The following is a 72,089-nucleotide window of genomic DNA, read 5'->3' on the forward strand; positions in this document are numbered from 1 at the left end:
GTGTAAAGTCACTAATCATTATATTTCTTTAATTTATCTCATAATTTTTAGGATGTACATGAAACACTCTTGTTGTTTAAGAGGGATATCTCTGTAGTGTCCAATCATCACATGAAGAGGTTGTTGAAAATGAAGAAAAAAATGGAAGAGAAATGTGCTGCAACTTCTCCTGATTTATCGGAGAGTCAGAAATTCTTTTGTGAGCCAAAAATTCAGAAGTATATAGATGATGTGGTTGATAATTTTTTGGCTATGAAAAAGTTGTCTGAAGAGTTTCCTTCTTTTGATCTTTTGACACCGGAACAAAGAAATGTCCTTGCAGAAAATAATGAAGAGAGGTCTAATGATGTCTTGTCTGACCAAGAAGTAAGTGAAGCTATTTTATCAAATGAATATTGGCGGCTTGATGAAGAAATGGGATATGTGTCGGACTTCATGAAGGCAAACAAAGACATTGTCTTTGATATGGATCAAAAACACAAAGAGATCATCGATTACTGTTTCTTTGTTGATGAAGCTTTGAATCAAGAGTAAGTGTTTATGAACCATAATTCATATTATATTTTTATATCTGAATTTAGTTTGTCTCTCTTTTTGATGATTTGATTTTCTTCTTTCTGCTACAATTAGGGAGATTTTGTTTCACCATCATCTTATGTGTCCTATTCAAAGGAAGGACATCATTTCATTGAGTTTTTCAAACATATATGTTTTTATCATTGATGCATGGTGTCTCTTAATAAATCAAGAAGAAAAAACAAAAAACACGCAGCATATGCGTTTTTGTTTCAACCTCGCACATTCTGTAAGTTTTTAATATTTGTAATTTGATTCTTGATTTTAATATGTTATTGTTAATCTTATAGTATATTTTTTGCTTTCCAATAGACTTATTTACATAAGCTTCTTCATGATGATTCTGATTTGCAAACCAATGAAGCTGCTATGAGAAATATTTGGAGTTCATGGTTGAGTGAACATGGTGGTGATTTGAGCTTTGTAGACATGGTAAAAAGAATTAAATTTTATTTGAAATTTATTATAATTAAATAATAATGTTTCACTAATTGGAAGTTATCTTATTTTTTGGAAACATAGATTTTTGTGCCACTCCATTTAGATGATCACTTTGCTGCTGTTGTTATAAACTTGGACCAAGGAAAAATTCAATATTTGAATAACAGGAAGTATAAGGATGGTGAAAATTCTTTCTTTCATGCTGCCCAAATAGTGGTAAAGTATCTAATATAATTTTAATAAATCTAAAATATCTCTTTTACATTTTCATTGTCTTGTATGTTTTCAATTTGTAGCATAATCAAATGTCCAAGTTTTTGAAAGAAAAAAAGCATGTGAAAGCTGATGAGGTTTTGATGTATGAGTTTGAAAATGTTGCTTTAAGTTGGCAAACAAGAAAGAGAGATGTTGATGGGGGTGTGTACTTGATGCATCATATGAAGTATTTTGAGGGTATAGTATACTCATCTCCAGATTTGTCAAAGGTATGAAATTTTGAATGAGATTGTAAAATAAATTTCTCTTTATAAATCCTGAGTTATAATTAATTTTTTTTTGTTTTATTGACTCTATGCTGTTGTAAGACGAGTAATTAGAGCTGAAATCTGTGCAACCATTGTGCTTAGTAAGGTCAATAATTTGAGGCTGGAGGTGCTGAGCAAAGTGTTTGATTTCTACAAAAAAAAAAGCCTGAACTACAAGCCAAGATTTCAGATTTGAAGAGAGATGGAGCAGAAAATAAGAGGATGAAGAAACAAAAGAAATGAACTAGTTCGCGGTGGCCATGATTGTAAGCCCTATGTTCTTTCTCCTTTCCCCATAATTTTTAGTGCTTCTTGGATGCAACTGTACTTTTTCTAGTGATTGACAAATCCTGATGGCTTTGTTGTCATATTTTTGTTTCTCTTGCCTATCTATTGTTCACCATGAATTTATTGTTTAAGATTAAGATAATTTGCTATTGCTAGTGCCCAAATATGTTGGTGGCATACTACTTTGTGGGTTGTGGAGAAAAGTTTGTGAACCCCTATAAATTTTTATATTTTTTTTAACCTTCTCTCGTGGTTCTACAAATTTCTTATGTGTGTGTAGTTCAAAAACTAGAATTGATTGAATATCACACCTATCGGGACATACCAGTTGGATTTGATCAAACTGTTAAAAAGTGTTTGTATTACTTTTTCTGTAAAAAGTGTTACTCTTTCGATAAAAAGTATTAGTTTTTTCTGTTAAAAAGTCTTTCTGTTAAGTAAAATATTTTTTTTGAAAAAAGTTATTTGTGGAATGGTTTTTCTGTTAACCGTATTAGTTTTTATATGATAAGTATTAGTTTTTATGTGATACAGTTTCTTTGTTTGCTAATTTGTAATAAATAAAATCTTTTTTTGAAAAAATTATTTGTGGAATGTGTTTTTATGTGAAAAGGATTAGAGTTTATGTGATAAGTATTAGTTTTTATGTAATAGGTATTAGATTTTATGTGATAAATATTAGTTATTATTTTAAAAGTACGCACTTGTTCTGCCAAGTGTCGGTAGATTAATGTACAAGGATTCGGTCCTGCGTGCCCATTTGACATGGGTTTTTTTTTTTTTTTTACAATTTCTTGCATGGTTTAGAAGCCGAACTTGGAGAATGTATGTGGGGACGATAAACTGTTCGGTGTAATATTTTAATGAAATCTTTTTATGCCACCGTATATGTAGGGAAGTGGAATAGAACTGTAAGGACTAGAGTCTGTATTAAACCCACAGAGTAGACTTCTGGTTGAATCCTCACGCCCATTAGCCGTTCTAGATGGTTTTTTACTCAGCTCAGTGTTCAGCATATGCACTCTGTTCAGCATGTAATGTTAACATGAGACATAGGACTCATGGAGCGATGGTGTTCTCTTCTGATTCAAGTACAAAAAATCCTGTCTTTTTAGTTGGGAGAGTGTTTTAAGCTTATTAGTCACTCTAGTTTTTGTTGTGAAACCGATTTGGGATACACGACACGACCAAGTATTTGTTTGATGTAGTTATAATTTTGTGTGATGAGTAGATTTCTTGCTTTAGTGAATATTGATTATGGTGGAAAACCTTTTGTTTTTAATTTTGAAAACTATGCTATGATGCTTTTAATCATAGCAGATACACTGCATGTGAGCTGACAGGAACTAATGTTACTTCTTGTTGTTTATTCAGTTAAAGACAAGAAAAGAATCGGCAAAAAATGGTGGCTTGGAAATTTGTTGTTTGATTTCTACTAAAAAAGCCTGAACTTCAAGCCAAGATTTCAGATTTGAAGAGAGATGGAGCAGAAAATATGAGGAGAAAGAAACAAAAGAAATGAACTAGTTTGTTTTTATGACTATTTTGATTAAGCTCCTTCATTGTGGAACAGATTTCATTTGCAGCAGTTTAGATTTATGTCGAATTTAATATCCATTCGCAAGTTAGTTAGCTTAGTTGTTTGGGTTTGAAGAATTTTAGTACTCAATTACTTTTATTTTAATTCAAATAAAGTTTCATCAAGTGTTTTTCTTTCATGGCTTAGTTAGATAATAAATGGTGTGGTGTTAAATATATTATGTTAATTTGCAGCAATGTCTCTTGCTTTTGCAGTGACATCTTCCCATCCACAAAAGGGGGATTTTTTACATTATTGTATTGCTTTTATTTAAAATTATATGGTGCATCTTCCCATCCACAAAGGGGGATTTTACACATTCATGTATTGATTTTATTAAATATTATATGTTGCATTATAATTTGGTCCCGGTTCTTAAATTGTTAAGTGCTCTTAATTATGATTTATTAAGGTAAAATCAATACACACTATTGTATAGACTTTATTCAAAATTATGGACTTTTTTTTGACAAATTGTTAATAAAAAAAATTCACTTTTCAAAAAATAAATCAATATGGTTCAGGAAATAGTTATAAATAATTTTAAAAAAAATTCATAATCACTAATTTTTAGAGGTTTGCAAACACTACCTAAAAACAATTCACTTTTCAAAAAATAAATCAATATGGTTCAGGAAATAGTTATAAATAATTTTTTTTAGATCAACATTTATAAATAAAACCCTTTTTAGCTAGACACAATTGTTTTTCTAAAGTATGTGACAAAAAAAAATGTTAGTAAAAATTAAACTTCGTAAACTTCATTCATGTAAACTTTAATAGTATCTATGAAAGTATGTGACCAAAAAAAATCTCACTATAATAAATGAATATTTGGAGTCTTGGAACCAAATTCATTTGCTTGAATTGAATTTGATGCATCAATTTTCTTCTTCTTGCTTTTCTGAAAGTGTCCTTTTATCCTTTGACTTCTTCCTTTTGTAACAGAATGAGTAGGATCTTGAACAATATGAGAAGAATTTGAATGAATGGAAGTATCTGACTGCTCTGTAATAGTCAATGAACTCATCAGAGCATTAATAGCTACAGAATCTCTGTTGTATCCTTCTTCAACAATCATCCGAGCCTCCTTATTTTCTTGACATTACAACACCAAATTATAATACTTGCGTTCCATTTCAACGCCAAGGGATGCAATCCCTAAACTTCTCTGACCTCCCAACTGTACTATTGAACTTGTCCCAAATTTCTGATTTAGCAAACTTTGTCCATCTTTTCTTAATATAAGACTCTGGTATGGAAACTATCGAATTTATATGAAGGACCCTTAAGCAATGATAGCACAAGAAGCCACACTCTTCAAATTTCTTGCAAGAGCACGTGATTAGATTACTCAAACAATCAAATATGACACGATGAGATAGCCCGTCATTATCGTGTGATGAAACATTATAAACCATCATTCTGTCTTCAACTAGAATAAGAGTAGAAGAACTAGAGATTGATTTTAAAAATTCAGCCTCAAAATCTCTAAAAAGTGTCAATGTGTATACCTCAGAAGCATGCTTCAACATCCCAGTCAATGGTAAGGCAGATTCAGGTATTGATCTTGAACATTGGAATTCATCTTTTTGTTCTTTGTTCCTCCAATTCTTTAACATTTCCTTGAAAATTCCAAAAAAGTCAGTCAAGCTTGTGTTTTTCTTTGCACTGAATCCAATGGCATGGTTAGAGCTTTCACTTCTTTGGGAAGACAGAATTCCAGCAGAGAATAAATCCTTGCTCAATGCAGTGCACCATTTTTCCTTTAATCCATACAAACGATTAAACCAAGGATGATTCTCTAGTTTGTAGTCTGAAATCATAGAACTCCAACAGCTTTCAAATTCATTTTCATCAACACAACCTGACAAGCATTTCTTAAATGCATCTTTAAAAGAATTTTGACTTCTCTACTTTGCAAACCTACTTACAGCATTTTGATGAAGGTGCCAAAGACATAGCCTATGTCTTGTTTCCGGAAAAACCTACATCAAAATAAGAAATACTTGTTATATTCACATGAGTAATTCACATAAAAAACCTACATCAAAATAAAAATTCAACAAATATATTTCAAAATTTATTGACCTTTTCTATTGCATTTGAAATTGCTTGATCTTGGTAGGTGAAGAAACTGACAGGACATTTCCCTCCCATCGATTTCTTAAAAACTTCAAAGAGCCATTGAAATGATTCGACCTTCTCGTCAGATAAAAATGCACAACCAAACATCACATTTTTCCAATGATGATTGATACCCACGAAAGGAGCACAAATCAAATTGTACTTATTAGTGCGATAAGTTGTGTCAAAAACCATTACATCACCAAATATGTCATAATCCTCTTTCATCATCGAGTCCCTCCAAAATACATTACACAATCTCCCATCATCATCTAATTTGACTCTGAAAAAAAGTCATTATCTTTAGCATCTTCTTGTTGTAACATTTCAATTACTTTCTGTGCATCCCCTCCTTCTATTGCATTCATTTTCCAACGGTTCACAAAATTCATGTGATCCATCAAAGTATGACCAACGTTTTCCTCTCCACCAGCTTCATGTACCATATAACGATAAGAATCAGTAGCTCTCATCCCAGAAGATATCATATCTTCAATAGCTTTACCCTTCACATTTGAAATTCTCCTTTCTGATCGATGATGATGACTCGATTCTATCCTAGTGAATGCATGATTATGTATCATCACATGGGACACAACTTCATAAAGGCATTCGTCATTCAATTTAACTCTCAATAAAGCTTTACATCCTGTTCGTGTCAGACAAGATCTTTTTCCTATCTTTCCCACTGATCCACCACTTAAGTTATCTAGATTTGAATCTTCTATTCTCTTCGTTCCAGAACAAGAGCAGAGAAAATATTTCTCTATTACAACTTTTTGATTGTTACAGTACCTCGTGGTTGACTTACGAACACTAAAACCAATGGCCCTTGCATGGTTAGAATACAATTGATACATTTCATCAATTGTTTTTCTCGTCAAACCAATCAGAGAACCAGTTATATCAACAGAATATGTATTGTCATCTGTAATAATTTCAAAACATATATCTAGCATTAATAAAAACTAATACGTTTTAACCAAAATCAAATATTTCTCATTAATTTGAGAAATGCTTCACTGGCTGGAATCATATTTTGTTCACTACTAGCTGCCGGATCAACATCTTCATTTACACTAAATTCAAACAAGTGTCAAATATTATTACAAGAAACAACTAAAATGAAAATCTATTTTATTTTTTTTGATAAACATAATACACTTCGTAAGTTGTAACGCCCCAAAATTTTCTTAATGGACTTTATTTGAGATAATAAGAGATTTTAGAAGTTGAGGGCCGATTCGTTTTTTATCAGGGACTATTTTGCAATTTTTGGAAATCTCTGATTATCTCAAATAAAGCCTATTCATCCGTTTAAAAAAAAAATAAATTCTTCCTTCTTTTTCTTTTGGCTCTTGATTAATGACGTTTAATTATTCGTTATTAGCCGATTAGAATCGAGGTCTCACATAAGTTATGTCAACCTTACCTTTATTTATGTCTGTCTCATTTTCATCGCTAGAAACAACGACAATAGAATTTAAATTTTGACCTACAATGACAAAATAATTAAAAAAATAGCATTAAAATATAATTTAAAAGGTAATGTTTTTTGTGCAATGTTTGTGTAAACTAAAATAAAATGATGCTCTGAAAACATAATTCAATTCTTTGCAACAAATGAAAGTAACACATTTTCAATATAAACAAAAACATTTGTATTTAAAAAAGTTAAATAGTTTGTTAAAATGAAAAAAATTACCTTCTTGATTATGAGTTTCAGCTTCATTCTCCATATCCGAATTTAATTATCCAACAAGAAAACTAGAAAAAGTATGACAGCCGCTGAGATGATCTAGCCCTTTCTAATGACTTAGAAACAAATCAACCAAAATTTTCTTTGTGCAATCAATCTGAAAAAAGATCATTTCCAACCAAATCAACCAGGAAAGGAAACAAGAAGGATAAAAATCACTTTCATTTTGAACATAAACGGCAGAATTTCTGAAAAGCAAGGACTGGTGGTACCTGCAGTTAACTGCTTGGATTTTCAATCAAAATAGGAGGATCTGGTGCAAAAAAGTAAAATAGAAAAACACACGCTGTGATGTGGCACCAAAACAAATGAGAATCTACATAACCACAGAAACACAATCCGAGAAATACAAATAATAGAAGCATACAACAGAAACAAAAGGAAAATAAAAACATGTGCAGTCTCATGACATATTTTAAAACAATAAGTAAAATCCAGCCACTAAATGTAGCATATAGAAGTGAAGGCCACAAACAAAATAGGAGAAGAATCTCTAAGGAGTATCAAAACAGGTCATAAGCTAAAGGTTAGCAAACCAATATTTTCTTAGATGTTTCATCAAGAAGAACAAATGCATAGCCCATTCTCGCACACTTCTTTGAATGAATCAAACAATCAAAGACTAACAAAGCAAAAGAAAACCCAAAAGAAACTCATTAGTTGTCAAGAGAAAGGGCATACGATTGGCTACAGTAATGTTAATTGTTAAACTTTTCATATGAAAATCATAATGCAGTTCAAGTCTTCAAGATCATCCCAATGGGAAACAATTTAAAGGCAAATTAGTAAAAATCCATATGATTGCACGAAAAAAGTAGCAGAAACTATCACCGCTCGACAGACGACAACTAACTCATGGCTTGATATAGGATGGTCGGATCAAAATCCCCAACACGAAAGCAAAATAGATTCGATCTCCTTTCGGCTGCCAAGTGATCGATCAAAATTTTCTCGGTGCGACTGCGAATTCAGAGTAGAGATTGCAGTGACATCGTATCAAAAACATGCGATTGAGAAGCTGAGATGGGAAAATAGCAGCGATCTTGTCGATTGAAAGTAGGCGAATGCGGAATCTCAAAATCAAGAAAGCCGACACGAAAAATTAGGAGAAAATAGAGTAAATAATAAGACTTGAATCTCACGGGTTTAAAACATGGGTTAATCCGACCCGTATCCGTTGCACAAACATGACCCGTAGAACAGTCTCATACAAGTGTTTGCCTACGAGTATATCATTTTACAATTGATTTATAAGTTTTAAAAATAAACTTTTAGTGTGAATGAAATTATAATTTATAAATTTAATAACTTGTACGAAAACATAATCATTTGCAAACACTCATTTATTCAATAGCATAAATTGATTTTTCAGGATCGGAATATGATATCGTAACCCTACTTGGTGAGTTGGTGTCATTAAACATATGTGATAAAGATGAAAAGTACAGAGAGTACGAAATAAAAAATGAAAGAAAGAACCAATTAATATCACTCCTCACCAAACTTATCTTTTTATAATTTCTATACACGCAACATGTTATCTGAGAAATCATACATTAATAGTTCCTCCTCTGGCACCGTTTAAACGCACATCCCCTGCCATTTCCACCGCATGAGATGGGTTATCCCTGCCGTGTCTGGTCAGATCGTATCCCTCCCCGGTTCCCCATTGGGCATATGATTCCTCGCCAAGCACCGCTTCGTCTCCGAAGACGAGTTCCGTGTCCGACATTTTCAAATCTATAAATAATTGGATTGATTGTAGGATAATCGTCGTGGCCATGATATTCCAGCCAATAACAAACAGCGCTGCAATTATTTGCTTGAGGAATAGGACTCCGCCACCGCCGTAGAATGCACCCTTCGTGCCTTTGATCGGCAGCATCATGCTGCAGAGGGTTGGTTCCGCCAGAAGCCCGGTTAAAGCGCCGCCCAAAATTCCGGCCACCGCATGTGTGTACAACACCGCCAGTGTATCATCCACCTGTAACGGTTTTGGAATATATATAGTAACAATCAATCTAGCTATAGCATTTTTTCTAAAAATTAATTCTTTATTAATAGGGAGGAAATGCATGCATGGTACGTACCCTTTGTAGCAAAGTTGACTTCTTGTGAAGAATGATCATAGAGAACCAAGGGATGCTCCCGGAAAGCACACCATAAACTATAGCCGCCCATGATTGCACCAAACCTATGCTTAATTTCCATATATAATATATATAAAAGAATTTTATATAATCTAAATAATATTGTACGTACAATTAATATTATATACCTGCACCAGGAGTAATGCAAGCCAAACCAGTAATCATCCCCTGAACAGCGCCTATAACCGAAGGCTTCCTAAAGTAGTAAACATCTAATGCTGTCCAAACAAGAATGCTAGTAGCTGCTGAAATATTTGTATTCAGCACTGCCACTGAAGATACTAAATTCGCGGCGTATGGTGCCCCGCCGTTGAACCCGGACCACCCCATCCACAGCAACCCCGCTCCGGCAAGCATCAACAACACATTGTTCGGTGCAAATCTGTCCCTATCTACTTGTAACCGCGGCCCGACCTGTCTCGGTTTAAAAACCAAAGTATGATACTATATAACTGATCAAAACTATTGTTTATTGCCTGGAAACTTAAATGGAAATTAATTGTAATTTATTTTATAGCAGATCTAGGCAATCATGCTTGATGCATTAATTTGGTGAAATACAATTTATTTTATGCCAAACTTTGTCTTAATACCAACATATATATCTGGCATGGAAATTTACTACTGAAATACAATTTCAAAGAGATCAGGCCGGGATCATCCAGAAAAAAAAGGGGAAAAAATCATAATCAATTTTGGTCTTAAATTATATTAACTAATCAAATTAGCTAGCCTTTGGAATATGATTACTTACAAACATATATATCCTTTAATTCCAAAAATATGTTAAATAAATTAACCTTGCAAAATTATAGTTTTTAAATTGAAAACTATTATAATATAATTATTCACTAGTAAATATTAAAATTTTATAATTTTATTAAAATATTATTGATATATATTAATTCGTTTCAAATTAAATAAAAAATATAACATCGCTTGTACGCATTAATAACACTCAAATTTATTTTTCAAGTATCTAAATTAATTGGCGAGTTTATCTTAGATTAAACGTTTGATATCGATATTAATAAAATGTGAAAGGGAAAATTATGTTTTGGTAAAATCATTGAAAATTAAAATTCAAAAATTCTAGTTAAAAAATTTTAAAATTAAACATTTTAAAAAAATCTCATCAATTAAAAATATCAACCAATTTAATATTTATATAAACTTACTTTTTTATTACTTTTTTCAAAACAATTCATAATTGTTTTTTAGAATAAACCGAAAACTACCCTATTCTCAAAATTGATTTTATCCAAAAACAAATACATACATATGCATATGTGCATATATATATATATATATATATATATTATATCAACACTATATTATATCACAAGGAAGAACTCGCGCGTAGTATAATAGACACAAAAACGTCCATTATGGGTTTATATTTGTTCGAAGAAAATGCTTAGCTAATTCCATACGTCTAACCAAAAAAATTCTTAATTATCAATCTTAATTCCTTTCAATTTGAACAATAATTCAATCGATTCTTAATTATCAATCTTAATTCCTTTTAATTTGAACAATAATTCAATTGATTCTAACACATAGGAAACAATGTACTCCCTCCGTCCCATATATAATGTCTTTTTTTTATTTTCACACAGATTAAAAAAAATATATTGGAAAAGCAAATTTTATATTAAATTTCCTATTTTATCTCTATTTAATGTATTAAAAAATGATTGCACAATTTTCAAAGTGTAGTTAATAGGGGTATATTAGTAAAGAAGTGTAAAAAAATATTACTAAATATGGTATATGACTATATATTTGGGACAAATAAAAAAGGAAATATGAACAATATAATTGGAACGAAGAGAGTAATATATTAGCTAGTATAGCACTCGAGAAAGCTACAATCAATAAAATTTCACTTATCTTCCCTTCCCGAAAGAAAAAAAGTGTGAAATTATTTTTTCTTTCCGCAATAGGACCAGGATTTAAATAGATAATTGATTAAACAATCTTTGGAAGTAAATGGTTTTATGTTAAGAGTAGGTCTCATGTGAGACGGTCTTACGGATCTTGATCCGTGAGATGAGTCAACCGTACTCATATTTATAATAATAAGTATTTGACATAAAATGTAATATTTTTTAATAGATATTCCAAATAGGAGACTCATTTCACAAAAAATGACCCGTGAGACCGTCTCATAGGAGTTTTTGTGTTATGTTAAAGAGATCTCTTCTAAACAACCATTCAAAAACAATTTATTCTAGAAACCATTTTACTTTAACACATTTTTATTGAATTTCCTAATAAATAAAAAAATTTAAATTATTGCATGTCGGTCAGTACCTATATAAGCCCTGAGATATAAGTAAAGAATTTAATTAGCCTAATTCATCTTGGTCATTTTAAGATTATTAATCGGAGAAGACGATAAGACTATTTTTAGAAATAGTCTTGTCCCTTAAGTAGGGCTTGACTAATTAAATTCTCAAAAAATAGAAGGCATTTCTTGGTTAAAATTTGTAATTATTTTTAATAATTTGTTTTAAAAATAATTTAAAAAAACTTAAATATCTGGAAGGATCAAACGAGCTTTTTAGAAAAAAAAAAAAAAAAAAAAAAAATTGTACCCAATAAGCAGCGGTGAAACCAGAAATCCCAGACGCAAGATGAATAACATAGCCGCCGGCATAATCAATCACTCCCCAATGATACAAAAAGCCACCACCCCACAGACTGTAAGCACCCACCGTGTAACAAAAAGTCAGCCACAAAGGCACAAAAGCCATCCACGCCTTAATGTTCATCCTCCCCAACACCGACCCCGCCACCAAAATCGTCGTGATTGCAGCGAAACTGAACTGAAAGTAAACAAGAGAAGCCATTGGGAAAAATGGCTCTTCCATTCCCGACTCAATGGTGCCGTTCGAATAAAAGTGGGTGCTTTCTGGCACTGCAGCTCGCCTTGTCAAGTACCTGCATGCATGGGATCGTTAATTCAAGCATTAATATATATATATATAGGGAAAATTGCTTTTTTGGTCCTCTGTGTTTGTCACTTTGCGATTTCAGTCTTTTATATATTCAGATTTTAGTTTTAGTCTGCTATCTTTATTTTTTTGGCAATTTTAGTCTTTTTTTCCGATGTGGCGCAGACGTGACACCAATTCAATAATGATGTGAAACTGACGTGTACAGTGCCACGTAAGCATTTTTTAATAAAAAAGACTGAAATTGCCAAAAATAAGAACATGCAGGACTAAAACTGAAATGTAAAACATGAAGAACCAAAATCGCAAAATGACAAACATAGATGACTAAATTTGTAATTTTCCATATATATATATATATATATGAAAATCATCAAGAATTGAAGGTTTTGATTAATTCACAATACCCTAGGTCAAGAGCTGGGCCTGGTTTCCCCCAGAAAGGAATAAGTTTATCACCAAAAGCCAGACGATAACAGAAAAGAACCCAACAGATAAAGACTGCGGCGAAGGCATACAGAGCCATGAAAGCAGAATAGACAGCCCATTTCCTCTTCACGATGCTGGCGTAGAGGATGACGAGTCCCGGCATGGACTGGAGGCAGACGAGCGTCGCCGCCGTCAGCTGCCACGCGTTGTCGCCTTTGTTCAGCCAATCCGGGACCGCCGGCAAGCGTTCTTCATATGCTAGAGTTATATTATTAGCCATCTTAAGATAATTTGATTCATGAAATGAAATGAAAGTGGCCTGCAGCACATTATAATGTATCGTGGCCTGGAATTATTCGGACTTTATAAAGTCAACGAGTTTTTTTTTTAAGCAAAAGTCAACGAGTTTTTAATTACTATTGGAATACGTTGTACGGAAAATTTGTTCGAAAATTCCTTGCATATGTCAGCTTGGCTCCCAAATGTTCCATAAGCCGTGTTTGACCAAAAATCTTAAGTTTTTTGTTGGACCGAAGTCATATTATAAGTTAGTGTAATGTATTTGTTATCCTGTCAAAAAAAATATATATATAATAATAATAAAATTGCAGTTGGATTATAGTACGCTGTTATTCAATAATCCGTACCCACTTTCATACATATTTTAATTTTATTTTCTTATTAAAAACTTATATATCTATCATTTATCCACAACTTGCATATATATATATAAACTGGTTACTGGTTGAAGAGTTGACATCAAGATGAAGATTTAGATATTCGATCATGCTGTGCATTTTGAGGCATTATATATAATCCCGTAAAAAGAGTGTGGTGGATTATGTTATAAATATCGATATCGATAAGTTAGATCATGCATGCACATGCACTATCTTAAATCTTTGACATATATGTAAAGGTTGATATGTATCAATAAATGTGAAATAATTATTTTTTAATGGACCCTTCAAGTATTGATAAAATCTATCATAGGGGTAATGCATGTATAGGTAGGTTGAAATCATCCATAAATATTAGAAATTGACTTAGACCTAACTTACCTCAAAAGCTAGTTCAAGATGTGAGGATTGACCTTGTCTATATTAAGAGCTTCCAGGAACTCTATCCAACCGATCGATGTGATGTGAGACAATATTCAACAATAAATATCTTCTTTTTTGTGATCAAGACATGACTGGTCGAGCACATGTAAAAGTGAAAAATATCTTTCATATAGTTTTAATTAATTTGAAATCTTGATGATCCTATATATCATCGGAATTAGGTTTAGCCATTTATCTTTCCAATTGTAACAATTATCTTGCAGCTAGAGACTAGAGTTTATGTTAATATGACACCACACGTGTTGAAATCGTCAAAAAAAAAAAAAAATTAGAAAATGCCTCAATGATGTTGAATATCTTGGTAAAGCAGTCGTCCAGCTAGAAACTTGCAAGAACAGAAGTTAGTCCAGTTTGAGTTTAGGAAATATAAATCGAAATCTTTTATTACATATAAAGATTAGTTAGTTCCTAAAGAGCTCGATCGACTGTTCGGTTTCAACAAACATACATATGGAATTCAATCTGACCAAAAATGTAAATGACTTGTGTAATCCATGAGACAAATTTAATCCATGAAAAAAGAGGTGGATGATTTATCAAAGTGCTAATGTGGTCTTCTATCAATCCAGGTCCTTATCTAAGCTAAAAAAATTAAGACAAACATGAGCTTGTAAAACAATCTCGGATTTATCAAGGATACCAAACGGGGCCTTAGGGTATAATGGAGTAAAAATTACTCTCGATATTCTCCAATAAAATTGAATAAAATCGAGAGCAGGGGGCCTATGATGGGTTTAAGTATATTTTTAGTATACTTAAAATATATAAATAAATTAAGTATGTCAATTTGTGATAATTGCACTTCAAAAATACCAATTTCTAATTTTGGAACCTTTGAGGGGATAATTCGCATTTTTATACCTTAAGGAGTTATTTGGCAATTAAGCACATTATTTGCGTATAAATACATGTGGAATCTCTCCATTTGAGGTAAGTGACTCTTTGGCTTACAAAAGCTCTCTACTCTCCTGTTTTGTGTGGAGGTGATCGCTGACTCGATCGTCGGAGGATTTTCGTCGAGTAACCACCCGGCACCTCTAACGTATGTTCGTGAATCAGGTGACAATCCAAAAGGAGATCGTACGAGTTCTTCAGGTGACCAAAGGAGTAGGAGATCAGGAGATCGTTCCCCCTCTGCAGGTGATCGAGGAAGCAGGAAATCAGGAGGACGTACGACTTTTCAATTTATTTGTTGATGAGGGAGATAAATATTTCGCCCGCATCAGTAACATAATAAATGTCGTCGCTAAAATTTAGTAATAAACTATGGCAAATTTTAGTAATGGATTTGAGCATTTCGTAGCTAAAAATTTGAGACGGATGTAAAATATCGAGAAAAATGAATTTTTGGTCATATATGTTTGTCACTTTGCGATTTTGGTCCTCTAAGTTTTCATATTTCAGTTTTAGTCATGTATGTTCCAATTTTTGGCAATTTAGGTTTTTTTTCTTCGAAAATGTTGACGTGACACTGTACACGCCAGCTTCACATCAGCACTACATTGGTGCCACATCAGCGCCACATCAAAAAATGACTAAAATTGCCAAAAAAATAATGATAGCGGACTAAAACTAAAATCTAAAAATATAGAGGATCGAAATCGTAAAGTGACAAACATACATAAACAAAAAAACAATTTTTCCTAAATTATCTGTCACTGATATTAGAAATTTCTTTATTCATTATCGTTGTCAAGTTTTTATTTACATAGTTTTTATTCTATGTTGCATATACATAACACGTGTCTCTATCTCAATCGTTAGTTTTTATAAAAACACAAAAACTATGTAAAATAGTCTCAATAGTCAATTTTGTGATACATATATTTTATTTAGGTCTACAAATATTATTTTTATTATAAATATGGATAAGATAAACATGTATATCATATATAAAGATTTATAAATCATGAGATCGTTCACAATGAACTAGTCTTAAAATATTATAACTTTAATGATCCAATTTTTTTAGTAACTTTAATGCATTTGGACCCGGCGGTTGAGACATTTTAGTATTTCTCAACATAACTTCCTCAGTTCCACCTCTCTCTGTCGCTTTCACAACTATTCTAAAGGAGACAAAATTAGTAGAGATTCTTTTGACTCATCTAAATTACTCCACCACTCGTTTAATTTTCCATTTGATTTATATTAATTTAATTAGTTTCTTCCATTTGCATATGTTTTAGTAACAACTCCGATCTGTCTAAAATTCCAAGATATTGATGATCATATATATAAAAATGCAATCAATTATATAATTTATTTATTTTCTTTCCCCACTTGTAACACAAACAATGTATAAATTATCATATCACCGAGTTTTTTTTAAAAATATTTCTGGCTCGTGTTGGACCCAGGTTGAGCTGGATTGAGAATAAATAAATGTCAGGTCTTTAATACTTTATTATATCTTATATTTTCACGTTCCTTCATTTTCTTCCTTGGACAGCCAACCATTTTCATTTTATATTATATATATAGTGTGAACAAACTATATAATAATAACATAGAAACACGACGAATCTGGGGTAAGTATGTATGAATTGTTGGGAGTGGAAGCCATTGGGGGAATATTTAACCAATTACAAGGACGACAAGTTTTTTGGCCGCCAGGCTAAAGAAGCTGCAAACATAGATCCTATAAAGAGGGTTCTTGATTTCGTATTGTCCCTGCTAGATTTTAATCTTCTCCAGTTTCTTGGTTTGAGATTTGGATCATAGCTTTGCTCTGCGAAAACTTCCATCTCATTGTTTTGTCTATTCTTTTCAGTGATCATTACTGCAGAAGCTGACCCAACTCGGCAATGAAAAGCTTTGTCCGGATTTCTTGTAAAGATTTTACCTTTTTGCATTTTTTTTCGAGAGTTCATATTTTGATGTGTGTAATGTAGTTTGACTCTTACTTTTCTATCTATGTTTGTTGCAGCTCTGCTATGGGCAGACATACTGGTGGGTTACGCTTTGTTTGTGGTGCAAAATTATTTGACCGATGTTTGGAATCTGGACGTGACCCATGCTGCTGGGATCGTCAACATTTGGGGTGGAATCTGCAAGATTTTACCCCTTTTCTTTCTCTTCCTAGTCGATGCTTTCCTAGGCAATTTCAAGATGCTTGTGATTTCCAGTGTAGCCTACAGCGTGGTGAGTAGTACATTGATTGGCCTGTGATGGAGCCTAAATGCAAAGATGATCTTAAGTTCTTGGATTACTTACTACCTTTTGCAGGGTATTGGGTTCATTTCAATGTCGACTCCGCCGGTCCTCGCCGATTCGACAGGAACGTGCAAAGAATATGAGTCCCAATGTATTGGCCACACACAGAAAGCTCTCTTTTACACTGGCATGGCATTGGTAGCTGTGGGGATGTCTGGTAACCTTGTATCTGTTCAAAGCTTCCTCAAAGAACAGAATGAAGGCTCTGGTAAAGGGAATCAAAGAGTAGATTGTTTGAGAATACTAGGTTTCACTTTAGTAGCAATTTTCCCTGTAGTTGGAGCCATTGCACTTCCTTACATAAAACCATGGTCGCTCCGATTTGGGATCCCCGCGATCTGCACTGCTGTGGCGATGTTTATGTTTTTTAGTGGTTGGTGCACATATACGAAACTCGATCCACAGGGCAGTCCGATAACTAACGTGTGCAGAGTTTTTGTGGCCTCGGCTTCTAATATATCTGTACCAGTTCCACTTGATGCGAGAGAATTGTACAATGAAAATGACCAAGAGCCTAGGAGATTTACCCACACTCGTTGTCTCAGGTTCATCTTTTGTTTGCATTCTTGTTGTAATGATAATATTTGAAATGTGCTTTGGTTATAATTGTCTTCTGTTGTTTTAGGTGCCTGGAGAAGGCTGCAATAAGATTGCCGGGCAGGAGTACGGAAGAACAAGCGAAGTATATATGGAGAGTTTGCAAAGTATCAGAAGTCGAAGAGGCGAAAATTGCGGTCCGAATGGTCCCAATGTGGCTGACCTTCATAGTCATAGGGATCGTATCCTCCATCACAAACACCTACTTCGTGGAGCAAGCGAATCACCTGAATCGCAAAATAGGAAAATGGAATGTCCCCCTTCCTATATTTATGTTGTTCTTTCAGCAGGCGAAGGCGATTTTCTCCTATCTATACACCAAAATCATAACCGGATTGGGGAAATATGCACCCCCCTCAGGCATTGCTTTGGCCATGATATTGTCAGTGCTCTGTTGTATAACAGCTGCCAAAATAGAGAAAAGGAGATTGAACGTGATTACAAAACATGATCTACTCGACAAGCCTGATGATGATATTCCAATGAGCATATATTGGCTACTTTTCCAATTTTTCCTACTCGCTGGTGTGGATTCATTATCCGAAAAAGGGATCGCCTCGTTCTACGACGAACAGTCTCCGGAATCAATGAAAAACTACCTGATCTACTTCACCAAGGCAGTATCTGGTCTGGGATTCATGTTGAGTGTTGTTTCGGTTTATGTTGTGGGTAAAATCAGTGAAAAAGGAGGGAGACAAAACTGGTTTCAGCCTACTCTGAATAGGAGCCGTTTGGATAGGTATTATTGGGTGCTGGCTGGCTTAAGTTCAGTGAACTTTGTTGCATACATTGTAGTGGCATGTTGTTACAGATATAAACAACCACAGCAAGGGTTGGACGATGAAGCGGCAGCGGCGGCTGACGGAGGAGGAGGAGGAGGAGGAGTAGTATCTGCTTGCTTCTCATGCTGTAGCTAGATTTCCATGTTTTCAAACATACCGTTCTCTTCGGTCATTTTCTTTTTTGCCATTCATTTTGCTGTGTCACATTCAAGTTTTTGGGAATTTTTCCAAGTCCGTCCAAATTTATGGGTTAATAAAATCCTATTTCAAGCTTATCGGCCAAATCATGAAAATCTAATTATTATCTATATTTTAATGCATAAAAATAATTAATGTTGAAGATCTCACATAGCAAATCATTTAACAATTAAATTGATAATTAGGATAATAACCGTGAGTTCTCTAACCCAAATTTAGATGAGAAACTTTTATTTATTTCATTTCATTTTTTAGGTCAATCAAATGTAATTTATTCTGGTCATAAATATGAATTGAAGCACTCTAGTAATTATTCATTATTTCAACTAATTAATTTGTGCCCCAATTCCTGTTATGAAATATGCCGGAGCGAACATGACGATAATAATTGCGGAATGAAATAATCAACAAGAACACTAAGATTTTACGTGGTTCACCTAATATAGGCTACGTCCACGGAGCTGCTGCAAATATTTATAATCGGAGAAATATCACAAGTGTATACAAAACACTATATTTCTCACCACCCAAACCCCGAGTATTACCGAGAAAATAATTTCTCTAACTCACATAAGAGAACACTCAAGAAAAATACCAAGAAACTCTCTTTGTTTCTTATCTCTCTTTTCTCTCGATTTTGGGATGATACAAATGAAGGGCTACGGTGCCTTTTTATAGGCAAACTTCATTTGTGTGAACATGGAAATTGCTAGCTTTATTCCTTTTCCATTTCACACGTTTTCCTTCAAACTTGGCAATTTTGACAAACCATGTCAGACGCCATCATTGAAAAGATTGGCCCATCAGCTTTGACATTTCACTTAACATTTCTCCCACTTGAAGACTTGATTTCAATCATGGCTTCACACAGTCAATGCAGCAACTCATATCTTCCTTATTTACGCTTGTAGTCCAACTGAAGTCGAGTACAACTTCAGTTTGTCAGTGGTCACCATATTCGTGAACATATCAGCAGGATTTTTACTTCTAGGAATCTTCTCAAGCTTCAAGACTCCATTCACCCGATCTCTAAGGATCCCGATTCCAAGGATTTGTTTTGCAGCACCCAAATCCTTCATAGCAAATTCTATTTTTAGTTTATCAATCTCCTTCAGACAAACTCCTGCTATCAACATATCATCTACATATACCGGTAGCATAATATAAGAACCATCAAGCTTCACATAACACCAGTGATCAGCATGATACCTCGGGAAACCATCATTATTCATTACACCATCAAACTTCTTGTACCACTGTCTCGGAGCTTGTTTGAGACCGTACAAGCTTTTTTGAAGTTTGCACATCATTTTCTCTTTCCCTCGTACTTCAAATCCCTGTGATTGATTCATTTCTTCATCTAGCTCACCATGAAGAAACACAGTCTTTACATCTAACTGCTCCAAATTCAAATCTTCTTTTACCATCAATCCAAGTACAGTCCTGATAGTAGATAACTTTACCACCAGAGAGAAAATATCAGTGTAATCAATGACTTCTTTTTCACCTTTTACAACAAGGATTTCTTTGTACCGCTTGCTACCATCGTGTTCTAATCGGTACTCCCACTTGCTATGTAAAACCTTTTTACCTTCAGGAAGTTCTGACAACTCCCACGTGTGATTGGATGACAGTGAATCCATCACATCTTTCATGGCTAACTCCCACTGTTTAAAGGTCTCATAAACATCTGATTTATTTTTCAAAAAATGAACCCAGACCTTCCTGCTCGAATCATCGATAAATGTGACATAATATCGTGAGCCTCCAAGGGATGTCACAGGAGATGGCCCCCACACGTCAGTATGAACCAGCTCCAACTTTGCTGCTTTCGGTTCTCTACCGCCTTTCGAAAAGCTCACCTTTTTCTGCTTTCCAAGAACAAAACTTTCACACAGTTTGTGTTCGACAGTTTTTAATTCCGATAGCTTCCCTTTTAATATCAGCATCTTCATTCCTTTCTCACTCATATGTCCAAGTCTATAGTGCCATAGACTTGAGTTAGCTCCAGCATCCACAGTTGCTAACATTTCTCTGCAACTGGAAGTCATGTAGAGGGTTCCAGATTTCTGTCCTCGAGCAACAATCATGGCTCCTTTACTTACTTTTCAAGAGCCATCGCCAAAAGTCACTTTATGACCTTCGTCATTAAGATGTCCCACTGAGATCAGATTCCGCGTCAGTCTTGGTACATGTCTGACTTTATTGATTTTTCAGACAGATCCATTTGACATTTTCAACCGGACATCTCCCATACCAACAATCTCCAAAGGTTTTCCATCAGCTAGAAAATTTTTTCCATAATCGCCATCAATGTAACTATCGAATATATCGCGATTACCCGTGGTATGAAACGAGGCTCCAGAATCCATAACCCAAGAGTCAACAGGGCTTTCCATGGATAACACTAAAGTATCGTGTACTTGCTCAGCCACAACATTTGCATTATTCTTGGGTGATCTGCAGTCTTTTTTTATATAACCAGTTTCACCACAGCTCCAGCACTTTAATTTCTTTTCGAATGTATTTTTGTCTTTTTCACTCCTTGAGCCACGCCATCGGTTAGAACCTTTTTCGCTACTCCTGCCCCTACTTCTGTTTTCGAGATTTAGGGCAGATGATGATGTCCCTTCACCCGAATCCCTCCTTCGAACTTCTTCGCCAAGAATTCGATCTCGGACATCATTGAATTGTAATTTTCCCTTTCCAGCAGAATTGCTAACCGCTGCCCGCATCGGCTCCCAAGCATTTGGTAAAGACGCCAAAAGAATAAGTGCACAGATCTCATCATCAAATTTAATTTCAACCGATGTTAGCTGGGAAACAATCGTGTTGAGTTCATTGATGTGTGCCGCCACCGAAGCAACTTCCTCCATCTTCAAGTTGAATAACTTTTTCATGAGGAACACTTTATTATTTGCTGATGGCTTCTCGTACATGTCCGATAAAATGGACATCATCTCCTCCATGGTTTTTGCCTCCGCCACGTTGTGTGCCACGTTCTTTGTTAGGGTCAATCGTATTACCCCTAACACTTGTCGGTCAAGAAGCTCCCACTCATCATCCTCCATCTTTTCTGGCTTCACCCCGGATAGAGGTTGATGTAGCTTTTTGCTATACAGATAATCTTTAATCTGTAACCGCCAGAACGTGAAATATGTACCTTCGAACTTATTGATTCCAGGTCCCAATCCGTCATTTCCGGCCATCACTTCTCCTGCCTTAATAAAATTTCAAAAAATCTTTTCTGATGTGAAAGATCAGACAAATCTGCAACCACAGAGCATTCTCAGAATTTTAAGAAATTTTTCACCAAGGCTCCCGAATACCGTAACAGCTCTGATACCAGTTGTTATGGATTATGCCTGAGCGAACATGACGATAATAATTGCGGAATAAAATAATCAACAAGAACACCAATATTTTACGTAGTTCATCCAATATAGGCTACGTCCACGAAGATGCTGCAAATATTTATAATCGGAGAAATATCACAAGTGTATACAAGACACTATATCTCTCACCACCCAAACCCAAAGTATTACCGAGAAAATAATTTCTCTAACTCACACAAGAGAACACTCAAAAAAAATACCAAGAAACTCTCTTTGTTTCTTATCTCTCTTTTCTCTCGATTTTGGGATGATACAAATGAAGGGCTACGGTGCCTTTTTATAGGCAAACTTCATTTGTGTGAACATGGAAATTGCTAGCTTTATTCCTTTTCCATTTCACACGTTTTCCTTCAAACTTGGCAAATTTGACAAACCATGTCAGACGCCATCATTGAAAAGATTGGCCCATCAGCTTTGACATTTCACCTAACAATTCCAACATAACTTCCACCTCGTTTTCGCTTTCCTAAAGGAGACAATTTTTATTAAAGATATTTCGAATCATCCAAAATAATCGACCATTCTTTTAATGTTCTACTTAATTTATTTTAATTTCTTCCATATGTATATGTTTTTAGTAAAAAAAAATATCCAGTCCTTCTAAAATATTACGATATCGAATTATCATTATATAAAAATGCATTCATTTTTTTTCACCTGTAACAGAACAAAGCATAAGTTTTCAGATTACTAGCTAAATTTTACATTAGTTAAGGTACTTGTTACCCCATCGTGCATATGCAAACTGATTGAGCATATTCCCTTGACTCTGCAGGATTTATGATTCCCAGAAGAACTAACGGGAAGTTCTTAGCTAGCAAATGGGCAGTGCCCATCTGCCCAAATCAACGGCTATGAGATGATCTGCAGATCAAATCAATTGATCTGCAGATCAATCTCAACAGTTGATCTGCCCTTGGGGTAGCAACCCCAAGGGCAGCATGGAACTTCCCAGAACTAACCCTTGTTCTTCCACCAGTTCGGTAAACCAAGCCTTATCCGGACACATATGGAAGGTGCATCTGAGTCTAGAATCCACTCACTTTTTAAACCTTCATCTGTCATCGTCAAATCCTCGGCATCATCATATCCTTTTGATATGCTAGCTGATTCACCTATCTCCTTTGATTTGTCCAGAGACTCTATGTTCTTCTTAGGACAGTCCATCTTGAAGTGTCCTTTATTCCGAAATATGAAGCACTTGAGCTTGGGTCTACTCTTTGACATTGCCCTTTGGTTTATTTGAACTTGGATCTGCTCTTTGGTTTATTTGAACCAGTGTTTTCATAACCGAACCGGTGATTGAACCGGTCTACCTAAAAAAAATGGTCCAATCGGTCGGACCGTTTTAACCGAACAATTGAATCGGGAAACCGTTTATATAATTTAATATAATAAATAATATATTTTGAATTTTAAAAACTCAAAAATTATACAAATAGACAAAAAATATATATTTAACCTAGTTTGAAAGCTAAATAAATATGTAAATATATTCAAAACATCAATTATAGTTATAAATTATTTAAATAATAAATTATTTAACTTTTAAAAAACAATAATTATTAAAATAATTTTTAAATGAAGTAAAAAATTCTAAATAATAATGTATATATATAAATATTAAATTTAAAGTTTTAAAAATAAAAAAAATTAAAAAATTTCGGAAAACCGGTTCAACCGGTTGAACCAGTTGAACCGGTTTTTGGTTTTTGATCGGTCCAACTGGTTCTTGACCGGTTTTGATCGGTTCTGACCGATTGGACCGGTTTTTCGGTTATTGGAGGCATTTCAAATCGGAAAACCGAGCGGTTCCCGGTCGAACCGACCGGTCCGATCCGGTTTCAAAAACATGGATTTGAACTATGTGACCGACCTCTTATCAGTTCTCCCCCTTGTAAGCAGACTTTCACCTATAGGTTTACCACCGATCTGCAACTTTCGCTGTAACTTCTTGGACTGAATAGCCGATTAGACTTCCTCCAAGGTGATAGACTGATCCCTTCCATACAGCATTGCATCCTTGAAATTTTCATAAAGATTTCGGCAGTACATTGAGCTAGATCAAAGCTTTGTCCTCCTTCCTCCTCCTCCAGTTTTACCTCTACATTCTTCAAGTCATCCAAGATTTTAATGAACTCATCTATATGATCTTCGATGTTCTTTCCATCTTGAACCTTGAAAGAGTAAAACCGATTAATGAGATCCTAGCATATGGGTAATACTCAAATCATGCATCCAATGGTTTTTATTTTTAAACATAGGCGTAATTAATGATATATTGTGTAGACGTGGCAATCATAAGACATTAGATCTATCATTGGGGTAATACTCATAGCTAAATTGAACTCTATCGAGTACAACCTCTGTTTCATGTAGATTCTATTTGCAAGAGACTTGGTCAATTAAGTAAATACTTTCCAGATTCTGCCACATAGCAGAGGCTGACTTTTCCCTTGCTACCTCTCTTAAAGGTTTGTCCACAGACACAATATGATAGCGCACTGGGCCTTTTCCAAGATGTCTTCCTTCTCCTTCTCGCTCAAGGTAGATGCCATCTCTTCCTTGGTCTTTAATAATATAATGCTTCTGCCAACCCCTACTGCATCAAGATAGCCCGCATCTTGATTTTTCAAAGAGCAAAATCATTCTTTCCTGTGAATTTCTCAATGTCAAATTTCATTGATCCAGTCATACTCGTCCTATCTTCCCACGTATTGCGCTAATTGTTGTGTTTTCACAATAATCTAAGACAAGTATTCAATGAAGAATTGATAAATCACCACTAAAACTGAATTTATCAGTTTTTGGTAAATCACACAAACTTAAATTATAAGAGCAAGAAAAATAAAGAACTAAAGATTTACGTGGTTCGGCACAAAAATTAGTCTACGTCCACAGGTGTAGAAAATCTTATAACGATACTGGAGTTATACAAGTATACAGTGGGTTACACCTTCAAGAACTCAACACAATTCCACAACTGAAATCAAAGCTTCGATTCCTTTGATTTCTCCCTCAGTCGCTCGTGTTTAAACCGCTCTTGAATTCCCTCGCTCACTTGCTAAAATGAACTTTGCTCTTGTGTCTCACCTCTCCGGTGCTCATAGCTGACTGATATTTATATCAAAAGTGACTGATGTAGACATGTAACTGCTAGCGTCCTGAAACATTCTCTGACATTCCCTTGTTGACCGTCGACAAAAAATTCTGACAATAGCCAACAACCTAATTGTACTAACTGCGAAGATGGACTGAGTGATCATTGGCCATGGTTGACCACTAAGTGGAGCAGATGTCAACTGAATATACCCAAACTGAATTCCTTATCGCAACTAACTTTAGTCTCAACTGACCCCAGATTAGGAATAACAAGACTGATTCAGTCAATGTTACATCGACGACTTTCCTTCTTCAGTTGAGTATCTTCCCTCAGCTGCTATCATTTGTTCAGTTTGGTGTTCAGCTTAGCAATCTGTTTGTCTTGTCGATTCAATTTTGGTCAAGGCACCAGCTCTCACTGTCAACCTCTTTCCTTTGGTTTAGTTTAGGTCTTTCTTCAACTGAGACTAGCCAATTTTGTAGACACATGAATTGTTGGGAGTAGTGCTATGCTTGGCTAATTATTTACCAATAAGAATGATAAATGGAAAAATAAGTTTTTTGGTCCAGTAACTTTACCCCTTTTGGGTTTTGATCCATTAAATTTTTCGTTGTGTTTTGATACACTAACTTTGCATTTTTATTGTTTTTTGCTCCAACTGCATACATGTCAACGTCATCATTTTGGACCAGTTAGAATTTGACACGTATGCAGTTGGACCAAAAAATACTGAAAATGCAAAGTTAGTGTACCAAAATCCACATAGGTAAAATACTTAATGGACCAAAACCAAAACATGAACAAGTTAATAGATTGCAAAAAAATTATTTTCCCATGATAATTTCTCAGCCGCCAGGTTAAAGAAGAAGTTGTACATATAAAGAAGACGAGGTTTCTTGATTTAGTATTATCATATTAATCTTCTCCGGTTCCTGGTACAAGATCTGGTTTGCAACTTAGCTTTATCACATTTTTTGTCGATATTTTTCGGTAACATTTTCGTTGCTGAAGGCATAGCTGGCAGTTGAGTACTGAACCCAGCGATGAAAAGCTTTGTCCGGATTTCTGGTAAAGATTTGATCTTTCCCAGTTCGTATTTTCATATATGAAACGTATTTTATCTTTTATTTCTTTGTGTTAATTGCAGCATTGACGTGGGCTGACATACAGGTGGGCTACGCGTCGTTTGAGGTGCTGATGTGTGGAAACTTTCCACGCCACTCGTGCTGCTGGGATTTTGAACATTTGGGGCGGAATTTGCATGATTTAATTTACCCCTTCTATTTCTCTTTCTCTTCCTCGTTGATGCTTTTCTGGGCAATTTCAAGATGCTTGTGTAAAATATTAATTTGTATGTTATAATGTTTAAATTTCAACGTTGTCAACTTTGTCATGGTATAATAAATGCATGTAGCATTGAAATTGTGGTAAGATAGGTGCATAGTCAATGAATAATAAATGTGTTATATGTGTAGATGCATGATTGAAGTTTGGAGTGTAGTACGTGATTGTATATAAAGAGTCGAAGAAAGTGAAGAGGGATATATATAAAAAAACATTCCAAGAACCATAATATCCCATGCAAAGTGGCCATGAATTCAACCTAGTCAGAGTTGGGAGAAAATCTTCTATAATAAATTGGTGTAAATACATGTTATATCAATCAATTCTTGATATATGTCTCTTTCTTCGTTACATATCAATATTCAATTTTTTTCTCCACCAAACACATGATAAGAAGTGATTGCATGGTGTAAAACACAATGTGATACCAATTTTGTAACAGAGGATTTTTTTCGTCAAAGTTGGTCATGAGAAAAATGACGTCCCGGATCAAGCTCAAATCTGGGCTAGTCTATCTCATTAACTTGAAAAACTAAAATATAATAATAATAATAATAATAATAATAATAATAATAATAATAATAATAATATAATCAAAATAAAACTTAATATGCAGTTGTAAAATTATGTTTTACATAATTTCTTCCTATAATTTATTAAAATCAATATTATATAAAATACATCCTATTTATAATTTTTATAAAAACAAAACCATCAATTATATTGTCATATAAAATATCCTCAAATATATTTTTTTCAATGAAAATAATCTTTAAAACATTTAATATCTCGTCACTCATGATACTCAAACAGCATATTAATAATTTTATATAACTTGGAAAAAATTTCTTTTATGCCACGATTTTATTCTCACTTCTCTCAATTTAATTTAAAATTAGACATAATTCTAAATGTATAAAAAATAAAATAAATAAAAAATTACTTGCATGTGAGAGATGCACACTACGAAGAAGGAAAAATATTTTTTTTTACTCCATTAACTTCTCTATTTTTTGGTTTTGATTCATAAATTTTCAAAGTTATGTTTTGATACTCTAAATTTTAGTTTTTTGCTATTTTGGTCAACTGGTGATGTAATATCAAAAAATGATGATGTGATATCGGATAATGATTATATGACACCGAAAAATACTGACGTATCAAGTTTTCACATCATTACTTTAACCGCTGAAAATTAAAAGTTATTGTACCAAAAACAAACTTAGAAAATTTGAAGGATTAAACCAAAAAAATAGACAAGTTAATATACCAAAACAATCATTTTACCCTACGAAGAATTGAAGATGAAAATTAAATTTGATAATTGCATGAATTGAAAGAAAGAAGTGACTAACTTATTGTTTTAATTAAGTCCTTTCATGGGTATCTGTTCTTAAGTATTCTATTTTTTTAATTAAATACAATTATATGAATATTATAATAATTTATAAAAATAATTGATCTAGCTAGGCTCTCTCAAAGTGGAGTCCCAGGCGATCGTCCAACTTTCCCTCATAAGGGCTACCCCCGGGCCCCGAACCTAGCACATAACATGGATACTGAATTTTAAAAGTTGTGGTTGCAATAATTCACTTGGAATGATCTCTAATAATAGCTCGATCGAATACCTTATGTTAATCGCATCAACTCTCACATCAAAATCCTATCTATATTATATAATGCCCCAGCCTTGGTTTCACAAATCTAGCTAGATAGCAACCTATCATTAGGGCTGTGTGAAGACATAATAAATGGTGTAGCGCCCAGAATTTTCTTAGGTGATTTCGCATGCATAACTAGGAATAATAATAAAATTAAAATTTAAAAAATGGGTTAAATGACTTTATGTGGATTACTTGAATTTATTTGCATGATTTAAATATTATTTATAACATTTAACCCGCATTTATGTTATTTATGAGATTTTTAGAAATAAAGTTTTTCGATCGCGTAGTCGGGACCGTGGACGGACGAGATATATGAATTTTATTGTAAATATTTTTGAGATAATTTTAAGAGCCTTAAAATATTATTTTAAGGTATTATTTTCATAAAATAATAGTTTATATATATATATATAGATATATGAAATCAATTTTCACAAAAATAAGCTATTTAAAAGACTTTTAAGGAGTTTTAAAAATTATATAAATATATATTACGAAAATTTATGAAAATATATTTAACTTTTAAGAGTTATATATTTTTCTGTATTAAATATGATATGTTATCTTCCCAAAATTCTAACTCAATATATTTTTAAAAAACAAATAATATTCTAGCCTATTATCTTCAATCTTTCTTCACGTATAATACCTAGCCGCCATCTCCTTCTCCTTCATCACGTTATTCAGCAGAAAACACACTTTCACACACAAGTTTTTGAAGATTTAATCCAAGGATTTGAAGCCGTTCGTCCCGTTGATCGTCCTACGCATCGTGATCTTGTTTTTCGTCGAAAAATAAATTAAGGTACGTTTGAATTCTCTCCTTGGCCACCATCTAAGTCCTATATTCTGATATGAGCATGAATTATATGATTTAGCATGTTATATTCGTTTTTAAGTGGAGCTATGCGTGTATGTGTATTCAGTTTTTCTTTTAAAGCCATGAACATTGACGTTTCTGTTTTTTTTTTCTTCTCATGTGATCGGCCATGGCTTGCTGCTACTGGTTAAGGGTTGTACCAGGGTCCCTATAGGTCTAGAGTTCATGTTGGTTCGGTCGCTAGAGGCTAAGAGGATGAAGGCCGAAACCTTCTACTTTTGTTTGCTTCACAAGTCGGCAGTTTTCGGGATTTCCGAAAGTGGTTCGCTAGGCCTGTGTAGGGATCGGTTTTAGTCAAGGCTTGGCTCGTTGAAACCGCCCAGACGTGGGCTACGTCTGGGCGGTGGAGCTCCGGCCGGTGGGTGGCCGGATCTATCCGGCAGCAGGCCATAAAGGGCTGCTGCTGCACGGCCGAGACAAGCATAAAATTTGTGCAGGTCATGCTTGGTTTCTGGAAATTGGGTTTCTTTCCTTTTTTTTTTTTAATTTCAGGTTATGGGTTTTTAGGAGGATCGGGCTTGGGTCTTGGGTCCGGGTCGGGTCTAAAATAATTTCGGGTCAAGTCAGTTGGGTTCGGGTCCGGGTTGTGTTAGTCGGGTTCGGGTGTTTTAATTTTTAATTTAATTAATATTTTAAGAGAGATTATGGGTCTATTTTGGGTTAATTAATTATTTGGCTTCATGGGTTTAATAAATTGGGCTTAAATAATTATTTAAGTTAGTTCAATAATTTTTATGGGCCTAGAGCCCGTAGAATTTATTGGGCCAGTTTTTAGGATATTGGGCCAGTCTAGGTGATAAATGGGCTTGGGCTTGGTTATTGGACCAAATATGTCTTATTGGGCTTAAATAAATTATTTGGGCTTAAATTTAAGTTAATGGACTTAAGTTGAGTTATTGGGTCAGTTTAGAAGTTTATGGGTCTAAGTCTTAGAAGTCAGCAGTCTGAACCAATCCATGAAAATTATGCATGGTCCTAAATATATATTTAATTATTGCATGACTATTTTAAGTTTGAAAAAGTATTGTTTTTACATTTATTATTAAATAAATATTTACGGGCAATATTTTATGAAAATAAGATCATGAAAATTTTTATGTATGTGCATGATGCTATATGTATGTGTGTTATGCTGGGCAATGAAAAATATTTTAAGAGAGTTGAAGTGGGTGTGTGACAACCTAAGGGATTGGAGATGGGATGCCTAGGTTCGAAGACCTTTCCATATGACACGGGACTGTGGGTCGGGATGCTGGGGCCCGATTGCCTTTCCATACGATTATGATTATTTTGCCTACGGATCCGGGGTCAGCCTGGTGAAGGGGCCGAGAGGTGGGGATCCCACCGCCACGTACGCTGGTTTTAGATTGATCAATCAACATGACACGTCACACAGCATGGATATAACCTTCAGAATTTTTAAATGACGATATGCCCTTATTATGATGCATGATGATTACGTACGAGTATGTATGTTATGTTATGTGATGATTATGATACATGTATTAATAAGACATGCATGGATATATATGTATTATTTATTATGTATCTTGCATGTATTATATGGTGCATCACTTTTATTCATGTTGTTATTATGAGATAGAGCGTGCTGAGCCTCTAGATTCACTAGACTTAAATGGTGCAGGTGAGCAGGTAGACACTGATGTAGAGCACTTTGCCCCGACTGGCGGTGAGGACGTGTGAGATCCCAACAGTTGGCTAGCCCGTGACCATCGCTCTAGTCATGTTTTCAGTGAATTGAATATTATTATGTTTTCCGCACATGTTTTATGATTTAATTATGGGTTTATGGATTTTAGGTGAGAATTTTTATTGAGAGGTTGATGATGATTTTATTGCATGGGTTATACTTATTTTATTTGCATGCAAATTCTTTTTATGGTTTTTTTTAGTTGGAATATTTTTATGGGAAATTGTTTATGTTTATAATTATTTTACAAAGTAATTATTTAATATATATATTTTCGCGTTTCAAATATATATATATATATTATATATTATATTAAGTATTAGTTATTTATTTATTCATTTATGGATGCATAGTTTTTAAATATATTTTATATTAAATATTTATTTATTTATTTGTAAAAAAAAAAAATAGTAGTGGTAGGATCCAGTTGTTTCAAATGGTAGCTGAATAAGCATTAAGATAGTGTTTGCAATTGATTATAGGAAGCACTTTTGAATTTTTTTTTTCCACAAAATTTAAAAACTTCGTAAAGGAAAAAATTAAAAAGTGTTTGGTAGAAATTAAGCTCTCAAACACTACCTAAGAAATTTTAGATTAAACGAGGCCACGAAATTATCATGAAGGGGCTGGTTCAACGAAGAGACATCATGCTTTCTTCGACAAACCTCACCCCATACAACCCAAGCAAGAACACAAAATATAACGTAGTTTAATTTGCAGGTTATTGCGTTAGTTCGGGGGTTTACTCATAACGCACCGAAAGATAGCGGCTGCGGGTTTCCAAGTCAAAAAAAAAAGAACAAAACATAAATTTCCATATGGGTCGAGCGAGTAATCCGGCAGAAAAATAATGAGTGGCCGAATAAGATTTAATTACCATCGAGCATGACTCTTAGGACTCCGTAGGAATGTAATTTTGCCTAGGAAAAATAAGTTTTTTGGTCCATTAACTTGTCCATGTTTTGGTTTTGATCCATTAAATTTTTCGATGTGGGTTTTGGTACACTAACTTTGCAATTTCATTATTTTTTGGTCCAACTGCATACGCGTCAATTTTTGATTGGTCCAAAATAATGACGTGAACCAATCAGAAACTGACACGTATGCAGTTGAACCAAAAAACAATGAAATTGCAAAGCTAATGTATCAAAACTCACATCGAAAAAGTTAATGGACCAAAACTCAAAGGGAGTAAAGTTATTGGAGTAAAAAACTTATTTTTCCTTTTGTCTAGCACGCCAAATAAATATCTTCACATTGGGAGGAATTTTTAAGTTCCAAACAATTACTCAGTATTAAAACATTTTTATAAAAATATTTTTTAAATATGTATTCAAACGAACCCTATATTTTTTAAGTTCCAAAATTACTCAGTATTGAAATCATATCACTCAGTATTGAGATCTATAAATTTTTTTTATTACATGCATGCGATGTGATCATGTACGATTTTTTTCACTATCATTTTGATATTGAAATCATATTGTTTTTCTTCCAGCCTATTGGGATCGAGAGGGTTATATATCTCACCACAATATATATAAGAGGTGGGTGGCCTCCTATGAAGATCAGATTCAGAATTAATTAATATTGATTAATTCATGAGAACTTTTATTTTCTCCGATCGATCCACTGCACAAAAACTATAAGCTGGCAGGTATTGTACGATGCTCCTATTCCTGTAAAAAAAAAAAGGCGAAAAAAAGGCCCTTCTTTTTAACAAAAAAATAAATAAATATTTTGATTGATGATAACTAGGCAACAAAAAAAAAAGGCTCTTAATTTTTCTTTTTCTCTCTTCTTTTACTAAAGTTTTTTTTTTTTAAAAGGCTATTCTTTTAAGAAGAAATATAATGGAATTGTAAAGCTGGATTGAAATTAAATGGATGTCGGACGACTTTAATTATTTGCTTTGTTTTCAAGGTTCACATCTTTGATTTTTCGTCAACGTCAAGTCAATAGTTTCTATGCTTATTTATATATAATAGAGCCACAGAAGCGACGATATATATACATATATTAAAAAATATAGGGAGAGTACAAAAGAAAAAGTATTTCTGCTAAATGAATTGATTTTTAATATCAAGCAGCTGTTTGTTTATATATCTAATAATTTATTAATATATATTTTCTTTTTTTCGGCAATCTTATTATTGGAGATCAAGCTTACAAGTGCAATGATTGATTGGTTAGCGATTGGGGTCTACGGTAAATATTTGAACAGTTTTGTTTCAGTAATCTTATAAAAAAGTTGGTATACAGTTTGATATTGAATTCGAATTTCCATAGTCACATACGTGTTAATTGTTATCAATTATATTATTGTGATTATTAATTAATTAATTTATTGTTATTCATGTTATCTAATTAAATAATAAACAACTATCATTATCATTTTTTGTTAATTCATATATATAATTATCGATGATTTTTTTCTTACTTTTCATTGATTTTTAATAGTATATAGTATTATATATTACTGTATGTTTTGCTATTTGAAAAAATATATAAAAGAAAACAAATCTTGATTCTATTTCTGCCTAATATATACCTACAATTATGAATTATACATTAATTTATAGGGATTATTCTATGCTACACCTGAAGTATTCTCCCTTCATGATGTGGTCAAATATCAACCATTGGATCATTAAGACATATGTTAGTTTTCATAAAAATATATGGGTCCCACATGATCTAATGATATTGAAATAGGGAAAAAAACACTCCCGGTGTAGCATAAACTAACCCAATTTATAGTTCAAAATTTTAGTTTTATTTTATTATAATAATTATTAAATATTATTATTTGCTCAAATTAATAAATTTAAACAAAAAAGGGTTTAAAAAAAAATACCCCGTAAATAATGATCAAGAGCAACTCCTAGCTCAAGTGAAGTACTAGAAGCATGCATGCACTTGATTTTTAACGCATTGCAGCGCCGCAGGCGGCGGACACACTGGCGGAATACGCTCTTTTCTCTTTGCAAGCTTATTTAACTGGTGTTTGGGGAGTGCAAGTCACTCATGCAGCTGGGATTTTGAACTTTTGGGGTGGAATTCACAAGATTTTACCAGTTTTCTTGCTCGTCTTCGTCGATCTTTACCTTGGCAATTACACGATGCTCTTGCTTTCAAGCATAGCTTCCAGCATGGTGAGTTGACGAATTTGCATCGAGCCTAGCTAGCTAGCATAATAATTAAAGGGTTCAATTTCTTTTTATCCCTACCTAAACAAAATATGCAGGGTTTGGGCTTCATTTCCATGTCCACACCACCAATATTCGCCGATGCAACGGGCACGTGCGAGCTGTATGAGCCCGAATGTGTTGGCTATACACAGAGAGTTCTGTTTTACACCGGTATGGCATTGTTAGCTGTCGGAACTTCCGGCATCTCCGTCTCTACGAAAAGATTCATGTAGAACAGATCGTAAAACCTGACGACGAGCATATAAATATAAAGCATCGTCTGCAGATATCACACATCATTTTGGCAGGCCTTTGTTCTCTAATTGGAGCTTTGGCACTTCCTTACATAAAAGCATGGTCACTCCGATTTGGGATCCCTGCGATTTGCGCTGTCGTGGCGATGCTTCTGTTCTTGAGCGGCGGCCGTGATTACAAAAGAAAGTCTCCCGAGGGCAGTCCACTGACCGCCGTGTGCAGAGTCTTGGTGGCCTCGGCTCACAAGAGATCACAGCCACTTCCGCTTGATAAGAGAAGTTTATATTATGGAGACGAGTCAGTTGATGAAGAAGTGAAAAACAGTAGGGAATTGACCCAAACTCATTGTCTCGGGTTCGTATAATTACAATCTTCTTGCTTTCTTGTTATTAGCTAGCTATGAAAACTGCGCATTGATTAATTATAAAGGAAAATTATTTTTTTGGTTTTGTAAGTTTGTCATTTTGCGAGTTCAGTCCTTTATATTTTCAGATTTCAGTTTTAGTCTGCTATCTTTATTTTTTTGGCAACTTTAGTCCTTTTTCCTACGTGGCGCTGACGTGACACCAATTCAGTGCTGATGTGGAGCTGACGTGTACAGTGCCACGAAAGCATTTTCTAATAAAAAGGACCGAAATTGCCAAAAATCGGAACATGCAGGACTAAAACTGAAGTATGAAAATATATAGGACCAAAATCGCAAAGTGACAAACTTACATGATTAAATTTACAGTTTTCTCTAATTATAATAGTGTTTGTTTTGATTTTACCTCAGTTTCCTAGAAAAGGCTGCCATTTTAGTGGAAGGTAGCAGCCAAGAGGATCAAGCAAAGGATAAATGGAGACTTTGCAAAGTATCAGAAGTAGAAGAAGCAAAAACTGTGATTCGAATGGTTCCATTATGGCTAACTTTCATAGTCGTCGGGTTCGTATCTTCCCACGCAAACACTTACTTCGTGGAGCAAGCAACTCACATGGAAAATGGGGTGTCCCTCATCCGATGTTTTTATTGTTCTATAATCTGGTGAAGCAGAAGTACACCTATCTACACGTGGGTTTTTTAAAAACAATAAATATGCACGCACCCCGCATAGTCATTGGTTTGGCCATGATTCACTCAGTGCTATGTTGTGTAACAGCTGCCAAAATAGAAGGCACGAGATTACAAGCCTTTAGAGAACACAAGTCGGATAATGAAGTAGTTCACATGAGTACGCGTTGGCTGCTTTTCCAGTTTTTTCTACTCGCGGGCCTGGATTCATTATTCGAGAGTGGTGTCGTCTCCTTGTACAGAAACCAGGCTCCCGAGTCATTGGAAGGCTACCTGAAGTACATCAGCAAAGGAGTGTCCGGTCTGGGGTACATGTTCAGTGTTATTTTTGTGAATAGGATCATGCAAATTAATGATGGGAGCAAAGATTGGTTTCAGACTACCTTAAATATGAGTCGCTTGGACAAGTATTATTGGCTTTTGGCTATGATAAGCTCGGCAAACCTTGCTGCATACATTTTTGTGGCTTGTTTTTATTGGCGCAAAGAAGCAGACCATAAGAAACGGATGGACGATGGTGATCAAGCAGGAGCAGGCAGCTTATGAGGTGTAGAATGTTTTATTAGCGATACAATGAGTAATGTGTAATGTGTTGGACTGCTATAATTGAGCCGTCCATAGTTAGGTCATCCGTGTTGGTGTATTGGTTTATGTCCCACATAGGTTGGCTAAATAACCTGGACCTCTTCATATGAACAAGGGCAAACCTCACCTTTTGAGCTAGCTTTTGAGGTGAGTTAGGTCCAAGTTTAATTTTTAACATGGTATCAAAGCCCGGGTTCCCGTTATGTGTTGGACGGCCCATAGTTGGCCTCACCCGTCCCATAGTTGGCCACCCATTTAATATATCCACGCTCCAGTCGTTTCATTTCTGGGCGTGAGAGGGGTGTGTTGGTGTATTGATTTATGTCCCACATAGGTTGGCTAAATAACCTGGACCTCTTTATATGAACAAGGGCAAACCTCACCTCTTGAGCTAACTTTTGAGGTGAGTTAGGTCCAAGTTTAATTTCTAACAATCCGTTAATATCTCCATGCATGCTTCAGTCATTTCATTTCGAGTTGTGTTGATTGTGTCCCACAACGATTAAGTAAATTTCCTGAGCTACCTTTTGAGTTGGAGTTAGGTTCATAAAGTTCATTTTCTTAACAGGTACGATAAGCTCTATAAACCTTTTTGCATACATTTTTGTGGCTTGTTTTTATTGGCGTAAAGAAATTAAACAAATCATGAGCAAAAGAAAAAAGACGAACGTGTTGAAGGAGCTTGTGAGGTGTGGAGAATATTAATGTTTTATTTTACAACGTACGGGATGTGCTTAGCCATGCAACGTTAGTAATATTAGTTAGATAAAGCTACTTGTATATAAAGGGTTACATATACTATTAAATTAAATTAGGAAACAACTAATATCCCAAAATTCTTTTAAAAATTCTTGTTAGCTTTTCAACCTACAATTGTTTGTCTTGCTCAAAAATTTTTTTAATGAAAATATTATATTATATTTTATTATTTACAGTGCAGTTCTAGGAGTTTCAAAATTTAACAGGACCCGAGTTGACTAGAAAAATATCGGATTAGGTTGAAGTTTTTTGATTCGGGTCAGATCGGTTTGAACCCAAAATTTGTGTACACAGAGTCTTACATAGAGGGTTACACGCTTTATTAAATTAGGAAAGTATCTCAAAAATCTTTTAAAGATTCTTTCTTTTCAACATAGAATTGTTTTTTCGCTCAAATTTTTTGTAATGAGAATATTATTTTTATTTTATTATTTATTGTGTAGTTTTAGGATGTCAAAATTGAACCCAACCTGAGTTGATCAGAAAATATTGGATTAGAAAGCTTTGTGTTCGGGTCAGATCATTTTGAACCCGAAATTTGACTCGAAATTTTTTTTACATTTAAATTATATAAAAGCAAGATTTTGTTATCATGTATTTATATGAAAATATATTGATTATTATTACATGTATTTAGTTATTTTGTTAAAAAATAAAAAAAAATCAGTTTTTTTTTTAAAATAATTATTACATAATTAATTTTTTCGGGTCTAACTCGATCTGACCCGAACCCAAAAACTTCAACCTAATCCGATATTTTCCTGGTTAACTCGGGTCGTGTTAAATTTTGACACCCTTAGAACTTCACAGTAAATAATAAAATAAAACATTATATTTTCATTTAAAGTTTTTTTGAGCAAGACAAACAATTGTAGGTTGAAAATAAAGAATTCTTAAAAAAAATTTGAGATACTTTCCTAATTTAATATAGTGCGTATAACCCTCTATGTACATATAACATTATCCAATTACCAATCTCATCTCATGATTAGTTTTCAAATTTTCATATTTACTATTTATCTTAAATCGATAAAATCATTAATTATTTATTTCACATAAATCATATATTGATGTAAAATACAATATTACCATATACATTTCTATTCATATCATTTAAAATGTTAAAAATATAATTTACCGGTTTATCTCAAATTTAATCATTACACCAACCATATTATTATTTATCAATTATTCTTTCACATCCAATTCAAACATATTAATAATCATATGATTTTTATAATATACAATCATGTCTATCATACCAAACAGACCTATATGTTTGGTGATTAGTTTTTATTGTGATGTGATTGATTACATTTGTGCATTTTCGAATCATAGATTAAAAACTAGTCCTACAAGAATCAAACATATGTAGTACTTTCTCGGACGAGCCTATCGCACATGACTAGCTCAATGCAATTAACTGGATTGCGTAATTTGTAAGCTATTATGTTAGTCTGTGTATCGAAAGATAACAGATGCAAGTTCCTACATCATATAAAAAATAATGAATTGTTGAAATTGAGTCAAAACGACGCAAGAGATAAATTGGAACAAGTTTGGCATAACACGAAACAAGAAATTTTTTTTTTGAATCCGTGTAATTGCCAATCTCAATGCAAATTGGCGTTTGGAGTTGGCCATTGCCATTGTCATGCAAGATGTCATGGTTTGTTGGGCAAAATTAAGCTGAAGAAAAGAAAAATATATGCAACCTAAATTGCATTACGTATAGTGTTCCAGTCTCGTGTAATGCGACAGCTGGGAAATATGGGAAGATAAATGGCACGATTCTCGCGCAAGGAAATTCAAGAAACTGTGTGTTTGCAAATCCCACCGAATCTCAAAAATTAAGAAAATGATTGGGAAAAGATTCTACTTAATGTGGTGGATGCGGTTCTTAATTTCTTACGAATCTCGTACGCCACTTCTCTGGGTAGAAGTGGCGTTTGACTTCTTTGGAGAACTCTTTCCATGTCTTGACCCGGCACACCCCTTTTCTATGTCTGCATGCTTGCGACGCCACCACATTATCGCAGTATCAGTAAGATACAAAGTAGCGGTACGTACCTTGGTTGCCTCATCCCGCAATTTGAGACCCTCAAAGTAGACCTCTATTTGCCACAAGAAGTTCTCGACTTCCTTGACATCCCCTTTCCACCAAAGTTATTTGGTTTAGACAACTCGATCTTAGGATCTTTAACGGATTGGTTTCTCTATCGGTGGCAGCAACCTGTTTGCATAGCGTCACATCCTCGCGCATCCGCTTGATGCAAGCTTGGAGGGATTCCACAATCTCCTTAAGTCGAGCGATGCGATCGTCCCGTGCTGCGATTGCTTCATTGAACCCTTGGATCTCCTCCTTTATTGAGTCGAGTTCCGACAAGACATGACCCTCCAATGTCTCTAAAGTATGCTCAGACTTCTCAACTCATTCGGAAACTTCCGCCATAACTTGGTCCCAAGTTCCTTTCCCTTGAGTCTTGCTAGCATCCCGATACTTCTTGCCCTGCACGGTATCCCTTCCGCGGTCCTCAGTTGTACCGGATGAACCAACATCTTGCCCTGCCATGATCACTTCAAAACTCTGTAGAAATCGTTTTGTTGAGGACACCATTTTTCCCAATTTTACCCCTCTCCTTCACGATATTATTCTACATTTTATACTTCTCTTTTTAGATTTTCTTTTCCTTTTTTCTATCCACATCTTCTCACTCCACTCTCACTCCAAGTTTCTCATAGACGCTATCCTTCAATTCCATCGACATTTTCTTCTTCAAATTTATGCGTCTCTCCCAATTTCCACGCTTTTTCTCACGACCTCAAATCAATCGACGGTTTGTACTTTCCATCTTCTGAATGTTGTTGTTGTTTTGATTAATGCTTTGCTAATATTCCATCTTCCAATTTATTATCTTCATCACCACCGCCCATGACTCGGAATTAGTAATCAGGAGCTGTGCTGATCTATATAGATGAATGAAACACCAGGGTAATTAATTTATTATTTTCTCCCCTTTTTCACCCCCAATTTGTTTGTTTTTACAATCGGTTAAAATTTTTCCTCCTGAATTGAAATTTCAACCGGCTCTTCCATATGTTTTTGTGTACTAATTTTTATGCTAGATAGGTTTATAAATTTAAGTGCTCAAAATCTCGGTTTGCTCTTGATTTTGTTATTTTATGGATGTGTATATGTATGTTTTTTCGGTGGGAATAAATTAAAGTTCTGTTTCTGGGTTGTGTAAAAAGCGTGTCCATTTGATAGGTCAATATTTGCTAGCTGACCCATGCTACGCAAGAATTCATTGTGTTTTAACGGTACGCAGGAATTCATTGTGTACAAACTTTTTAATAAATAATTTCATCATATGAAATCCCTTTTCTCTCTTTTCCTCAACATTTTGTAGATACATACATATTCATGCATTTGATAGGTCAATATTTTCCTCAAAATTTATGCTATAAATTTACACCACAATTGGAAACGGTAATTTTCTTCATCTCAATCTCTATAGTTGTCGTTGGTTTGATTGAATTTATAGTTTTCTGATATTCCATTTTCCCTCCACCTCCAGTTATGTTCTGGATTTATGAATTTGTACAAATTTATATATATTCAATTTTCCATCAGTTTGAAATTGTTTTCCGTGTTTAAAAATTTGTATATATACTATTTTTTGCTCGACAGAAATCGTCTTAATTTGTTGGGCAAAAATGAAAATTGGGTGAAATTCAACACTGATCAGTTTCTCATTTACTCTTCATTTTAGATTGGGATAAGTTTGTTTTTTCAATTACTTACTCGAAAACGAAGCATATCAACCAAATTTTGAATGCTCGGATATTAGATTGTTTTTATCTATGAGTTGATTCAATATATGGTACCAAGAGTGACTAATACTTAGATTTCAATCGTTTTATTTTGTTTTGATTGTTAATTTGGTTGATTTAATATCTTCTACGAACGGTTTGTTATGAGATTGATGAGAGATTAATACATAATGTGAACTCGAAACAAATCATTGATTTTGGTGTTCATGATCTCAAGAAGTTTACACAGTTGCTCTTTCTGTTGCAATTTCTACCATTAATTTCCTGCTTCCTACCATTAATTTCCTGCTTCGCTCAAACAGTGGTGTGTTTTTTCCAAGCTTATAGGTTGATCACAAAGCTCGCTTTGTTTACACATGAATCACATTACATATTTGATATACGTGAGTTCAAATTTAAATCTTTCAATTTGCGCGAGAAAAAAAATAACTATTCTCAGATTTATTGCTATGTTTCTTCTTTGTTGACAATTATTTTATTATTTGAAACATTTATTGTTTAAAATTTATTTTTTCGAAAAAATTAAAATTTTTTAATGTTCACTTTTGGCTTTCATGCAATCCTGTTCGTACTTTGGATACCCATATAACCATCGAAGGCTGTTGAAGTGATTCATTCCTAGAAATTAGGAGGCGTTGAAAACAAAGAAATTGTTGGAGTTCTCATTTCTATCTAGTCCCAACACGCTTAATGTTAAGAAAAGATCTCTTATAGGAAGGTTGGTTAGAGATTTCTTGTAAAAACACTAGCCCTACTCAGTCCATAATGAGAACATTTTCATTGGATTACATATAGGAGAATGATCAGTTAGCCACAAGTAAAGTGATGTCTTGCAGTGTCTGGCTCTGTCTTGTTATGTTTTGTTTTGTTATCATGTCATGTTACACTATGTTATGTCAAGTCGATCATGGTCTTTTGGAACTTTGTATAAATCATGATACGTTCTGCCATGATGAAATGCTATGGTTTAAGTTTACATTATGCTGTGTTTAAATCCAAGTATGAGATTTTGTTTAAAGAATATATATGTATATGTATATTATCGATCGACCCCCGCTTGCTGAGCGACAACTAGATTGCTCACCCCTTACTTTTCCTCCCAGCCGTTGAAGAAGATTTAGATGATAAGGAGCAGGACATGTTTTGGGGATGGTAAAGAGTAGACAGGTTTCAGTTAGTTGGTTATTATGTAATTTATCATTTTAGTATTCTGATTTAATTGATGTAATGAACGCTTCCGCAAGTTTCGCTAATATTTATGATTTTAAGTCTTGTTTAAGGTTTGTTGACTTGTAAAACACTCTATTTTGGGATTTATGTATGAAATAGACTGGTTTGGTATAGATGTACTACAATACTTGTTGTTTTATATTTTTTTATAAATTTGAAACAACGTCGGTACGGTGAAACGTCTCGAACACGGGGCGTGACATTGAAGTGGTATCAGAACCGCCATGTTCATATTGGGAATTCCTTAGAAAATTTTTGACGTTTTCTTATATTAGGCCAAAAGACAAATGTAGTCCACTCAGAAACGATCCTACGAACAATAGTCATCCTACTTCGCGATGAGGAAACCCTAATTTCGGCCAAATTGGGAACATCACGATGAGAAAACCCTTATTTCGACCAAGTTCAATCGTTTAGGCATAAAAAATTAGGGATGACAATTTTACCCGCGGATTCGGGTACCCGCGGGAAAAACCCGAAACAGGGTCGGGTTTGGGGAGCTGTTATCGGGTTCGGGTTCGGGAATTTTTGAAAATCCCCATAGCAGTCTGGGACGGGTATGGGGATGCTATCCCCATCTCCGAACCAGCCCCGATAGACCCGAAAAAATTAAAAAATTAAAAATACTAATAATAATAATAAATACACACATTCATCATCATATAATAAATTTTTCTTGAATTTATTTAGAATTTTCAGCATATATATGTTAAAGATATTTGAATCACTAAGTTGAATTATTTGATATTTGGGACTTTGAAAGTCTCAGATTTTTTATATAAATCTAGAATTTATGAATATTTGTCAAAATTTTAGAGTTAGAGTTTGAGCATTTTCTAAGGCAGTACACAAAAATGTAATATTAATGATTTTTGGAATGTAAAAAGATAATTGTTGGAAAATTGAATATTTTAAGTTTGATGTCTACAGGGACGGGTTTGGGGATTTTCCCACGGGTTCGGGGATCCAACCCATCACAATCTCATTTTCATCTCTACAATGGGTTCGGGTTCGGGGATGGGGGTTTAGTCCCCACGGGTTCGGGGATGGGGATTCACCAAATATGTAGAACCGGGGATGGGTTTTTAATTCGGGGACGGGGGTGGGGATGACAAACCCGCCCCCGCCCCGTTGCCATCCCTATCCGAAATCGTGTTTTTACCATTTTAGGAAAGTTTTCGGACGCTTATAACTTCACCTAGGCAATTCAAAATTCAATTCCGCGAACTGTCGCACGACCCCCTCGACTTCACCTTTAGAATTTACAAGACAAATATGAAAAAAAAAAATCCATCTAAATTATCTTATATACAGTACAAATAATAGGTGACCGGGAACGTTTCTAACATAAAGTGTTTTTTTTTATTTATTTTGTGATCGAGAACGTTTCTAACGACTTTCATATAAGCATATATATAAATAATAGGTACTCAAAAAAAAATATAAATAATAGATATTAGTGTCATATTTTTCATATTCTTTCGGAAAGATGAAAAAACTTTCCCTCGACTCTTGTATCAAGAAAAGATGATATACAGGCGGACTCAACAGTCAATTTCACCAGCCATCGCCGCCTCCGCCACTTACGACGCCGCCGTTCGGGCATCACTGGGAGCGTATACCAAGTGGTCTACTAGTTCCGAAGCCAAATCCTAGCCCTGCTTTTATCACGTTCATGGCTGCTTGTGGGGAGAGTGTCTACGTTTCAGGGCAAATAAGAGGGTGGCGATTCCAAAAACAAATTAAAAAAATGAACAATCAACTGAAAAAATCCAACTCACTGTTGGAACAACTGATACCGGAGGTGAAGAATTCAAATAAGAGTCTGATCAATTTTTCATCAAGATTGGAAGAGTATCGTGACACTCTCGTCGACATAAATGTCAAACTTCAAGAACTTTATGGAAAAAAAGTTGGACACAGATTATTTTGGATCGGTTCAAATAAGATCTTGAATTTGGCTGATGATGACTTTGCTATCCCCGATGGGAAAATTCATGAAACAATACTTTACTATTTCTGATGATGAGACAATTCATGAAACAAAACTTTACTATTTCTGATGATGGGAGTGACAATTCAAGAAACAATACTTTACTATTCCTGATGATGGGACAATTCTTTACTGTAGTATTTCTTTCTTTACGGAACAATTCTTTACTGTAGTATTTCTTTGTATTTCTTTATTTACGGAACAATTCTTTAGTGTACTTACTTCTTTTGATGCAACAATAGAATTACAATTTTTGCCCATGGTCTATTTACTTGTGCAAGAGATTTCGTGTTTGGTTTAATGTGAAACTGGTAAATTCTCATCATACTGAGATTACACCCGATATTACTCATAAGTGATCTTAACTAACTACCATGTAGTTGAGGTAAATACCCCATCTTTTGCTCAAAACTGAAAGTAGTTGAGGTGAACACCCCATCTGAAAAGAAATAAATTTTGGTGCATACCTTATCAAACTTTCTTCGACGGCCAAGAAAATGAATCAGGGGAATTGCCTGATTTTTGTGCAGGATTTGAGAAGTAACTATGCAGACGTCTTGGTCCCGTTTGCGCTATTTGTGTTGCAAAATTATTTAACAGATGTTTGGAAACTGAGCTTTACTTATGCTGCTGGAATTCTGAACATTTGGGGTGGAGTTTCTTTAGTATTGTCGGTTTTCTTACTCTTCCTCGTCGATGAATTCATGGGCAATTTTCTGCAGCTTGCGTTTTCTAGCTTAGCCTACATCCTGGTGGGTTTATTTATCTCTGTCTCTGAATAGCTGAAGTGTTTGGTGAGTTATTGCTATATACCTATTGGATTTTATACACACAGACTATTCTAGCGGCTTGGGTTAATCATATTTGTCAAGTATGAATGGATGTAAATTAGTTGCCAGTAAAGCTAATCATGCGAGTCTTGTATGCTACGTTGAGACGTTTGAACGAACATCTTGCTTGAAAACTTGAACAAATATTGCCGGGACTTGTGTAGCGTAGAACCACCCTTTGTTATGTTATTTGAAGTACTCAAGTAATGGATTTTTGCAAGGAATTTGCTTCATTTATATGTCGACACCCTCGGATCTTGCTGGTTCGTGCAGCAATTGTGTATCAGTCACACAAAAAAGGTTTTGTTCTATACAGGACTGGCATTTTTGGCTGTGGGCATTGCTGGTCATCTTGCCTCCTTTACTCATATCCTCAAGGAACAGGAGGATGAATCCTATGAAAGAGAGGGAAGTGGTTCATTATGTAAACTTTTAGGTTGTCTTTTTGTGCTTCTTGTTCTTGTAGTTGTAGCTATTGCACTTCCATATATAAACAAATGGTCGATCAGATTCGGGATACCTGCAATTTGTACTGCCGTGACTACACTTTGGTTTTTCAGCGGTTTGTGTGAATACTACCAAGCTGAACCTCGGGGGAGTCCGCTGACTAACGTGTGCAGAGTCTTTGTGGTCTTTGCTTGCAAGATATGACAACCCTTTCCACTTGCTGCTGAAGAGTTGTATGAGTGAGAACTTTAGGGATTTTCTAGATCTCGTCTTCTCAGGTTTGTAAGTTTTAGCCTATTTTTAGTTTGTCAGAGGGTGAACATTCGTGTTTGAAATTATTTCGAAGCTAAAAATGAAATATAACATTGTTACATGTCACAGCTGCAGGACGAGCTTAAGAGCGACACATAAGGATGATGGCATTTCCTATCCAACTTATTGCCTGATTTTGGTTCTCTAATTCAAAACCATCAAAGTAGATGGAGCATCCTGGAAAGGGCAACCACAGACAATGTCGATAACACGACCCATATTCACATTATAGGTTGAGTAATGAAAAGGGCCACCATTATGAAAGTGTCAATAGTGTGGCATTGATTCATATTATAAACTGAATTAAGGTGCATACGCTAAGTACAACCAAAATGAGTAAAAGCCGCATTAAGTGGACCGTTGTGAGTTAGCTTCTCAAGGAGCAGTCTGCTGGTTCCATAGAGAATTGTTGAATGATGTATTAATTCGACAAGCTATCTCATCTCATAAATCAAAATTTGATGTCTATGCTTACTGCTTAATGTACATATATGACATGCACAAAATCAGATTATTTAGCATCAGTAAGTGTTGTAGAAAATTTGAATCGATATTATGGTGATTATAAAACCAGTACTGGAAAACTATCTTCGTTGAATTTGCTTGTGTCACAGATTTGAAATAAACTGGTCATTCTTCCTCTTGCAGGTTCCTGGAGAAGGCTGCCATTATCATTCCATGCACAAGCAAAGAAGAGCAAAAGAAGAAAAGATGGCGGCTTTGCTCGGTTTCAGAAGTAGAAGAAGCCAAAATCATGGTTCGAATGCTTCCCATGTGGCTGACCTTCGTAATATTAGGGGTTGTATATTCCCGTGGAAGTACCTTCTTTCTTGAGCAAGCCAAGAACATGAACCACAAAATTGGAAAATGGACAGTCCCACTTCAGATACTTCTAATTCCAGTTTATTGCGCGAGACACGTTATCTTCTGTTGCTTTAATAACATGGCTGCCAGGTTTTTCCCAGGATCCAAGAAACACGCATCCCTGATAGATATTGCAATGGTTATGATATTTTTTGTTATGTGTTGCATAACCTCAGCAAGAATAGAGATACGGAGACTCGATGTGATTAGAAGACATAATTTACTTGACAAGCCTGATGAGAACATTCCTATGAGTGTATGTTGGCTACTTTTCCATTACTTTTTACTCGCATGCATTATTTGGTTATTTGAAAAGAAAGTTTCCAAGTTCTTCAAGCATCAGGCTCCTAAATCCATGAGAACGTGCCTGGAAATTTTTAGTTGGGGGGCATGTGGTTTGGGATTCGTGTTTAATGTGCTTCTGGTTCACGTCTTGGGTAAAATCAGTGAAGGGTGGCAAACCGAACTGGTTTCAGCATTCGTCTAATACGAGCCAATTGGATCGGTGTTACTGGGTTTTGGCTGGCTTAAGTTGCGTGAATCTTGTTGTTTATATCTGGGTAGCTTGTGTATATGGATTCAAGAGCCTGGAATCAATTAACGGTGAAACGCGGGCTGATGTAGAAGCTCAGGCTCTGGCTCTGGCTCAAGATAGACTTAGTGTAACGCCCCAAAATTATCTTAATGGACTTTATTTGAGATAATCAGAGATTTTAAAAGTCGAGGGCCAATTCGATTATGATCAGGGACTAGAATGCAATTTTTGGAATTTTCAGGGACTTAAAAACGCAATAAATGGATTTATTAGATATTTAAGCATGTATTTGACTCATTCTTCACTTCATCCCCTTCCTCCATCTCGCCTCCCACCATGGAAACCGCCCCATTTCTTTTCCCAAGCTTTTGGATTTTCATTTTTGATCGATCCGTCCGATAGAATTGATTTCTGACTGGATATCTACGATCACAGCGACGAGTGCTCCGTTTGGAAGTAAGTATATCTTAATTATGAGAAATTTGAATTTTTGGATGTCTTTAGAATTGATTGATATTCGGAGAGGATGATTATGAGATAGCTGTGATAGTATATCTAAGACAGTTCGAAGATCTAACGACGATCAAAATTGTTATGATTTTCTTAGTGATTTTCGAAATCTTTGAATTTGAGATGTGTTGGGATTGGATTGGAAATGATATGTATTGATTGAAATGAGTTTATTGGATTGTTGAATTGCTGTCTGCGTTTCCGGTTTGATCAGTTTATAGTCGTTATGACGTCAGTTTGAGTTATGGATATCGTTTCGATGTTTTGATCGTATCGAGTTTGATTGAGCTTTTGATGTCGATATTGATCCTTATGACTTCTTCTGATAGATTGAAGTGAAGTCAACAGAGTTGCGAGATAGCAGCTTTGGTCAGTTTGGAAGATTGAAGTCGGTACAGTATCGATTTTCTTATTTATCGATCGAAGAAGTTTGATTAAGTTTTGAATGAATTTGATTGGATATTGATTATTATCCTTATTATTGATTTTCAGATTGAAGTACCTTCGAAGTGAATAAGGTAAAAGATGACTTAGCCTTGAATGGAATGATTAACTCGAATCCGAATTTATTCGAGTGTTCCGAAGAAATTCACGTACTTGCATGATTGAATGCTTATTTGACATCATGATTGAATGCTTATTTGAAATCATGATTGAATGTTTATTTGAATTGATGATTGAAAATGATATTTGAATGCATGAGATGACATATGCATTCATATTGATCCGATTGATTATTCATTTTGAATTAGACGTTCTGGTGATTATAGTTGAGTGGCCTTGTAGGCAAATTACTACATGTGCGGAAATAACTCTCTATAATGCTCCGGAGTCTAGATGATTAAAATATGCCTCGTCCACCTCGAGAGGATAGTCGGTGTGATTGTTGGATATTTTAACCTCGGGATCCCAAACCGAAGAAAGAAAGAAAGAAGAATTTCATTTGATTATCTGAGTCTGATAATCCAGAAGTTTTAAAGACATGCATATCATTTTAATTCAGTACTTGAATGAATTACTTGAATTATATCTGAAGTTGATATACGAGGTGAATTGATGCATATCATGTTTGATATGTTTATTTGATATAGCATGTTGTCTCTTTTACTGGGAATTGTACAATTCCCAGTAAAAGAGAGGAAAGAGAGGAGTTTTTTTCTGGAAGCATGTCAACTAAGATCTTAAGGAGCTCATTGAAACTATTGTCACTGTGACCATTAGTAGACTTGTAATTGTATAATGTGACGACTGCTGACAACTTCGTGTAAGTTGTACAACCAGGAAAGAGAGGAGTTTCTGCATCTTCTAATAAATCAGCAAACATATAATCTTTCGTTTCAGGCATAGTGTTTCCATCCTCTTCTTCCGGCACAAAGACATCCTTATACAAGTTATATGCCTCTCTACTTTCATCCTCTATCCGAACTCCTCCTGAACTACCTTCACCTTGAGATTTTGAGTTATAAATTTCACCATGGAAAACCCAAACAGTATAAGAAGGATCGAACCCCTTAATAATTAAGTGGTCGTACACATCGTCAAATTTCATATACTTCTTATTTTTGCAACGCTTGCAAGGACATAAGATTACTTCCCTTGTTTTGGCATAGTTCCTAGCTTGTGCAATAAATTTTTGCACCCCTTCTTCATACTCGGGTACAAGCCTTGAAGGTAGATGAATCCATTCCTTATCCATTTCATAAATCAACAAAACCTTAACATACAAATATATGCGTTCATGATTCCTTATATAATTTGAAAATAAGATTTGTATACAACAATACACCCCAAATTTTATGTTTAATATAAAATAAGATTTTTATATTTATTTAATATACATAAAAAATAAAAGTCAATAAAAAAGGGAGAACACTACAAGAATACATAGCTTCAGAGACAGATTTTTTGAGACGGAAATAAAATATGTTTCAGATTTATGTAAATTATAGACGAATTTTCTACGAAATTACTAATTAGTTTCACTTTCATATAACATGATATTTGAAAAGAAATCTGAGACCGAATTTGAAACTGGTTTGAGACAAAATTACACAAAATTTTTTATAAACAAAAATAAAAACAGATTATAAACCGAATTTGAGACAATTTGATTTCTGTCAAAAATGTTGTTTAAAATTTATTAAAAAGTTGAGACAGAAAAAAAATCCGTTTCAAATTATATAAATTGGTAACAGATTTGAAACGGACTAAATCTATTTCATTTTTTTAAATATATATGATATAATTAACCGGAAGGAAAGATAAAATATTATAATAATGGTGATTATACACCAAATCATCCCTAATTTGCAGACGTCACATTGCCTCTTCTCCTTCTGCTCTTCGACAGTCGCCGTTTCTCGATTCTTAAACACCAGAAAAAAAAACTTGAGAGAAATTACAATCGTGTTTGGCACTTCTCTTACGATTCTAATGTGATACTCTTCGAGAAATCTTCCACGAATTTGAAGTTTTTATAAGGTATGGGACGACTGAGTTTTCTTCTTCGATTCTTGTTGAAATTTGTTCGATTGAATTTCTTGTTAAATCGATTGAAATAGGGAAGAATAAGATTTATAATTGCGAGTTCGGATTAATGTTATACCCCGTTCAACGAAATTAGATAGCATTTGCCCTAAATTTACCAGATTTGGGTCTGTTTGAATGGGCATGGTGCCTTATTTGATTTTTATAAAAACTCTGGACATAGATGCAGAAAATTCTTTGTTTTAGCTTGGAAAGTGGTGACCAAACATTCATTTGCAAATCATTAGTTACTTTGTTAACATGGCAGATTTGATGCTAGGTTGAAAAATAAGATTTGAGATGGGGTTTTGAACAAGTAAATTCCATTAAGTTTTTTAATATTTGATTGAAATGTTATTGAATTTTAAGAACATGACATGGAAGTATAATCTGATTTCAGTTACATTCTTGCGGTGAGTTGTGCAGAGGAGAAGCAAGGAATTTGCATATTCTTGTTAGGTACGTAATTATATTTTGTGTTGTTGTTTCTTAAGTTGTTCATTTATTTTTCTTTTTGTCTAAAAGTGTGCTCACATCCATGGTGCAGCCGTTAATGAGAGGCAGAGACTGGAATTATAGTTAGAGTATCTTCAGCATTTCAAAGAAAATTTAAGGTGAAGATATTGCTTCTTGTACTCATATTAATTTATCGCACATTCTTTCATACTTGCTTATTCTATATCAGTTTTTTATGAAGCTATATTTGTACCTAATAATTATTAGTTTGAATTTGGTTTGTTCACTAAGTTAAATATTTTTTTTTCCTTCAATTTAGTAGGTAGTTCTTGTCTTATAGACTTATGCTACTCTTAAAATTTCCCAAGGAGATAGTGTGAATACACACAAGAATATTTCAGTTGGAATGTACTTCTTGCATTTTAAATTTATGGAATGGATTCAATTATAAATTCAGTGTGCAAGTTATATTTTTTCCTCTCTTTTTTCACCGGTCACGAGTGTTGCACAATTTTTTTATGTTTACTAATGTACCAGTTTGTTGATGTAGCTGGCAATGGAGTACTGGACATGTAAAGCGTCGGTGAAATGCGTTTTGATAAGATAAAGTAAGAAGATTAAGGAAGAAATTCTTGAATTTTAGAAAGAAACTGGAGGTTGTTTCTGAATGTCTATGCAAAAGAAGTGAATCAGAAAAGCTTATTGAGGAAGACCGAAAAATAACAGGAGCTCATGATTCAAGAGTTGGGGTCCCTTGGAGCAACATGAAGTGTAGATTAGTGTACTGGGAGAATTGATGATTTATTTAGTTACTTGTACGTAGTTTGATTAGTTATCTAATTTTGTTTACTTGAATGATGTGGATATTTTTTTATATCAATATTAATTACATTGTATTGTCTTTGGATTAAGAAATTATTTGTTTAAAATATTTTATTCTATATTGAAGTGTGTTATTGGGATTTAAAAATTAATATTTAGGCGAGAAATATAGACAAGAAACTAAAATTCATATTATAGCAAGTTATTTGAGACGGAACGATGATGGATTTAAGACAAAATCAGAAACGGAATTCAATATAAAACCGATGTCATTTGGCCAAAATACAAACGGATTTATAAACGGATTTATAATCTATCTCTAAGATTAGAAACGAAGTATTTCTGTCTCAGAATCAGAGACGAGGCTTTCAACAGTCTCAAAATTTTTTCAAAGACAAAAAAAAGAGTTTCAGAGACGAATTTTTCTGTCTTTGAAGCCCTGTTTTCTTGTAGTGGAAGCAAATTAAAATTGATTTTCATAAAATTGAGAAACTTGTTCAGATTTCAAACTAGTGCAAGATTGTAAGTTCAATAAAAACTCAAACAATTTGAGGGCAAAACAAGTTGACAGATTCTGTTTCATGAGATTAGCAAACTAATTTAAGTGATAAATCCAATAGATCCTGTTTCATGAGAACTCAACCAGTCAAAATAATCACAAAAGTTCAATAATTAAATTGATCAAGACTCTAAAATAGATTAGAGATTATTCCTGTTGCACTCACACATGCATACACTGTCAAGGACTCAAGTGCAAGTCAAGTACAATAATAATAACTAAAAAGTCTCAAAAGTTTCTTTGATTTCTTTGAGTTAAATTGAAAAACTTCAACTAAATTACTCAGTACATCGCAAAACATTGATCCAAGTGCTACTACTCACTCACGAATCGTGCTACAATTTGTGAATAGCAGCTACCCCTAAAGAGCAAAAATTTAAATTATTTTACTTCATGGATAAAAAAAGATAAAAAAAATATTGTTCAGATCAAGATTAAGATGTCTATCCAAAGAGGCAATTCAATGGTAAATATAGCAGCTACTGTGATGATTTTATACTAAATCTAGTAACAACATGGAACAATAATAGCAGCTAGATCTTGAAACATATGGGGGCTTTATGTTCAAATCTGTTTTCATCCAGATCTCCCATTCAACTCTGTTCAAATCTGCTGATTTTCACTTACACACACACTGAATAATTTGTTCAAACATCTACTATTTTCTGCTAATCAAACAAGAGTAGTTTTGATCAGATTTCATATATAATATGGTGAACATTTGACCAATTACAAATGTGAGTATATCTAGTTATTATAACTCGTAACCTTGTTGATAAAAGCTGTGGAAATAAACCCGATCCAACAATTTCGAAGCAAGAGTCTATTATTACCAATCACCTAAATACATATGCCCGAGAGATTAACAAAGCCCGAGAGATTAACAAGGTACACCGATAACCAAAACAAATCTGCAACAAATTATTTCTCAACCCCACGAATTCTTCTCAGACTGATAACCAAAAAAAAAAAAAAAAACTGACCTGCGTCGCTGTGTTCTTCGTGGGATTCTCAATTTCGTTCTGAGGAAGTAAAATCGATCGGTGAAGCCTGGCTGCAGCAATAGGGTTACCAAAATTAAAACCAAAAATTCGGGAGAATAGAGAGGTTTCGATGGAAAAATTGGGGAAAATCAGAAGATATATGCGAGACGATGACTTACTCAAAAGGCGGATGAATTTTCGATTAATTTCTTCTCTACTAGTCGCAGATTGCTCTGAAGAGATTTCTCAAGATTTCCCTGAAGTTACGTGCAACAGATTTTGTGGAGAAATATTTCGCGCTAGATCATTATGAGATTTGGGAATTGAGAATTGGCGCTTATGAGATTTTGGAATTGGCGCGATCGATAGAATGGGAAAAAGCCCAACAATGGCGTATAAAACGCTGTAGAAATTAAATTTTATGTCACAGCGTGTTGCCCGCGATAATTAATCTAATTTAACATCCAAATGACAGCGTGTTGAGCGCTATTGTTACTAAATTTTATTTCACCACTATCTGCAGCGTGCTGCGCGCTGTAAACACTATAATTTAACAGCTTATATAGAGGCAAGCTGTAAATAATAGTATTAATGGCGTACTATTATTTTACGCTGTTGATGTTGCGCTGCGAAAAGTCAATTTTCTTGTAGTGCATGTATTCTCACCGGATTATCCGGCTGTTGTCTTATTTTTGTATGTGTGCATGGCAACAGGTGGGACAGGACCAAGTCAGAGATGACAAGGATAGATTGAGATCGAAGATAGAAGTGGGACTTCGAGTTAGAATTGGAAATGCATGCCAATCTAGTTTATGTTTTGAAAGCATGTTTAGAACTCGAGCGTTGTTGAATATTAGATTGAGTTGAATTGTTGATTTGAGATTTGAAGCATGTTCAGTTTTCTGGAAAAATTCTGATCCCAGGGTGCGCTCGATCCTACGATTGTCTGAGATCGAGCGCGGCCCCTTTTTATTTGAGTCAGAGACTTGCACAAAATGGTGCGCTCGATCCTGGCTTTTTTCCGGATCGAGCGCGGCACTTATTATTTTTCTCGGCAGAGAGTTCAGGAATATGGTGCGCTCGATCCTGGAATTTTCTAGGATCGAGCGCGGCACTATTCACTAGAAATAAATTTTTTTTTATTTGGTGTCTTATCTCTTGGCCTTTGAATGATTATCGATAGGATTAACTCTTGATTAGATGATTAGAATCAGGGTCTCACACTTGGTGAACTTCGTGCAATGTGTCAACATATATCGTTTAGGACTCTAGTATAGTCTAATATTTATTTTTTTGGGAATCCAATTGGAGCTATTCATTTAATTGATCTTAACTGATTCTTTTGTATATGGAATAGTCAATATGATTATATTATATTCTTTAGTAAATAATAATTTTATTTCGGTATCTTTCGCCTGCATTGTGAATTTGTGCATACATACATATATATCTTTGCCTCGAAAATTTCACTCTATCTATACAGGTACTTACTTAACAATGCATTTAACGGTGGACATTTATCTATATATGTAATATGTGGGGTGCAGTAAAAAATAATGTACTCACATGTATTTGACAAATCATATTCCAATAAGGTTACTTTGACAAATTATATTCCAATAAGGTTATTCGAAGCTCGAGTTCGATTGAATTTAGATCAAATCAAGGCTCAACTTCAAATCGTGCTTCAAATTTAGATCAAATCAACGCCTGATATTTTGGCTTGAATTTAGATCAAGTCAAGACTCGACTTCAAATTCGACTCGAAATATATTTTCATCCAGTCATATTCATGAGCTAAGGCTCAAAATAGTATTTAACATACACTTATAGCATATTAAATTAAACTATATAAATTGGCATGGATTAGGATTTTTTTTCCCATTAAAAAAAAATATAAAATTATTCAAAATTGACAAGAATTCCCTTATATTTTTTAATTCCTGATTCTTCTTCTATTGAATGCACTTTATAGTGTCTTGTTCTCTATGATTCTCTAATTGCAGTTAAGGGTTTTCAACTTTTTGCATCCTGTTTGTTTTATACACAAGTGATTATGAACTGTAATAAGTGGTCCAAACAAGCCTGTACTTGTAAATTAATTCCACACGATCTTAATGCACCTGTAATTATTTATAAATTCTTGGTTTTCTCGACTCATATCACTTTTTCAGAAGTAGGTGCCTGTAATTTTTTTTATATCCATGCTAATGTATGGTTCCTAAATATGCTTTTTTTTCCTCTTTTGCTTGAGTGCGGGGATGCTTAGTTGATTGGACAAACAAATCAAAAGAAAAATATGGATGCGGTTTTCATGAAGAATCTTGAAAGGAATTATTTACTCCTTAATATCTTTCTATGTTTTGAAAGACTATAATAATGTGTTTTGCCTTTCTAGGATTGTTAGTTAAAATTGTGTTTTCTATCTATATGCTTGATATATTTTAAACTAGGAATTGTTTTGATTTGAATTGAATTGAGAAAATATAATATTCCTAGATTTAAAATATGGTTGATTGGATTATAGAATGATATTTCCTATATTTGAAAGAGTTTAAATATTTCTATATTTACTTGATTATTTTGTAGGAGATATTATGCACTTATCATAATATATCTTTATCTCCTAACTTAAATATTATTTCCTTATCTTTGTAGATTGTTTCGAGTTTGAAAGGAAATAAGATCAAGGTTTATTGAAGATAAGATTGTTCACACTTAATTCGATGTCCTTCACGTTGAATAAATAAGAGAGCAGATCGAGAAGCGTGGCGTGTAGAACGAAGTGTGCAGAATATAGAGCAGAGAAACACATAGAATGCACAAGAGAGTTTCACGTATAAAATTCAGAGACACATTCACGAGAAATCAAGAGCTCTGAATTACATAAGAAGATTGGAGATTTCACGGCCTTGGTTGTTGTGTTTCTGTATTGTTGTGAAGCTTTTCGAGAACACTTGAAGATTACACTTGCCACAGTGTTGGTCGAATAACTTTTTGTGGTTCTCGAATTTCGGAAATTAGGATCAACTCCATCTGGTTTTATCGTTCTGTTTTTCGTTATTTTCGTTGATGCCTTGAAGGTTTGAGAGCATTGAAGATTGGTGATCGAAGCTTTGTTGCTCTCGTTATATTTTGGTATCAAGGATCAACTTCTTTCTCGGGTTTTTTTGTTCTACTTTAAGTAGACTTTTAAGGGAGTTGTTTTTTATTTATTTATTTTCTCACATGTTTTGAGAAAATTGATTTTTACAATAATTCACTATTTTTAGGGTTTGTAAAACTCTTTGATTTATTTCCTAGTAAAAGTTTTGCCCTGAGGCATTGCAAGATTATTTTATACTCTTGCTTAAATATTTGAGTATGTTTATTTGGTTGCTTATCTATTTTATTCATTCTTTCATAAATTCTGCTGCATGTTACTCAATGTGTTATTGAAAATGTTGTCAACACCTAGTGACAACATGAATCTGTTTGTATGTGCAACCTTTTATTACTTTAGTACTTGTGCTTATTTACTCTTGAGTATTTTTATGTTTGTTGTTGCTATTCGCATTTTAATATTTCCGCTGCATGTTGTCAACATCTAGTGACAACATATGATTTTGATAATTTTTATGAACCATGATATCCCTTACAAGTGGTATCAGAGCCTACTCTTGATACATTAAGAGCTGATTCTGGATTATTTTCTTAGGAATATTATGGATTCAACAACATCAAACTCATTCTTCAAACCACAAGAAGTATTTCTGTCTGATTTGGAAGATGACTCGATGTCACTCATCACAAAGAAGTTTGGTGATTATCTAAAGAAGATGAGGGAGACAAAGAAAATCGATCAGAAACTCAAAGATTTACTTTTTCCGACTGTTAACAAAACTCTGAGAATAGGCGGGTCTGATCAATCATCAAGGAAGTTTCCTAATAAAAAAAATTCACATAAAAATTGAGAAAGTATGATCTGGTTTGCGGTTTTGTTCATACTGCCCATGGGGTAGTATCCCATGGGCAACGTGGCCCCCATGATTGGTCAAAATCAGTAGGGCCCACTGATTTTGACCAATTACAAGTGTGACCCATTGATTTGGACCAATTACAACTTGCCACGCTACCCATGGACTTTTTTGTCGATATCTTACAGACTTACAGTAACATTTCCGTTGTCGAAGGCACAGCTGGCTGTTGAGTGAACCCAGCGATGAAAAGCGTAGCATTTCCGTTGCCGGAACCAGAAATTTTAGTCTACCCAGGCTAAAATTCTAAGCTCTTGTGTACTTTAATATTTTGAATTGAGCTACCCGGGCTAACACCAAATTAAACCAAAATTATTCAAAATTTTTATATACACAATTCAAAAAAAAATTTAGGTTTAGCCCGAGTGCCCTTGAACGTGGCTCCGCCACTGGGTCGAAGGCACAACTGGCAGTTGAGTGAACCCAGCGATGAAAAGCTTAATTTGTCTTTTCCAATTCGTATTTTCATCAGTGAAACGTAGTTTATCTTTTATTTATTTGTGTTCATTGTAGAGTTTTGTTTGAGGTCTAAAATTATCTAACTGATGTTTGGAAACTGGACGTCACTTGTGCTGCTTGGATTTTGAACATTTGGGAATTGGGGCGGAATTTGCAGGATTTTACCCCCTAAATGTCTTTCTTGGCTTCCTCGTCAACGCTTCTATGGGAAATTCCAAGATGCATGCTTGTGTAAAATATTAATTTGTAATGTTATAATGTTCAAATTTCAAAGTTGACGTACAACTGTTTGGTTCATGGATTGAATGATGATGAATTAATAATATAAGGATTTTAAATCAATATACTTGGATTAGACAATAGCGCATGACACTAATCATTGAAAAAATTTGAGCCAAACATTGGACATAGCAATGCATATTAATCAATCAATGTGTTATCCTTCACACCAAATGGACAATATCCAAATCATATATCTAATGGTTCCTATCTTTACACATAGATGTAATTAATGAAAAATTATTAACGTGACAAATCATAAGACATTAGATCTATAATTGAGTTAATACCCGTAAGATAGTTTGAATAAAAAAAATCGAGCATTCCTAATGGCAGCTACCATTGGGCTGAGGTGACAACATTTAAAGAACTCCTCCCACATAGCAAAAGGAGTTGTTACCGTCGAGAGCGCCCTTTGTTTTCTTTTATTTCTTTTAATTTTTTTATTGTTTAAATATATAAATATAGTACTTATATATATATATATATATATGATATATATACAAACACTTTTGTGTTTTGATCGTGGTTTTTTCATTTTTCATTTTTTTTGTTTCATTTTTATTAAAACAATTACTTTCATTTGTTTTTTGTGTTTTTGTTTTTTAAAATTGTGTGTATATCCATTGTAATATTTTTTAATTTTTTTAATTAAACTAGCCGTTTAATTTTTTAAAATAGATCAATGATAAAATACATCTAATAATAAAAATCTAAAAATTTTATAATTTTTAATTAATAAAAATTATATTTTTTTATGAAAATTAAGTAAAACATAATAAAAATATATCATTAATTTGTATATATAAATATATAAAATTTATAAATTGATAGTTGATATATATTTGAATTGAATGTGGGGTTCATAAAAAAGTTATTTGAGTTTTTTTTATTATAGTTAAGGGTTAAATAAAGTTTTTTGTTTTTTGACGTGACAATGATATGACGGAGTAAGAAGCGCGCGCAAAAAAACTCATGTTGAAGTTTTTCTACTATGGATGCCCTTATAAATTGTGATAAGATAGGTGCATAGTAAATGAATAATAAATATGCTTCATGCGTAGAGCATGATTGAAATTTGAAATTTGAAGTTCGGAGTGTAGTGCATGTGTGATTGTATAATATGAGAGTTGATGAAAGTGAAGAAGGATATATATATATAAAAACATTCCAAGATCACAATATCCCATGCAAAATGGCCATGAATTCAACCTAGTCAGGGCTGGTCATGAACTCGAAAACTTAAATAAAAATATTAATAATAATAATAATAATAATTATAATAATAATAAGAAAAAACTGTAATTTTGGTCCTATATGTTTGCCACATTACGATTTCGGTCTTCTATGTTTTTATATTTCAGTTTTAGTCCTGTATGTTTTGAGTTTTGACAATTTTAGTCTTTTTTCTTCTAAAATGCTTATGTGGCACCATACACGTCAGTTCTACATCAGCACTACATTGATGCCACATCAGTGCCACATCGAAAAAGGACTAAAATTGTCAACAAAACAAATATAGCGGACTAAAACTGAAATTTAAAAATATAGAGGATTGCAATCGCAAAATGACAAACATACATGACGTAAAAAATAATTTTCCGTAATAATAATAATATAATCAAAGTAAAACTTATAAATTCGTAGATGTAAAGCTATGTATTATTAGAAATTATATTTTACATAATTTCTTCCTATAATTTATTAAAATCAATATTATATAAAATACACTCTACTTATAATTTTTATAAAAGCAAAATCATCAATTATATCGCCATATGAAATATCATAAAATATTTTTTTTCAATGAAAATAATATTTAAAACATTTAATATCTAGTCCCTCATGGTACTCAAATAACTTCTTAATAATTTTAATTTGAAAAAGCTTCTTTTTATGCCACGATTTTTATTCCCACTTCTCTAAATTTAATTTAAAATCAGACATAATTCTAAATGTATAAAAAATAAAAGAAATAAAAAAATTACTATGTGAGAGATGCATGCTACGAAGAAGGGAAAATATTTTTTACTCCATAAACTTCTCGATTTTTTGATTTTGATCCATAAAATTTTTAAAGTTAGGTTTTGGTACACTAAATTTTAGTTTTTTTTGCTATTTTGATCCAACTGCTGATGTGATACCGAAAAAATAATGATGTGACATTAGACAATGATTATATGACACCGAAAAATGCTAACATATCAAGCTTTCACGTCAGCATTTTGACCAAAATAGCCGAACTGACGTTATAATTAATTGCACGAATTAAAAGAAAGAAGTGACTAACTTATTGTTGTACTTGCTTTTCATGGATATCTATTCTTAAGTGTTTTTTTTTCTCTATAATTAACTAAAATTATATGGATATTATAATAATTTATAAAAATAATTGAAACTTTCTCAAAGTGGGAGGTATTGGAATATATTGTATATTTTGTTTCCTCTTATCTTGTAATCTTTTATTCTTTGTAATCTTTATCTTTCTTTAGTCTTTATTGTTGTATATAAAAACATCATATGTAATCATCTTTCAGATATATGAAAATATTATTTTCTCATTAGTTTCTATATGGTATCAAGAGCCCACAACCTACGCCAATAAATGCTAACCCTAGCCTCCAGCCGCCGCCGCTATCCCGTCATCGGAAATTTTTTCTTTCTTTTTTTCCGATCGGCTCTATGGCTGCCATCGGTACTGTTTCTTCTCCAATTTCCTTCAATGTTGCTGCCCACGCGCCCTTGAAGCTTACTTTTTCGAACTACCTCTCTTGGCGATTGCAGTTCACGACCCTCCTCACGGGTCATGATCTCCTTGGCATTATTGATGGTTCTCATCCTTGTCCGGCCAAGACCATCTCCACCGTCGCCACGGCCGCATCCGCCGCCCATCTGTCTCTTCTCAGAATGTGGTCGGCTGCAAATGGGTGTTTCGGATTAAGCGGAAACCTGATGGCTCTGTTGACCGTTATAAAGCTCGCCTTGTCAGCGTCCTGGACTTGACTACACTGATACTTTTAGTCCTGTGGCAAAACCCACTAAATTTCATATTCTCTTATCCCTTGTCGTTTCCTATGGGTGGCCTCTCCGTCAGATGGATATCAATAATGCCTTTTTGCAGGGTCAACTCAATGATTGTGTGTATATGATGCAGGCGCCTGGGTTTGTTGATCCTAATGTTCCCTCCTATGTCTGCAAGTTGAACAAAGCCATTTATGGTCTTAAGCAGGCGCCCCGCGCCTGGTACACGACACTTCGGCAATTTTTAGTTAGTCTTGGCTTTACTGCCTCCCGTGCTGACACATCTCTTTTTATTTACTATTCTCGGGGTGTTATTATGTATCTTCTTGCCTATGTTGATGACTTGATTCTCACAAGAAATAATTATGACGCCATCCAGGACTTCATTGATCAGTTAAGCCGTCGGTTCTTTGTCAAGGATATTGGATCCTTGTCTTATTTCCTTGGTGTTGAAGTGGATTCCTACTCAGGGGGCCTCCGTCTATCTCAGAAAAAGTATCTGCTTGATATTCTTACACGAGTTAACATGGCAGACTCAAAGCCGACACAGTCTCCTATGGCTTCGTCCCCTGTGCTCCACCAGTCTAATGGCTCGCCCTCTGCCGATGCCACTGTGTATTGTCAGACGGTTGGTAGTTTACAGTATCTCTCATTTACTCGCCCGGATATTGCTTTTGTTGTGAACAAGCTGTCTTAATTTATGCACTCTCCATCCTCTGTGCATTGGGGGCGGTCAAGCGGCTCCTGCGCTATCTCAATGGTACACGTTCCTATGGTCTTCTTCTCCAGCGTCACAATTCTCTATCACTCCATGCTTACTATGATGCAGACTGGGCTGGTGATGTGGATGATCGCACGTCCACTGGTGCATATATTGTGTTTCTCGGTCCCAATCCTATTTCATGGAGTTCTAAAAAGCAAGGCTCTGTTGCTCGACCCTCTACAGAAGCTGAGTATCGTGCCGTCACCTCTGCTGCTGCAGAGGTGCAATGGGTTGGCTCTCTTCTTGCTGAAATTAGTGTTGGTTGTGCGTCCTCTCAGGTTCATATCTATTGTGACAACATCGGTGCCACCTATTTATGTGCAAATCCTGTGTTTCATTCTCACATGAAACGCATTGCTTTGGATTATCATTTTGTAAGTGAGCTGGTTCAGAGCCACAAAGTTCGTATTTCTCATGTCTTGTCCTCTGACCAGCTGACTGATTCCTTAACAAAGCCGCTTTCTGGTTCTCGTCTTCGTCTAATATGTTCCAAGATTGGTGTCTCTACGAGTCCACCATCTTGAGGGGGCCTATTGGAATATATTGTAAGGCCCGAGATTATTTAATTTTGATCCGAGAATATTTAATTTAGGAATAATTAGAGTTTTGATTTAAATTCTAATATTCTTAAATTAGTGAGGATTGAAATTGAAATACAAGGAAGTTTCAGGGCTATTATGCAACTGGTGAAGAAATAGAAAGGTCTAAGTGCAATTTTTGAATTTGAGTGGGACACTTGTTTCTCAATAACATATTCACGTGTATACATGCCTCTTCATCAAAAAAGTGAGAGCAAAACCAAGAGCAGAGAAGGAAGGAAGAAAGGGCTCAAGCACAATTTTATATTCAAAGTTTCATAACTCAATATCCGTTAATCCGATTTCAGTTCCGGGCACGGTTTTGGAATCCTCAGAAGAAGAGCTTCAAAGTGATGTAAGAATTATTATGTTTTATCATGATCAGCATGTTTCGAAAATTGAGTGTTGAGGAAATCAGAGTTTGATGTTAGATATATGTTCTTGAACTACTATGGATTGTATATTAGACGTCAAACCGACGAACGACTATCGTGTTGATTGTTATGATTTTCAGCTTTGGTTCGAATCCTTACATGCTGATGTGGCTGGGTTTTAGCTGATTTATGGATATTAGGAAGTGATTTAGATTGTATATGATTGTGAGTTTAGATAGCTTTGAGTTACGGTTTCCGAATAGACGCCGTTACGCCGCCGGACTTGTGATTGTGAACTGTTTTGCTATCTTCTTTGATTGATCTTGGATATGATTGATTTATACTGATTTTGTTGGATGTTATATACTTCATTTCAGATTGTGGTGAAAGTGTTTTGAGCTCGGGAATTCAGAAGTCGAATCGAAAACGAGTTGAAGCAAGGTTTAGGTCATTTTTCCAATAGAGCTTGATATAACTTGAAGGTAGACTTTGATTCAAGTCTTATGGTTGTTCCTTGTCCAGATTTGGGATAGCTTGGAATCACCTTGAAACCTCACAATCAAAAGGTAAAAGTCGACACTACTTTGACGGGATGAATACTCAAGACATGGTTATAACTTGAGTTCCCAAAACCAAACCACATACTTGCTATGTTTTATGATTTGTTTACATGGCTTATGAATTGCTTGTCAATGTGATTAGTTGGTTTGAATATGGTTAATGCATTTGATATAACTTGACATTCATCTTGAACCTATTCCTTGAATTTGAAATAAACTGAAACGTTTGATATAGGCGTGTTGAAAAGTCTATCCTTGAGTGGCCTAAGTGGTTGATTTAGCTTAGTGCCCGAATACTCCGTGTAGTTACTTCCACGTCTAGAGGAAAGATGTATGTAGTCTACCTTGATCGAGAATATCAGTAGAATTACTATGTTATCTTATCCTCGGGATCCCAAACCAAAGAACCGAGAGATTGATAGATTAATAGCTTGCTCAACCCGTTTTTAAGCATGCATTTCAATATTTATATATCATGAATGTGATATAGATGTTGTCTTGTTTATATGTTGCTTTTACTGAGAAATATGTTTTTCACCGGTGTTATCCGGCTATTGTTGTGTTGTATGTGTCATGGCAATAGGCGGGACTGAAACAGGGCAAAAGCGAGCGTGAAGAACAAAGATTGAGAGATAGAGTGGAGATCCGAGTTAGATGTAAAGTCTTGTGTTAGTTCCATAGCATGATCTTGTGTTAGCTAAACTTGATATGAAGTTTAGGAATCTTACTACTTGAATGTGTAGAATAAAATTATCATGTTGTAATTATCCTTGACAAGACTTGTTGAACATAACTGTATTCCTTCAATGTAACATGCTGTTCTTGTGCAATGATCCTTTTTGTATTATATTGAGATAGCTTGAGATTATATTCAAGTATATGGTATGATCTTGTTCTTCTCCAACTATATCATGCTTAGGATGTATGTTAGTTTTGGTTACAAGATTGACGTGTTGTTGCACCATTATACCATGAGATTACTAGAGCATGTTAGAAGGAATTGCAAGGCTTTGACAGCAAAAGCTTCTGCTGGTTTTTCTGGATTATGAGCCCGCTCGATCGGGTGAACTTCACTGATCGAGCAAGGCTAAAATATTTTCCAACCCGAGAAGCAGGGCTTGAGGGCTCGCTCGATCGGGTGAATTCACCCGATCGAGCGAGGTGTGAACTTTTTTTAATTTTTTTTTTTTTTAGTCTTTGCTAATTGACTATCATTTATTATTCATGAATGAATTATTTGAATGAGAGATTAGCACTCGGGTCACCACAACAGATATATTGTATATTTATTGTATATTTTGTTTCCTCTTATCTTGTAATCTTTTATTTTTTTGTATTCTTTATCTTTCTTTAGTCTTTATTGTTGTATATAAAAACATCATATGTAATCATCTTTGAGATATATGAAAATATTATTTTCTCATTAGTTTTTACAGGAGGGACCTTGGGCGGTCGGAATGATCTCTAACAATAGCTCATATCGAAACCTAGCAGAGGACATGGATACTGAATTTTAAAAGTTGTGGTTGCAATAATTCACTCGGAATGATCTCTAATAATAGCTCGTATCAACTCTCACATCATCCTATCTATAATGCCCCAGCCTTGGTTTCACCAACCTAGATTGCAACCTATCATTAGGACTGTGTGAAGACATAATACAATGGTAGCTGAATAAGTATTAAGGTAGTGTTTGAGATTCATAATATGAAGCACTTTTGAGTTTTTTTTTTCTCAAAGTACGTCATTAAGTGATTTGAGTTGTGCAGGATTATGTGCTCAAAAGATTAAATCGTTGATTTCTCAGTTAGATATTATTTCTGTATGTCATGTTAAGAGATCGGCCAACGTTGTGGCTCACGATCCTTAGCTAAGTTTGTTTGTTCTTTCCCTGCTTTTTTCTGTTGGATGTTTGGAAATTTGCCTAGTTGGCTGATTAATCTTGTAATGAGTGACTCTTAATTCTCGTTAATAAAGATTACATGTTTCCTGTAAAAAAAAAATTGATTGATTGAAAACGTTTTATGTTCTCGGATCCACTGCACAAAATCTATCGATGATCCTAATGTTCCTGTTAAAAAAGGAAAAAAAAGGCCCTTCTTTTTAACAAAAAAAATAAATATTTTTGATTGATGATAACAAGCAAACAAAAAAAAAGCTCTTAATTCTTCTCTCTCTCTTCTTTTATTTTCCAACCCGAGAAGCAGGGCTTGAGGGCTCGCTCAATCGGGTGAATTCACCCGATCGAGCGAGGTGTGAACTTTTTAAATTTTTTTTTTTTAGTGTTTGCTAATTGACTATCATTTATTATTCATGAATTAATTATTTGAATGAGAGATTAGCACTCTGGTCACCACAACAGGTGGTATCAGAGCAAGAAAATTCTGGACTAAGATAGATAGCGAGCGGGGTAGATCGAGTCTTCTTCCTTGCTTACTTATGTTATTATGCTATGATTTATTACATGCTTGATTTACATGTTGTAAATGCTAGTATGTTTTACTTTCAAGTATTTGATTATATGATTTTGTAATTTTATTTGAAAGTATGTTTGACGATTGTTAAGACGCATGCTTATTAAAATATCTGACATGATTAAAGCATGTGATTTGTTGTTTATGACATGCTTACCCGAACATCTGAATTGATTGGAAGAATATTTTGTATTTGTACCTTGATTATTGAATCAGAACTGAGTCTTGATCAGAGGTAAGATGATCAGAGGAGGACTGAGATATATTTGATATCCTAACCATTTTGATAATCAGATATGTCTCGACGACCAGGACGACCACCTCTTAGACCGACAGTTCCTACTCCTCCGCCAGAACAGACAGTTGTGGCACCGACAGTGCCACAAGCTACAGCAATTCCGAGCAATGAACAAGGGAGTACTTCTAGAGACATGATCGATATGACCGCCACTCCAATGGAAACATTGCTCAAACGATTTCAATCCTATAGGCCTCCAACACTGAAAGGTACTGAAAATGCGGTTGAATGTGAAGGTTGGCTCAATGATATGGAGATGTTATTTGATTCACTTGATTACGGTGATGAACGAAGAGTCAGACTGATAGGGCACCAGTTGCATGAGATTGCAAAGAGTTGGTGGTTCACAACTAAGAAAGCTTTGGAGTGTAGAGGGATTGTACTCACATGGAATGTCTTCAAAATTGAGTTTTATCAACGCTTCTTTCCGGTGTCTTACCGCAAAGACAAGGGTGCTGAATTTTCCAATCTGAAATAGGGGAACTTAAACATTGAAGAATATGCTGCAAAGTTTTCTACTTTACTATGTTTTGCTCCACATGTTGTTGATAGTGACGAGGCTATGGCTGATCAGTTTATTAATGGACTGATTCCAGAGGTATTTACTTTGGTGAATACAAAGCGACCAAATACTTTTGCTGAAGCTTTAAACAATGCCAAAGGAGCGGAAACTGGTTTGATACAGCAGCGAGGAACTTTGTATACCGCTCAGCCTCCGAGACAGTCACAACCCCCAGCTCCAATCTCACAACAATCTCCTCGATTTGAAAGTGGTGGCAGTAGCAGTGGTAAGAAGAAATTTTGGCAAGCTCGAGGAAAATAGTTTAAGAGGTTTGGGAGCAGTTCTTCGAGTTCTAGTGGTTCAAAACCGAAGTCTGGAATGTTTTGTAACAGTTGTGGTGGAAGTCATCCGACTGATCAGTGCCGAGGTGTATTTGGGAGTTGCCATATATGCCATTTGCGAGAGTGTGTCCTCAAAGAGGTTCTGGACAGTCACGAGGTACAGAGTCATCACGATCAGTGGTTCAACCTGCGAGGCAAGCCTCTTATGTTCATTCCTTCCAACCACCATACCCACAACAACAGACAAGGCCAGGAGGGAGTCAGACGGGTAGTCAGCCTTCGAGACAACAGGCTCATGTCTTTGCACTGACAGAGGAACAGGCATAGGGAGCACCAGATGATGTGATTGCATGTAATTGTTCTCTTTGTGGTTATCCTGCGTATGTATTGATAGATACAGGTGCATCCCATACATTTATCTCTGAACGATTTGCATTAATGCATGCTTTGCCTGTTGAATCATTACCTGTTGTAGTATTTGTCTCTTCACCTTTGGGGAGAGGTCTTATATCCATACAGGTAGTTAAGAATTGTTTGCTACAGTATGATGGTAATGGGATAGAGATAGACTGTGTTGTGCTTGGTTTGTCTGATTTTGACTGCATTATGGGATTGATATGCTAACCAAGTACAGAGCTACCGTAGACTGTTTCCAGAAGGTTGTGAGATTTAAACCTGAGATGGCTGGAGAATGGAAATTCTATGGTAAGGGTTCTCATGCTAAGATTCCTCTGATTTCAGTATTATCTATGACTCGACTTTTGCAGAAAGGAGCAGAGGGATTTAATGTTTATACAGTTGATGTTCTGAAAACTATCCCGAGCCTGGCTGATTTGCCAGTGGTTAGTGAATTTGCGAACGTCTTCCCGGATGACATTCCTGGATTACCTCCGTATCATGAGATTGATTTCAATATAGTACTGATGCCAGGTACTGCACTGATTTCTAAAGCACCTTATAGAATGGCACCAATAGAATTGAAAGAGTTGAAAGATCAGTTGGAGGATTTACTGGACAAGGGATACATTCGACCCAGTGTTTCTCCTTGGGGTGCTCCAGTATTATTTGTCAGAAAGAAAGACGGTTCCATGAGACTTTGTATTGACTATCGGCAACTGAACAAGGCAACGGTAAAGAACAAATACCCTTTGCCTCGTATTGATGATTTATTTGATCAGTTGCAGGGTTCTGCTGTGTATTCCAAGATCGATTTGAGATTTGGTTACCATCAGTTGAGAGTTAGAGATTCTGATATTCCGAAAACTGCTTTCAGAACCAGGTATGGCCACTATGAGTTTATAGTTATGCCATTTGGTCTGACGAATGCTCCAACGGTGTTTATGGCTTTGATGAACCGTGTGTTTCAAAAATATCTCGATGACTTCGTTATAATATTTATTGATGATATTCTGATATATTCGAAGAATTTGATTGATCATTCTGAACATTTGAGAACTGTGTTAAAGACTCTAAGAGCTGAGAAACTGTATGCTAAACTGTCGAAATGTGAGTTTTGGCTTAAACAGGTAGTTTTTCTTGGACATATCATATCCGGAGATGGTATATCTGTTGATCCAAGTAAAGTCGAGACAATGATCAATTGGTCTAGACCTACATCTGTTCCTGAGATACGTAGTTTCATGGGTTTGACTGGGTATTATCGTCGATTCATTGCCGATTACTCAGTTAACTCAGAAGAATGCTCCATTTATCTGGTATGAAGCTTGTGAATCCAGTTTTCTTAAGTTGAAGAAACGACTGACCAGTGCACCAGTCTTGACGATTCCTTCAGGTACTAGTGGTTTCATTGTGTATTGTGATGCATCTCATCGAGGCTTGGGATGTGTATTGATGCAGCGAGGGCATGTGATTGCTTATGCCTCGAGACAGTTGAAGCCTCACGAGACTAGATACCCGATTCATGATCTTGAATTGGCCGCCATTGTATTTGCTTTGAAGATTTGGCGACATTATTTTTATGGGGAACAGTTTGAGATTTATTCTGATTACAAGAATCTAAAATATTTATTTTCACAGTCAGAACTGAATATGAGACAGCGTAGATGGCTTGATTTGCTTAAAGATTTTGATTGTGAAATTAAATACTATCCGGGAAAATCTAATGCAGCCGCGGATGCATTGAGTCGAAAGGTATGTTCTTTATCTTTATCGACGATTGGTGTATCACATCTGATTGAAGAATGTTGTTTGTCTGGATTAGTATTTGAAACGAATTGTCAGCCTCTTTGACTTTATCAGATTCAAGTTGAACCGACATTATTGTTGCGAATTAAAGATGCTCAGAAACTTGATCAGAATGTACAGAATTCGATTGAAAAAGTCCGGTCAGGGCATGTATCTGAATACCAGGTTCGAGATGATTTTTTATATGTTAACAATCACCTTGTAGTGCCTGATATTTCTGATGTGCGTCAACAACTATTGAAAGAAGCACATTGTAGTCGTTATAGCATTCATCCTGGAGGTAGGAAGATGTATAACGATTTAAAGACTCGGTATTGGTGGAAACAAATGAAGTCGGATGTCACAGACTTTGTTTCTTGATGTCTCAATTGCCAGCAAGTGAAGGCTGAAAGGAAGAAACCGCCTGGTTTGTTGCACAGCTTGTCCATTCTTGAATGGAAATGGGATCACATTTCCATGGACTTTGTTACGAAGTTACCTCGATCTTCTAGAGGTTGCGACACTATCTGGGTGATTATCGATAGACTGACGAAATCAGCATGTTTTATTCCCTATCGTATGACGTATAGACACGACCAGATGACAGAGATTTATATTAGAAAGGTAGTCAGACTGCATGGAGTGCCAAAGTCTATTGTATCAGATCGTGATCCTCGATTTACATCACATTTCTGGCATAGTTTGCAGGATGCTTTGGGAACGAGATTACATCTTAGTACAGCTTATCACCCCAGATAGACGGACAGTCTGAGCGTACTATTCAAACTTTGGAGGATATATTGAGAGCTGTAGTGCTTGATTTTGGCATTAGTTGGCAAGATTCACTGTCTCTTTGTGAATTTTCGTACAATAACAACTATCAGACGAGCATTGAGATGACACCATTTGAAGCTTTATACGGTAAAAAGTGTCGATCTCCTCTTTATTGGGATGATATCTCAGAGGTACCAGATGTTGGACCTGATATGATTCGAGATATGACGAAAAAAGTGAAGATTATTCAGAAAAGAATGAAGACAGCCCAGGATAGACAAGCCAAATATGCAAATGTCCGACGTCGACCATTGTCTTTTGATCAAGGAGATAAGGTGTTTCTGAAGATTTCTCCATTCAGAGGCACTGTGCAATTTGGTAAGCGAGAAAAGTTGTCTCCACGTTATATCGTTCCTTATTAAATTCTAGAGAAACTAGGCAATCTTGCCTATCGGTTAGCTCTTCCTCCAGCTTTATCCAGAATACATGATATCTTTCATGTATTGATGCTTCGAAAATATTTAGCTGATGTATCTCATGTACTACGACCTGACGAAGCAGAATTGGATGAAACCTTGAGTTATTTTGAGAAACCAATTCAGATTCTTGATCGTAAAGATAAACAGCTCAGAACGAAGACTATTCCGCTTGTGAAAATTCAGTGGAGTCGTCATGGAGTTGAAGAAGCTACCTGGGAGACTGAATCGGATATGCGACAAAGATTTCCAGAATTATCTTTCGTTATCTGTTTTCTTATCTTATGTGTTGATATGACTTGAGATTTCGAGGACGAAATCATATCTTAGTAGGGAAGAATTGTAAGGCCCGATATTATTTAATTTTGATCCGAGAATATTTAATTTATAAATAATTAGAGTTTTGATTTAAATTCTAATATTCTTAAATTAGTGAGGATTGAAATTGAAATACAAGGAAGTTTCAGCGCTATTATGCAACTGGTGAAGAAATAGAAAGGTCTAAGTGCAATTTTTGAATTTGAGTGGGACACTTGTTTCTCAATAATATATTCACGTGTATACATGCCTCTTCATCAGAAAAGTGAGAGCAAAACCGAGAGCAGAGATGGAAGGAAGAAAGGGCTCAAGCACAATTTTATATTCAAAGTTTCATAACTCAATATCCGTTAATCCGATTTCAGTTCCGGGCACGGTTTTGGAATCCTCAGAAGAAGAGCTTAAAAGTGATGTAAGAATTATTATGTTTTATCATGATCAGCATGTTTCAAAATTTGAGTGTTGAGGAAATCAGAGTTTGATGTTAGATATATGTTCTTGAACTACTATGGATTGTATATTCAACGTCAAACCGACGAACGACTATCGTGTTGAATTGCTATGATTTTCAGCTTCGGTTCGAATTCTTACATGCTGATGTGGCTGGGTTTTAGCTGATTTATGGATATTAGGAAGTGATTTAGATTAAATATGATTGTGAGTTTAGATAGCTTTGAGTTACGGTTTCCGAATAGACGCCGTTACGCCGCCGGACTTGTGATTGTGAACTGTTTTGCTATCTTCTTCGATTGAGCTTGGATATGATTGATTTATACTGATTTTTTTGGATGTTATATACTTCATTTCAAATTGTGGTGAAAGTGTTTTGAGCTCGGGAATTCAGAAGTCGAATCGGAAACGAGTTGAAGCAAGGTTTAGAGTCATTTTTCCAATAGAGCTTGATATAACTTGAAGGTAGACTTTGATTCAAGTCTTATGGTTGTTCCTTGTCCAGATTTGGGATAGCTTGGAATCACCTTGAAACCTCACAATCAAAAGGTAAAAGTCGACACTACTTTGACGGGATGAATACTCAAGACATGGTTATAACTTGAGTTCCCAAAACCAAACCACATACTTGCTATGTTTTATGATTTGTTTACATGGCTTATGAATTGCTTGTCAATGTGATTAGTTGGTTTAAATATGGTGAATGTATTTGATATAACTTGGCATTCATCTTGAACCTATTCCTTGAATTTGAAATAAACTAAAACGTTTGATATAGGCGTGTTGAAAAGTCTATCCTTGAGTGGCCTAAGTGGTTGATTTAGCTTAGTGCCCGAATACTCCGTGTAGTTACTTCCACGTCTAGAGGAAAGATGTATGTAGTCTACCTTGATCGAGAATATCGGTAGAATTACTATGTTATCTTATCCTCGGGATCCCAAACCAAAGAACCGAGAGATTGATAGATTAATAGCTTGCTCAACCCATTTTTAAGCATGCATTTCAATATTTATATATCATGAATGTGATATAGATGTTGTCTTGTTTATATGTTGCTTTTACTGAGAAATATATTTCTCACCGGTGTTATCCGGCTATTGTTGTGTTGTATGTGTAATGGCAATAGGCGGGACTGGAACAGGGCAGAAGCGAGCGTGAAGAACAGAGATTGAGAGATAGAGTAGAGATCCGAGTTAGATGTAAAGTCTTGTGTTAGTTCCATAGCATGATCTTGTGTTAGCTAAACTTGATATGAGGTTTAGGAATCTTACTACTTGAATGTGTAGAATAAAATGATCATGTTGTAATTATCCTTGACAAGACTTGTTGAACATAACTGTATTCCTTCAATGTAACATGGTGTTCTTGTGCAATGATCCTTTTTGTATTATATTGAGATAACTTGAGATTAGATTCAACTATATGGTATGATCTTGTTCTTCTCCAACTATATCATGGTTAGGATGTATGTTAGTTTTGGTTACAAGATTGAAGTGTTGTTGCACCATTATACCATGAGATTACTAGAGCATGTTAGAAGGAATTGCAAGGCTTTGACAGCAAAAGCTTCTGCTGGTTTTTTCTGGATTATAAGCCCGCTCGATCGGGTGAACTTCACCGATCGAGCGAG

General features: G+C 34.7%; 6 protein-coding genes and 2 long non-coding RNA genes across 9 annotated transcripts; 4 read left to right on the plus strand and 4 right to left on the minus strand.

The window, feature by feature from the left end:
- Window positions 1-4,547: 4,547 nt before the first annotated feature.
- On the minus strand, window positions 4,548-5,766 carry LOC140888238 (protein FAR1-RELATED SEQUENCE 5-like). Its single transcript, XM_073295928.1, has 3 exons — window positions 5,500-5,766; window positions 5,339-5,396; window positions 4,548-5,224 (listed from the first exon to the last, which is right to left on the minus strand). Exons 1-3 carry the CDS (start codon window positions 5,764-5,766, stop codon window positions 4,548-4,550), a joined length of 1,002 nt encoding a protein of 333 aa, XP_073152029.1.
- A 41-nt stretch (window positions 5,767-5,807) lies between these two features.
- Window positions 5,808-7,274, minus strand: LOC140888239 (protein FAR1-RELATED SEQUENCE 5-like). Its single transcript, XM_073295929.1, has 3 exons — window positions 7,241-7,274; window positions 6,968-7,030; window positions 5,808-6,463 (listed from the first exon to the last, which is right to left on the minus strand). The coding sequence occupies exons 1-3, from the start codon at window positions 7,272-7,274 to the stop codon at window positions 5,808-5,810; spliced, it is 753 nt and encodes a 250-aa protein (XP_073152030.1).
- Window positions 7,275-8,673: 1,399 nt separating this feature from the next.
- LOC140891730 (ammonium transporter 2-like) lies at window positions 8,674-13,113 on the minus strand. Its single transcript, XM_073300351.1, has 5 exons — window positions 12,812-13,113; window positions 12,045-12,390; window positions 9,573-9,858; window positions 9,385-9,488; window positions 8,674-9,278 (listed from the first exon to the last, which is right to left on the minus strand). The coding sequence occupies exons 1-5, from the start codon at window positions 13,111-13,113 to the stop codon at window positions 8,844-8,846; spliced, it is 1,473 nt and encodes a 490-aa protein (XP_073156452.1). The 3' UTR covers window positions 8,674-8,843.
- Window positions 13,114-16,528: 3,415 nt separating this feature from the next.
- Window positions 16,529-18,827, plus strand: LOC140891027 (protein NRT1/ PTR FAMILY 5.5-like). The gene is made up of 5 exons (XM_073299236.1): window positions 16,529-16,621; window positions 16,731-16,789; window positions 16,887-17,101; window positions 17,186-17,718; window positions 17,799-18,827. The coding sequence occupies exons 2-5, from the start codon at window positions 16,765-16,767 to the stop codon at window positions 18,685-18,687; spliced, it is 1,662 nt and encodes a 553-aa protein (XP_073155337.1). The 5' UTR covers window positions 16,529-16,621; window positions 16,731-16,764; the 3' UTR covers window positions 18,688-18,827.
- A 14,070-nt stretch (window positions 18,828-32,897) lies between these two features.
- On the plus strand, window positions 32,898-35,779 carry LOC140893486 (protein NRT1/ PTR FAMILY 5.5-like). Of its 2 annotated transcripts, XM_073302547.1 has the most exons (4): window positions 32,898-33,058; window positions 33,799-34,005; window positions 34,098-34,650; window positions 35,072-35,779. In XM_073302547.1, the coding sequence occupies exons 3-4, from the start codon at window positions 34,175-34,177 to the stop codon at window positions 35,322-35,324; spliced, it is 729 nt and encodes a 242-aa protein (XP_073158648.1). In that variant the 5' UTR covers window positions 32,898-33,058; window positions 33,799-34,005; window positions 34,098-34,174; the 3' UTR covers window positions 35,325-35,779. The 2 variants fall into 2 exon arrangements, with proteins under 2 accessions (XP_073158648.1, XP_073158649.1); XM_073302548.1 differs by lacking the exon at window positions 32,898-33,058 and having other exon boundaries at window positions 33,733-34,005.
- Window positions 35,372-35,893, plus strand: LOC140888240 (protein NRT1/ PTR FAMILY 5.5-like). Its single transcript, XM_073295930.1, has one exon. It carries the CDS (start codon window positions 35,372-35,374, stop codon window positions 35,891-35,893), a length of 522 nt encoding a protein of 173 aa, XP_073152031.1.
- Window positions 35,894-48,559: 12,666 nt separating this feature from the next.
- Window positions 48,560-52,988, minus strand: LOC140892397 (uncharacterized). The gene is made up of 3 exons (XR_012152817.1): window positions 52,772-52,988; window positions 52,593-52,663; window positions 48,560-48,960 (listed from the first exon to the last, which is right to left on the minus strand). It is a non-coding gene; the product is annotated as an uncharacterized lncRNA (long non-coding RNA).
- On the plus strand, window positions 49,536-51,169 carry LOC140892398 (uncharacterized). Its single transcript, XR_012152818.1, has 4 exons — window positions 49,536-49,727; window positions 50,173-50,231; window positions 50,320-50,386; window positions 50,779-51,169. It is a non-coding gene; the product is annotated as an uncharacterized lncRNA (long non-coding RNA).
- Window positions 52,989-72,089: the final 19,101 nt, after the last annotated feature.

This window comes from Henckelia pumila, chromosome 3 (assembly GCF_033568475.1).
Source record: "Henckelia pumila isolate YLH828 chromosome 3, ASM3356847v2, whole genome shotgun sequence".
In the NCBI taxonomy this organism is placed as follows: domain Eukaryota; kingdom Viridiplantae; phylum Streptophyta; class Magnoliopsida; order Lamiales; family Gesneriaceae; genus Henckelia; species Henckelia pumila.

Bases quoted from the DNA above. Each gene is read 5' to 3' on its own strand.
- LOC140891730 (XM_073300351.1), bottom strand. From the start codon at position 13,113: ATGGCTAATAATATAACTCTAGCATATGAAGAACGCTTGCCGGCGGTC. The intron at 9,859-12,044 runs GTACAATTTTTT...AAACCGAGACAG, and splicing joins GTTTCACCGCTGCTTATTGG to GTCGGGCCGCGGTTACAAGT. The intron at 9,489-9,572 runs GTATATAATATT...AATTAAGCATAG, and splicing joins TTGCATTACTCCTGGTGCAG to GTTTGGTGCAATCATGGGCG.
- LOC140888240 (XM_073295930.1), top strand. From the start codon at position 35,372: ATGCACGCACCCCGCATAGTCATTGGTTTGGCCATGATTCACTCAGTG.
- LOC140888239 (XM_073295929.1), bottom strand. From the start codon at position 7,274: ATGGAGAATGAAGCTGAAACTCATAATCAAGAAG. The intron at 7,031-7,240 runs GTAATTTTTTTC...TTGTCATTGTAG, and splicing joins TGAAACTCATAATCAAGAAG to GTCAAAATTTAAATTCTATT. The intron at 6,464-6,967 runs GTAAGGTTGACA...AAATTATTACAG, and splicing joins TGAGACAGACATAAATAAAG to ATGACAATACATATTCTGTT.
- LOC140893486 (XM_073302547.1), top strand. From the start codon at position 34,175: ATGTGTTGGCTATACACAGAGAGTTCTGTTTTACACCGGTATGGCATT. The intron at 34,651-35,071 runs GTTCGTATAATT...ATTTTACCTCAG, and splicing joins ACCCAAACTCATTGTCTCGG to TTTCCTAGAAAAGGCTGCCA.
- LOC140891027 (XM_073299236.1), top strand. From the start codon at position 16,765: ATGAAAAGCTTTGTCCGGATTTCTT. The intron at 16,790-16,886 runs GTAAAGATTTTA...TGTTTGTTGCAG, and splicing joins AAGCTTTGTCCGGATTTCTT to CTCTGCTATGGGCAGACATA. The intron at 17,102-17,185 runs GTGAGTAGTACA...TACCTTTTGCAG, and splicing joins CCAGTGTAGCCTACAGCGTG to GGTATTGGGTTCATTTCAAT.
- LOC140888238 (XM_073295928.1), bottom strand. From the start codon at position 5,766: ATGATGAAAGAGGATTATGACATATTTGGTGATGTAATGGTTTTTGAC. The intron at 5,397-5,499 runs GTCAATAAATTT...ATTTTGATGTAG, and splicing joins TTTCAAATGCAATAGAAAAG to GTTTTTCCGGAAACAAGACA. The intron at 5,225-5,338 runs GTAGGTTTGCAA...CTATGATTTCAG, and splicing joins CCTTCATCAAAATGCTGTAA to ACTACAAACTAGAGAATCAT.